General features: G+C 50.6%; 1 protein-coding gene across 4 annotated transcripts; it reads right to left on the minus strand.

Moving 5' to 3' along the window:
- Positions 1–30,914: 30,914 nt before the first annotated feature.
- Axin2 (axin 2) lies at positions 30,915–60,294 on the minus strand. 4 transcript variants are annotated; one of them, XM_075990279.1, is made up of 11 exons: positions 60,111–60,294; positions 56,578–57,521; positions 48,923–49,063; positions 41,056–41,158; positions 38,534–38,674; positions 37,910–38,409; positions 37,483–37,677; positions 36,985–37,215; positions 36,200–36,295; positions 34,820–34,987; positions 30,915–31,585 (listed from the first exon to the last, which is right to left on the minus strand). In XM_075990279.1, exons 2-11 carry the CDS (start codon positions 57,390–57,392, stop codon positions 31,459–31,461), a joined length of 2,517 nt encoding a protein of 838 aa, XP_075846394.1. In that variant the 5' UTR covers positions 57,393–57,521; positions 60,111–60,294; the 3' UTR covers positions 30,915–31,458. The 4 variants fall into 4 exon arrangements, with proteins under 4 accessions (XP_075846394.1, XP_075846393.1, XP_075846395.1 ...); XM_075990278.1 differs by lacking the exon at positions 60,111–60,294 and adding an exon at positions 59,469–59,598; XM_075990280.1 differs by lacking the exon at positions 60,111–60,294 and adding an exon at positions 59,120–59,262.
- Between the last annotated feature and the right edge of the window lie 654 nt (positions 60,295–60,948).

The following is a 60,948-nucleotide window of genomic DNA, read 5'->3' on the forward strand; positions in this document are numbered from 1 at the left end:
AGAAAAAAAAGCCCCGAGGAAAACAGAGATAAAGAGGAGTTTACGTTATAAGAGCTAGTAGACAAATGTAAGAAAAGGCCAAGCCTCCTTGTGATTTCAGACTGGTGGTCCAAGGAAGCCTGCTACAGCCCTGTCTCTAACATTCTTGTTCTTTACAGTAAAACGGCCCATAAACCCTGCCCTCTCTGTCACTCCTTAATCGGTCCCCTTCTTGACTGCCCAAACCAAGAATGTCTTTAAAAGCACCTAGCCGTTTCAATCTTAATCATTTCTTTATGTTTCTATCTCTTTGAGCACCAGCTCTCAGGTCCAGGCCTGGAACACAGTCGATTCTCAGCTAGTGCTGAAGGGCTTGAATTTCTCCTCTGCCTTGCAGAACTGGGCCGCCATCTCTCAAACCAGTCTGAAATAGAGTTTTCTTTCCTTCTCTCGGTGTTTTTATTGTCTTCTTTCCAGCAGGACAGTCAATGGAAGGTTTATAAAGACGTACAGGCAAGGCCAACTAGATCCATTCATAAAGCAGCCATCCACTGCATCGGCACCAAGATACTTCTGTGCGGAAGGTGGTTACCAAGTCCTGTCACCCTGGCAACAAGAATCATAGTGATGGCGGCTTCCACAGGTGATGGAAGTTAAACTTGCGTAGAAGGATGTCTCTAGGTCATTTCTACAGCCTCAGTATGAACAGACTGGCTCCAGCCAAGATGGGCTTGTGGATATTTGCTGAGTGAATCAACTGAGAGAAGGCATGGGCATGTCATTTTTAACAAACACATAATCAATCATACAGTGCAATCCTTTGATAGATGCACGCAGCATACACTGGTCGAATCTGAATAATCATTATGTCACCGCTGACATTTACAGTTCTTCACAAAGAGAACATCCCATGTCTAGCTATTTTGAAGGATAGGACGCATTGTAGTTTATTTTTAAGTCAGCGGGAGAACCCTCCAGAAAAGCTGCCCAAGCCAGGAGCGGAAGCTTTTACCAGAGTGGGGGGAGGCACTCTGGCCCAGCAGGTGGCCCTGAGCCTGCTGTCCCCAGCCAAGGCCCAAGCTCTGGGAGAGGTGGGTGGGAGGCCATCTACCCCAGCCCTCCCTAGTACCAAGTGCATTTGTGTCTCCAAACTGAGAACTGGGCCCCTGCTTCTTGCCAACCATTCACAAGGGGGCGGGGGGAGATGATTAAAAAGCCAGAGAGACTGACTCATGAGGAAATATGAAAAAAAAAAGCATAACAGTCCCCAAGTATGTTTAGCTTGGCACGGACATAAAAGGGGGATATGATAAGGACTCCAAGTCGGAGGATGGCCACATGTGGCGTGGGGGCTGCCTGGGGATGCAGGGAAAGACACAGATGGGATGCAGGAGGAGTGGGATGTGGGATCTGAGATGCAGGGGAAAAAATAAATAGTCCCTGAGTCCAGGACCTGTTTCCCATGGGGGTCAGGATTAGAAACCACTTCCAGCAACACGGTCCTCCGCGCTGGCTTCTCTTGACGCCAGCACGGGGAGATTAAAGGGAATTTTCTTCAACAAGCACTTCAAGGACCCTCCCCTACCCCTATGCCAAGCATGATACCAGGTTCAGGGCAAGGGGATTCCCTGCTCTCAGATAGCCTGCAATCTGTTTTGAAGTCACTGGGCCTTCTTCATCTTCCCTGGGTTTGACCACCAGCTTAAGTGGACCATCACTCCCCATGGTCCTGTAGACCCTCCCGACAGGCCTAGTTACTGCTTAACTGCCAGGAGACAGCCGGAAACAAGGGGATGTTTTCTTACAACCTTTGCCCCATGCTGCTCCGTGAGTCCTGCCTGTATCACATGTCAGCTCTGTGAACCTCAGGTGATGGCTGCCTTCGAGACTCTTGTGGAAAAGGTGACCTAACATTGTGAAAAGGGATAAACCTGTTCATGGATGCCCAATGTATCAGACCCTAAGGGATTCTCAGTGAGCAACAGGCTTTGGCCACTGGAAGATTCTGGGAAACCAAGCTTGGCTTGTAGACAATTGTAGGTTAACATGAAAACCAGCCTTGAAGGCCTGGGCACAGACAAGCCCAGAGCACTTGGGCCTGTTGGGGTTGTCCTTCCTAGGACCCACTCCCAGTTCACATGGCCACGGTGGAATGGCCCCAGAGGAAGGAACCCACAAAGTTTATGAAAAAGTGGGAGCACACCGAGGGCAGCAATTACAGAGGAACTAACCTGCGTCTCTCTGGGTTATATATGTTTGGTTGCCATGGCAATATACTTGACAGAAGAACTTGAAAAGAGGAGAAGTTTATTTGGCTTACAGTTTAAATGTTCCAGTCCATAATTCTCAGCTCCATTCATATGAGGCCTGAAATAAGGTGACCCATTATGGCAGCTGGAGTGTGTAGAGAGAGGTACTTACCTGGTGGTGGACAAGAAACATATGGGGAAGGTGGTGGATGGGAACAGGGCAAGACAGAGTCCCAAAGACACTACCCCAGTGACCCACTTTCTCTAGTTGGACCTAACCTCCTAAAGTTTCCAGAACCTTCCAATATAGGGCCAACATCTGAGGACCGAGTGGATCAGCGTGGTAGCCCGAGTTAGACATTCCCTAGTGACACTCACTCCATAGAGGGGAGTGATGGATAAGGTTATCCTAACACCCTGACTCACGGACAGGGGTGTGGCCAAATGTCGGGTGAGTTTGCTGGTCTTACTTCATCCAGATAGGCGCCTCACAGGGAACTCTTGCTTAGGTGGCTCAAGCTGGGGTTTACGGAAGAGCTTTGTCGACAATGCTTGCTTTTCATTGGACACCACCAGTCCACAGCTTATTGCGGCATCCCCTGCTCTTACTGAGGCGTTCTGCATATGACTGCTGCCTTCCCACGTGACTGTAGCTAGGTCCGGGTTTTAACTGGTAGCCTCCCGCCCCTTGTTTAACAGATGGCTCCTGTCTCCCTTGTGTGTGCCTGCCAGGTCAGCTACCATCATTGGCAGGCACGGGAATGGAACCCACCGCATCTATCAGTTCCACAAACCTGCATGTGACGCCCTCAATACTCTGAATCTCGGTTTCCCTTCCTGAAAGCTAGGAATGAAGCTGACGTAGGCTGTCCTGCTTGTCACTAGAGTAAAGACGGAAGGGTAAAAATGGAAGGACTTGAGAAAGGGCTCTCTGCTCTACTCCAAGCCTGCATCCCTAGGACTGCTGGCTATACACAGCTGACTGTGAACACACTCCACATTCTGTGGATTGCGACGCAGGGAAGAACCCAGCCTTAGGATATTCCTAAAGCTCCTTGCTGGAGAACTCAGCTGTAATCCAGCCAGGCAGCTCAGCTCAGGTATAGCTTGATCTACTTATCACTGATGTGAGCGAGTCACTCAGTGCGTCCCCATACAATAAGTCAGCGGATGGTTTTGACTCTTTCTGTGACTATATTATATTTGAGAGACTTAACCACGTCTAGAGACCCAGGTAGTCTATCTAGTCAGCTAATCTGCCCTCATTAGAGAGCCCAGCCATCAGTGGGAGTCCTCTCCTGCCTACCCATGGTCTCTTGTTTTACAGGTGAGGAACCAGGTTCTGGGGAACTTATTCACAACCGATGCTAATCAAACACTGCCAGACTGAACGTTGGTCGTTTTGGTTCCAACACGTGTGTGTCTTTCATTTGGTATGCCAAGAAACACAGAGACGTTCTGGGCTTGCCATGACAGCCTAGGGACACTTGCTATGGTTTGAAAGACCCTGAAAGGGTCTAGGTCATTGAAGCAGATGACTGGATGATCTTCACCTTCCAAGGAGCAGCGCCCTGTGTGTAAACTGACCCCGAGTCCAGCCCTTGCGAGATAGAGGAGGAGGGACCCCAGGGAGGGCAGAACGCCCAACAGCACCTGCCAGGGCTGTGAACGAGGGAAAGGGTTGAAGAAGAAAGAACAGGAAAAAGCTTTCTTCCCCCGTCAAGTTAGAAAGCCGGCAGAGCGAGCAGGAGCCCAGATCAAACACCACTAAAGGTCCCTCAAGTCAGCTTCTCCCTGTTTTAATTAAGCAGGGAGTCCTCACGCCCACCCCTACCCCTCAAACGCTTTGCAACTCAGCGAGAGCCACCTCAGCAGGTTGCAGTTAAGCCTTCAAACGACAGTCAGCCTCCGGGAAATGCCAGAAGCCCACAGGTGTAAGCTCTGGCCCCTCCCACTCTGTGCCTGGACCAGAGAGACCATCATGAGATGCCTAGAGAGGGTCTCCGGAGCATGCCCAGGACCTCTATAAGAAAGGCATCCTCTGTGGGGGCCCTGCCTAGTCCTGAGGACATCAGTACCGGAATCTCACAAAACCATTCTTCCCACCATGGTGTGCAGTGGGCTCGTGTTTTCTACTGTGTACGTGTACTGGAGGTGCACACATGTGTACACGTACATGTGGAAGCTCAGGGACAATCTGCACGTGTTGTTTGTTGGTGGCATTTTCACCTTTTAAAGACAAAGTCTCTCACTGTCCTACAGCTCTCTAAGTAAGGATAAACTACCTGGCCCCTGAGTCCTCCTGTCTTCACCTCCCCAGTGCTGGAATTATAAACTCCTGCAACTGTGCCCTACTTCTCTCTCTGTCCATTCCAGGGATTGAACGCGGGTCCTGGTACTTGCATGCAAACACGTTTCCTACTGAGTCATCTTACCGGCCTTTTTTCTACCCTATTTAAATTCAGGTCAGGTTTGGATCTTCGTTTCCAGACTCACTAAGGAGGTTTCAGCTTCACTCTGAAACCCCAGTCTGTGAGATGGAGACACCAAGTCCTCAAGCCATATGAGATCCTAGCCCAGGCTCTGCCACCCCATCAGCTCTGCTCCCTGCTCAGGCCTCACCCTCCAACACTCATCCTGAGCTTTTGGACACCTCAGTTCCTCCACACTGTAGCCGTCACCAAACTCCTCCCTCAGCCTGGATGCCTCTTCCTCTGCTCCCAAAGTCTTACCACAACTGTGACTACCTCTAACATTGTCTCTGGATTCCTGGTTCATAACAGCCACCAGTGGCAAAAACCTGCATTTACTGAGCAGCCCAGCTTTGGCCAACAGCGGGCATTAGGCTGTGAGCCTTTCTGGATGGTCAATGTCCCCAAAGCCAAGGTTTCCCATCCTCATTTCTAACTGCACTCCAGCCAGATGAAAGGGATGCCAGTGGGCCTCGCAGGAAGAAGAAAAGAAGGCCTGTGGGATGTGCCCAGGAGGGCAGGAATGAGAAGGAAGATGGCCTCAATTGGGTTAGGCAGGAGTCCCAGAAGACCTGACCCTGTAAGGGAAGTGTAACTAAAGGAGTCATTCCTGACCTTGAGTTTACAGAGCGCCCCCCTCTCCCGCCTAACTGTTGCTCTTGTCTGTAGCACGCAGTGTTGTTTGGGGAATGGAAGGAAGAGGGTGGAGGCTGGGGTCAAAGGGCGGAGTGGGGAGCTAACAGCAATGTTAGCAGTAGACAGGGAGAAGACAGTCCTGCCGGGTGTGAGGCTGGGTTCCATGGCGTCCATCAGCAGGTGGAGAGCATCAGACCAGGTGCTGGATCTCCCCTGCCTGTCTCAATTTCAGGATCCTGGGCTTCCCCCGCCCCCCACACCCCCACGCCCATTCCTCTGTGTTATTACTCCCTGGCTGGCATGTGGGGCAGTAATTGTACCTGTCTCCCAGGGGCTGTTAGGACCCAGTGGCTTAATTCAGATCTTCAGAAAGAATATTTGTTATGGGATAATCTTTTCGTACACTGTGAATATGTGTTGCTCTTATTGGTTTAATAAAGAGCTGAACGGCCAACAGCTAGGCAGGAAGAGGTTAGGCAGGACTTGTGGACAGGAAGAGAGAACAGGGATGAAGAAGGGTGGAGTTTTCAGAAGAGGGGGGTCGAAGCCAGCCAGAGTCAGACACACAGAATGAGACAGAGGTAATAAAGTCAGAAGGCAGCAAGTAAATTAATAGAAATGGGTTTATTTCAGTTAAAAGAGCTGATTAGAGACAAATCTAAGGGATCGGCGAAGCATTTATAATTAATGATAAATTATATGTGTGGTTATTTGGGAGCTGATTGGTGGAACAGAAAAGTCCACCTGCCAATATTGGCCCTAGATGAGGAAATAGAGGCTCAGAGTCAAATTCAGCAATTGCATAACCTCACACTAACTGAAGATTCTTGTTGAGTTCCCTGTCAGGGAGGAGAAGGTTCCATGCCCTGCCACTGTGGGAAAAGGTCACCATGTAGAGTTCAGGCATATAAGCCAGTGGTCCTTAAACTTGATGACACATTGGAACCCCTTAGAGTCCACCTGCCCTGTCAGTCGGTCTCTGTTGAGCAGACCCAGGTCTCACAGAGTTCAAGGTTCCCCGGGGAAACTATGCTGGCTAACACTAAAAGCCGGCTTCCAAGAACCGTAGCCGACTGGAAGTGGCCAGAGCCTCGCTCCAGTGGAGAAAGAGAGAGCAGAAAGGAGCCCACTTCTCTTTGTGATCTTCATCTAAAAACCTCATTTTCTCTCACTGAGGGAATCTCCCAGCAACCTCCAAGCAACCAGCCAAAGGTTGGGTCCTCGGCTGTAGAACAAAGAACGCTTTGAGGTTTCACGGCTCTCTGGCCCTGGACTGCTAAGATCTCCAGGGAAGGCCTAAACACCCCACCCAGCACAAAGGGAGCCTTGGAGTTGTCCGGGCTGCAGGCGAGTCCATCCTAAAGACAGTCCCTCCAGCCACCCTTGATCTGGCCCTAGAAGCTCATAAAGCGAATGAAAGCCAGGGGCTTGCCCAGGCGCCCCAGCATGGTGCTGGGATTCAGGTAGTGGCTTGAGGCCCCTTTCGCTACAGGGGAGCCAGCTTAAGTTTGATGGGTGACTGGGTCCCGCACAGATATGCCAGGTCTCCTTCTCTTGTCCGGGTGCTTGGGGAGTACTCCTCCAAGGAGACAGAAGCTCGGTGGGAACAAAGCACTCTCGGTCTTTAAATAGTGAAGGTGGAAGCAAGACTTTGATTTCTCCTGCCTCACAGGTAGATGACAGAATGACAGTTAAGAAAACTGCCAAGCCTGCTTGGACAGCCTGTGATTCTGTTACTAGGGAGGCTGAGGCTGGAGAATGAGAAATTCAGGACAAGGCTTGGTTACAGAGTATGTTCAGTCCCAGCCTAGACAACTTAGTGGAATCTAGTCCCAAAGTATAAATGTTGTTTTAAGAGTTCAAAAGAGGTGGGGTGTGGTGGCACATGCCTTTATCCCAGTACTTAGGAAGCAGAGGCAGGTAGAGGTCTATGAGTTCAAAGCCAGCCTGGTCTACATAGGGAGTTTCAGAACAGCCAGAGCTACACAGAGAAACCCTGTCTCAAAACAGAACAAACAAAAAACTGAAAACTTTAAAAGGGAGTGAGGCTAGAGATTTAGTTTAGTGGCAGAGCACAAGCTTAGTCCGTGCAGGCACTAAGTTCTCTGTCCAGGAGTGCAGGGGAGGAAAGAGAGGAGAGGCAGAGTGCACCAGCTTCCTTTCCATTGCTGTGTTAAAACACTCTGACTATAAGCAACTGGGGGTGTGGGGGGTCCGTTTGGCTGACACTTCCAGGTCACAGTCTCTCACTGATGGAGACAGAGGGAGCCGGAAGCACCACTTGCTAGCTCCCGCTTAGCTAGCCTTCTCATACTGCCCAGGAAATGGTATTAACCACAGTCAGCTGGGCCCTCCCATATCAATGAAGATAATCCAGACAGTCCTTCACAGATGGTGCCCACAGGCCAACCCAGCAACCCTTACTCCCCTGAGAATCCTTTCTACCCCAGGTAATTCTAAACTGTGTCAAGTTGGCAGTTCGTGCTAGCTAGAAGAAGAAGGAAGGGGATGGAATCGGAGAGGAGAAGAGAGAAGGGGAAAGGAGAGGAGAGAGGAGAGGAGAGGAGAGGAGAGGAGAGGAGGGGAGGGGAGGGGAGGGGAGGGGAGGGAAGGGGAGGGAAGGGGAGAGAAGGAGAGAAACGAGAGGAGGGGATGGGAGAGGAGAGGAGAGGGGAGGGGAGAGGAGAGGGGAGAGGAAAGGAGAGGAGAGGAGAGGGGAGGGGAGAGGAGAGGAGAGGGGAGAGGAGAGAAGAGGGGAGAGGAGAGGAGAGGAGAGGAGAGGGGAGGGGAGGGGAGGGAGGAGATGAGGGGATGGAAGGGCAGGGATGGGGAAGGGAAAGTAAGGGATGGGAGAGGAGGGAATAGAAGAGAAGAGGAAAGGAGGGGAAGGGAGGAAAAGGAAGGGGATGGAATGGGAGGAAAGGGGAAGGAAAGGGGGAGGAAAGGAGATAGAGAGGAAAGAAGGGAAGGGAGAGGAAAGGAAAGGAGAGAGGCGAACTTGAGTGAGTTGACTCATGACTGTAATTTCAGCATTCGGGAGACTGAGTTCAAGATTAGCCTAAGCCACATAGTGAATTCCAGGCTACAGTATTAGACCCTATCTTAAAATCAAGAAAGAGAAGGAAAAGAAGGAGGAGGAGGAGGAGGAGGAGGAGGAGGAGGAGGAGGAGGAGGAGGAGGAGGAGGAGGAGGAGGAGGAGGAAGAGGAGGGAGGCAGAGGAAAGAGGAAAGGAGGCTGTTGGGTTAACTTCTCCAAGCCCTAGCTTAGGAAGCATCACACTCCTGCCTGGTCCTTGGCAATCACTTCCAGGCATGCGCTTTGCTGACCTGGACCCTACACCTTCTCCTACCTCTCTTCTTCTTTAAAAGTCCTGACTCACTCAGAGCCACTCTTTCTATGAAGGTCACTCTTTCCGGTGCCATCCCGATTCCCACCCTCTCACCCAACATCTTAGCACCCTTGGATATGGCTGGCCGCTGTCCCGTAGTGGTTGCAATGAGGCAGCAGGGTTAATGTGTGTGTGTGTGTGTGTGTGTGTGTGTGTGTGTGTGTGTGTGTGTGTGTAAATGTATGTAGGTTTGATTGTGAATTCTCTTTGTCGTCTGCCCCCACTCCCCACCCCGCCGCTGCTGCTCTGGAAAGACCTTGGAGCCCCACTCTCCAGAGTTTATCAGTGACTGGGAAGGAAAGAGGAAGGAAGGGAATTAAGGGTCTGGTTTGAGGTCTGGCAGAGGTGGCCATCCCTGAGATGCTTAAACTGCCCTCCTTGAGGGTTGTCGTTTCTTAGGTGGGGAGAGATGGTGATGTTTCCTCTTCTCTCTCTTTCCATGGAAAATGATCAGGAGTGGGGATGTGTGAGTCCCAAGATGGAAGCAGCCTGTGATACCCACCTTCCTCTGTGCTAATGAGCAGACGACCCTTCCTTCCTCTTTCTTTTAAAGGTTTTGGTTTAATTTGCCAAGAAACTTGTACCCAACTGTTAGCTCAAGACTTTTGTTTTTCGAGACAGGGTTTCTCTATGTAACAGTCCTGGCTGTCAGGAACGTTTATCATGAGCTATCGTGGGCCATGACACCATTACAGCTTATAGCAATGGATAAATCAAATGTCAACCCTGTCAGTGGGTACCCCGTCAGCAAGGTGTACAGACACTGACTCTGAAAACTGTTGCTTTCGTCTATAACTTCACTTGTGCAACAACAGCTATGATATCTGCCCATTACCATGCATTTTTGTGTAATATGCATACGTAATCTCATGATTGCATCTCAGTCTTATGGGCACATTTGTCTGTGGGTGGGCAGGAAAATGACTTTTCATTTAGCTATATAGTTTTGATATATAGGACATATACTGGAGCATGCTTCCTAACTAGATCTATTTGTCCCACAAGGACTGTGGACACTTAAAAGCCGGCTTTGTTCCTTTTTGCCAAGACTAGCTGCACACAATGAGCTCACTTTTACCTCAAAGCAAATTTAAACTAGACTAAAGGCTTTTTGTAAATAGATCATAAGTGTAAACCTTACAGCTATACACAAGGTCAGAGTCGCAGGTGTCTAACGAGGTTGCTACACAAAGGAGAATATGCCAGTTCTTCCCTTGCCAGTTTGCTAACAATAGGCCTATGTCTCAAAGTTTGTCGCTGGGCATGGAGCCCCCCAGTCTGGTCACAGCCTTACTCCTGTAACCTTGGAACCTTGTGTTGCCGTGGCAAAGGCTCGGCTCCTATCACTTACCCTAGAAATGTGCTTTTGACCAATGAGAGGTGACTCTTATAACTTTTTCATTGCTTAGACTCCTATAAGAAGAAGAGTTTGTAGACTAGGGCAGAGGAAGCTAGGAGAAGAAGCCGGGAGGAATCAGAATGAGGACGGGAGAGTTAGAATAAAAGAAGAAAGCAATGACTAAATGCATAGTTTTGATTATGAGAAACAAGAAAAATATTGAATAGTTATGAACTCCTAGTAGGATGTATTTCTAAGCACACACACACAGACACACTATAAATTATTCAAATAAATGTTTTAAAAGTACAATGTCTCTGTGTTAAGAAAAACCAAGGGACTGGAGAGACAGCTCAGTGGTTAAGAGTACTCGTTGCTCTTGCAGAGGACCTGGGTTCGGTTTCCAGCACCCACATGGTGGCTCACAACCATTTATAATTCCAGTTCCAGAGGACCCTACACCCTCTTCTGACCTCCACGGGCACAACACTAGGCTCATATGTGGTGCATAGATATACAGGAAAAACACTCATAAACATGAAGAAATTCAAAAAATAAATAAATCCTGATAACTAAAAAAGGAAAATATACATAATTATATAGGCTCAACATTAAAATATTTTAAATATATAACATAAATTAATTTTTATGTTTAAAGATCTGTTATAAATCAATCAGAAAATGATTAAAAATTCCAATTTTAAGAAAAATAGTAACTACGAATATGTAATTTATGAATGAGACTTGTAAATAAATGTGTGCATCTTAATATTTTTTGAGTAGTAAATTCAAACTAAAGTAACAGTAAAATTCCTTTTTAAAGCCAGGCGGTGGTGGCGCAGGCCTTTAATGCCAGCACTCGGGAGGCAAAGGCAGGTGAATCCCTGTGAGTTCAAGGCCAGTCTGGTCTATAGCATGAGTTCCAAGACAGGCTCCAAGGCTACATAGAGAAACCCGGTCTTGAAAGACAAAACAAAATCCTTTTAAAGAAATTTAGCATATTATCAACTATTAGAAATAAACACTAGTGTCAGTGAGATGGCTCTGTGGGTAACAGTGTTTGTGATACAACCTTCACAACCCAAGATCCACTCCAGAACCCACATAAAAAACTATCTGGAATCCCAATAATTCCTGTTGTGAGATGGGAGGTTGATCATCACTGGGAAACAATACCTGAAAGTGTCTGCTGATCTCCACACTTATTACGCCACACATGAACCTACACACACACTCAGTAATAACAATCATCATCAATAAATTTTAATTTTAAAATGGGGCTGGTATATGCTCAGCAGGTAAAAGTGAACTGGGTGTCTGGCCCCTGGTGCCCTCCTCTCCTTCTCCTTTTCTTGCTCCTCCCCTCTTTACTCTTCACTTGAACCTAGATTTCTCCTCCTATTTATTCTCTCTGCATGCCAACCCTGCCTATTTCTCCCTCCTGCTTTGCTATTGGCTGTTCAGCTCTTTATTAGACCCATCAAGTGTTTTAGGCAGGCAAAGTAATACAGCTTCACAGAGCCAAACAGACACAACATGAAGGCAAAACATCTCTGCATCATTAAATATTCCACTGCAAAAAAAGGAACACATCTTAAACTAATATTCTACAACATACTCTAAATAAATAATTGTAATTAAAAATTTAATTAAAATAACTTTTTTGAGACATTCATTTTATTTTATTTTGTGTGTGGGGTTATTTTGCTTTCAGGGATGTTTGTGTACCATGCATGTACAGTGCCTGCAGAATCAGAAAAGGATATAGAATTCCCCTGGAACCGGAGTTACAGACAGTTGTGAGCATGCATGTAGGGGCTGGGAATTGAACCTGTGTCCTCTGCAAGAGCAGCCAGTGCTCTTAACCTCTATGCTATCCCTTTGGCCCCTTAAATATTTCAAAATTTTAAATAATTGAAAAAATGCTAAATGTTGTTAAAATTTGGAAGAAGCAAATCCTGACTTGAAACATGTGAAAATATAAAAAATGAGGGAGTAGGGATCTGACTCAGTGGGTGTGAAGGTCCTGTGTAAGGGACATCAGTTAAGAAAATAATTGAAATGATATATAACTATTTGGAGGTAAAGATATTCATCATTGAGTTTTTCATAGTGATTTTTAACTTAAGAACAGCCCAAACATTTGAAAATAGGAAATAAATTTAATATAGCTTGGCATGAATACATTGGATGGAATACTCTATAGCCAATAAAAATGATCATTTCAAAGAATATGTAATAACACAAAGAAATGCTCACCTTGTAATATTAAGTGAGAGAAGCAAAATAAAACGAAACTCTTTGACACGTTGGAAATTCACTTTTTTATTATATAAACAAAGCTAAAGAAGCTTGGCAAACTATGCCGGTTCTGGAGCCAAGTGCATGGGGAGAGCCATACAGTGCTTGAGCTCACTGCCGTGATCACTTGGTGGGAGAGGGAGGGCTCAGGACTACAGCTCACAGGAGTCACCTGGAGTGAGACAGCAAAGCTTCCCAAGGGAGGGGCCAGGAAAGATCAGCACCATCAACCACCTGGACAACTGATGGGATTGGTTAGACAATGTGGGTAGGGGTGGTAGCGGGTGGAGGTATTGGTGGTTTTGGGGTAAAGGTGGTAACAGGAACCAGGCAGGATATACAAAAACTTACATGACCTACATCAGGGTGTGTGGGCGCTCAGATCTGAACCATGGCTTTCTACCTGGGGCCTCATTTTGTCTTCAAAACTTTCCCATACAGTTAGGGTTATCCTTCACTTCCTTGGGAGCTGGGGCACAGCTGGAGAGATGGCTCAGTGGTTAAGAGCACTGTGTGCTCTTCCAGGGGACCTGGGTTCGATTTGCAGCACCCACATGGCAGCTCACTACTGTCTGTAACTGAAGTCCCAGGGTGGGTCCAACACCCTCTTCCGGCTTCTGCAGGCACTGTATGCATGCGATGCACAGACTTACAAGCATGTGTGTGTGTGTGGTATATGGTGTGTGTGTGGTGTGTGTATGATATGTGTATGTGTGTGGTATATGGTGTGTATGTGTGTGTGGTGTGTGTATGATATGTGTATGTGTGTGGTATATGGTGTGTATGTGTGTGTGGTGTGTGTATGATATGTGTATGTGTGTGGTATATGGTATGTGTGGTATATGGTATGTGTGTATAATATGTGTATGTGTGTGTGGTGTGTGTATGATATGTGTGTGTATGTGGTATACAGTGTGTGTGTGTGTGGTGTATGGTGTGTGTACTCATACACATATAAGTGCTTTATGCACACACACAAACAGACAAATAAATGTAATAAAAAATTAATTTGAAAGTTAAATTTTCACCCACATTTTACCTAGGCCAGGAAACCACACCAAGTTCTGTGTAGCACTTAAGGGGATATAACGTCAGTCTTCCATGATTTCGTTCAGAAGAAAACACTAGTTCACAGGACAAAATGGGTGAAATTTTCCACATCAAAATCTTAGCAAATGAACCTCATAATAATTTAAATAGATCAAGACAGGAAGGACTACTAAGGTAATTTATTCTTAATCAATCAGGGGCCAGGAATGATGATGCACACATTTTTGCTTTATTTTGTTTTGTTTTTTCAAAGACAAGGTTTCTCTAAATAATAGTCCTGGCTGTCCTGGAACTCACTCTGTAGACCAATCTAGCCTCGAACTCACAGAGATCCACCTGTCTCTGTCTCCCAAGTAGTGGGTTTAAAGGTGTGCTGTCACCACCTAGCAAGTAAGTAGTACACACCTTTAATAACAGCACTTAGGGAACAGAAGCAGGGGCAAACAGATCTCTGAGCTCAAGGCCATCCTGATTTACCAAGATAGCTCTAGGTCAGCCAGGAACACAAAAGAAACAAAAGAAAAATAAATAAAAATAATTATAAAAGAATCAATATATATATCATCATATTACAAATAAAAAGAGATAAAAACATGTGGTCAACTTGATAGTTACAGAAAAAGGACTTGACAAAGAACAATTTTTCTTTCATGGTAAAACCTCTCAGGAAGCCAGAAATGGCCAGGCGTATCTTTAAACAGATAAAGGATGCCTGCGGTTTCTTACCTGAAGCTACAAACTTTTATGGCGGAGGAAGGAACTTTTTTTTTTTTTTTAAACCAAAGATTGGGAATGGGCAATGAAATCTAAGCTTTCATCTTACAGCACGTCCCAGTCAATGAAAAACATAAATAATTTATTCAAAGAAAATTTTCATGGGGGCCAGTGAGACAGCTCAGTGGGTCAAAGCATTTGCCAAACTGGTCTAATGATCTGAATCCAAACTGCAGAACCAACTGCAGAATTCAACGGAAAGATGGAATCAACTCCCCAAAAATTCCCGTCAGGAAAGGAACAAGTAAATCAATCACGGTATATCCTTACAATGGACTAATACTTGATAATCAAAAGGGAAAATATGTATATGCGAGGAACTAGATGCATGCTGAGCAAAACAAGCCGGCAAGAAAACACACATCATATCGTATGATTCATGTATTGGAAATTCTACAGTTCTCATCAGCGAGGGTTTGTCCCTCCTCGGGGGTAGTATTTGGAAAAGTCTGGAACTTTTTTTGGTTGACACAGGGTGGGAGGGTGGGACAGGTTACTCCTTGCGGGAGTAGAGACCAGAGAGGCTGTTACCCATCCACTATACAAGGAGTCAACCATAGACTAGAAACCCAGTGATAAATGACGCTAGTCACCGGGCCACTTGGTGACCGCTTCTGGCTTCGGATGGGATGGGAAAGTGAGGGTGGATGGCCATGGAGCATGAGTGAAAAGAGAGCGTTATGCCTGGATTGTGGTGGAAGGAAACACCGTTTTAAAACGTGTTTAATATGTGTAGAGTGCATGCTTGTGTTCACAGGTGCCCCTGTGCCACAGCTACAGCGTGTGTGGAGTCTGCAGGGTAACTCTCAGGACTCGGTCAGTTCCTGTGTGTTGAGGCAAGGTCTCTCTGCTTCTACCCCTGAGTAGCTACTACCCCTGGGTACTACAGCTTCCAAGCAATTCCCCTGTTACCACCTCCCATCTGGGGTTACAGACACACCACCTGGGACAGAATCTGGGCTGCCAGGCTTACAGGGGCTGCATGGCTAATGCTTTTACCCCCGGAGCCATTTCCCCACCCCTAAAGGAAGCTTCATATTTCATGCAAATTATATCTCAATAAAACCAATGCTTAGAAAAAAAATAACTCTGGGTGCTGATTTAAAATATATTCTTTGCTACTCCCATCCAGCTGATAACAAATAGGCCATGATTATAAATTATCTTAAGGCAAGGTCCCGGGATCCCAGGTTATGTCATCTATAGTAACTCTGAATTTCTGACCCTTTTGCCTCCATTTCTCAAGTGCTAGGATCATGGGAATGCTGGGATCACCGCCATAGCTGGTTCATGCAGTGGTGGGGATCGAACCCAGAGTTTCGTGTATGCAAGGCAAACAGCCTACCAACCGAAGCCTGACCCTGAGCCCCTTGAATTCTAAGGAGGAAAACTGTGTCTTTCACTCGGCTGGGAACTTGGTTACAGTGGGAGAAGCCTGCAGGTCACATAGGATTGAATCCATATTTCCTAATTGGAATCGGAGGAGGATGGAACTAGAAGCAAGAAGCGAATACTCCTGGTCAAGCAATATCAGTACACATGTCCAGGTGTGCGCGCACAGCGATTTGATGCCATACATGGAGCAAAGAAAGCGCCAAGGTAAATAACTACTGACAGCCTTCCATGTCCTCTGCCTCTGTGCCTTCATTCACTGGTCCTCCAGCAGAGCCCAGAGACTCTTTGCCTTCCCAAAGACACAGCAAAGTTTGTGGACAGAGGTATCGAGAAGAGAAGACAGGACTGGGAAATGAGAGTTTTATAATCCTGTTCTATTGTGCGCTAGAACAAATCATTCCCTAGGAAAGGTCTTGGTGAACATCTCATCCAAGCCGCCTGAGGTTGGTAGCCTGAAATTGATGATGGTGGGAATGTTTACACTGTGGAGATCAGGAGATGCTCCCAAGACAGGAGAGTTCCTTGGAGACCAGCTTGGTCAAGGTCGCCAGTATCCAGTCACTCTGACTCAGAGGGAAAGGAAACTCATACCCCAAAAAGAACAGGCATGGGTGTGAACAGAGACAGTGTGGTTTGGAATTTATGAGTTTTCCTCTTAGATCATAAAGACAGTTGCCACTACCCTGAAGATCCATCTTCCTATTGAAAAAAGAAACAGGGCCGGGCCAAGGGAGAAGGGGAGCAGGCGGTGGTGGTAGCTTGGCGGAACTCCATGGAGCAGTTTAAAAGAAAATAATAATTGGTAATCCTGGGCCTTCAGTTTAAATAAAAGAAAAATGTTTACTTTAGAAACCTGCTCTCAGAGGAAGGCAGATGTGGTTAAGGGAAGGAACCCTGAAAGCTCAAGGGTCTGAGTTTGATCTCCCGGACCCACATACAAAGTTGGAGACGGTCGTATGCGCTTGTGATGTCAGCACTCCTGGTGTGAGACAGGCGGACACTGGGCAACCACCCAGAAGCCTGGCGGTCAGCTGGCCTGGAGTCCACAGTGTACAGCATCAACAGTGACCCTGTCTCAGCAAGGCAGAGGCCAGGAGCAGCTCCCAGAAGTGGTCCTCTGCCCACACACAAGAGGTGGCACCTCTAAATCAATAGATTGATGGGTCGTTTGGTGAAGTAACTCAGTGGGTAGAGTGCTTACACACAGACAGTCCTGGGTTAGATCCCCAACGTCAACTGGGACTGGGGGCACAGACCTAGAATCCTAGCATCCAGGAAGTAGAGGCAGAAGGCATTCAAGTTAGCTTTAGCCACACGGAAAGTTAGGGGTAGCCTGGACTACATGAGACCCTGTCACAAAAATGTGGGTTATAAAAACTGTTCTTTGTCTTCGGTAAAACCCAGTGGAAGGAAAGAAGTGGGTTTGATCTTAGCCGTGTTCTCAAAGGAAGGAGGCCAGGCCTGGTGTATAAGCCAGACTGGCACAGCTTCTGTGGGACATGCAGGGACAACTCAGGACCTTACCTAAAGTCCTCCATGGCAGCCTCAGCAAAGCTCCAACTCCCACTCCCCAGCGTGACTTGTTGCAGCATATTCTCTGGCTTTGTTTTTAGGGGACCAAGGCAAGGGCTCGGGGCTCCCCTGTGAGTACTGGCTCTACCCTGGCATCTCCTGTTCTCTGGCAACCAGCTTAGCCTGCACTAAGGGCAAACTGTACTCCGACCATGGAATTAAGACTACACACACCAAGTGTTGCTCCATCAGTACCAGCAAAACCGAGGCTTTAGATGAAGATGGGAGTCATGACCCATTCTAGGGCTTAAGGGCTCTTCTAGAATGATCTAACACATCTTTCAAATGTGATCTTTTCCCCCCTCATCAGGGCAGTGTTGAACTGAGTGTGGTAGTAGTGGTGTACAGCTATAATTCTAGTGCCTGGGAACTAGCATTCGTACCTAATACTGGGCTAGACAGTGAGTTCAAGGCTAGCCTGGGATCCATAGGAAAAACCTGTCTCAGAAAAAAAAAAGACAGTGTTGGATCACCACAAAAGTCTGCCCCCATGTCCTTGAACACATTTGGATAGCTGAAAGGACATTCTGAGCCCACACAGGCCTTCTCCATGAACTCCAGGAAACAAGAAAGAACAGCCAGCTACAGAGGCCCACAGCCAGCGGTCCCGCCGGGTCAGCCTGAGCAAGGCCTGGGATCCAGACTCCAGGCTCCGGCCCCAAGAACTCCTGTGGGACCTGGGGGAGGGATGATGACCATAGGCATAGATAGCCTGGTTACCCCAGAAAAAAAGGGCAGGGGCATCTGTCATCTCTCTCTCTCTCTCTCTCTCTCTTTCTCTCTCTCTCTCTCTCTCTCTCTCTCCCTTCCTCCGACTCCCTCTCCCCCCTTCCTCTGCTGTCTCCCTCTGCTAGTGGGACTTCTAAAAACTTGATCCAAAAAGAAAGAAAGAAGACACAAAAGAACAGGAGGGGCAAACCCCAGGTAGAAATCAATGCTGTCTTTAAACCTTCCCCGCTGAAAGGCTCTGCCTCGCTCTGCCGTCTCTGGGAAGCCACTGAATGGCTGGGAAACTGTTTTTAATAAACAAGAGTTCAAACGCTGAGTCTCCGTAGCCAACAGTCACGCCTTAAACTCTAAACTTTACATGAAAACTCTCGCAGTCCCTTTGAACTCTCCTTCCCTCTCCGGCACGGCATTCCTGTGTTTATGCATTTTTCGAGATTGCTGGCAGGATCGTGGGCTTTGAATACTTCCCGGCTGTTTAGCAGCCTCCTGCCTTCAGAACCCATTAATGCCCCTCTCAGCAACATCAAGGTATTGCTTTGAAGTCCCTTCTGGCTACAGGCCTCTCACACTCTCTGGTTACTGTGCAATCAAATAATTAAATGGATTCTCAGAGAAAAAAAAATCATTCTTTTCCTTGGTAATTAATCACCCCAGGTTGGACGGGAGCGCTGGGTTGCCAGGGGAGCGAGAATCTATAAGGCTCCGAGCCCAGAAGTCTTTGCTTGTGGCCCCCAAGGGAGAAAAATAATAGCAGGAAAGTCAGCTGGTCCCACACTCCAGTTCTGATGTGCCGCTGCCCTTCCTTCTGGACTTTCGGGTCTCAGGGTCCCCACCTTGGGCTGCAGGGGAGGCCTCTCTGCCATGAGGGTCCTTCTGGAGCTGTGAGGTGAATGAGGTTGTGTGACTCGGGCACCTCGCCAGAGTGATGCCCTCTCCCTGGGCACCCACCCTGAGCAAGGCAGAAGGGAAGGGCAGAAAGAAAAGTGGAGGGGGGAGGAGAATGGGGATGAATAGGAGAGAGGAGGGAGGAAAGAGGAGGAACTGGGGGGAAGGGTGGGGAGCATGGGTGAAGGAGAGGTAGGGGGGTGGGGAGAAGAAGAAATGGAGAGGAGAAGGAAGTAGAGATAGGGAAATTGAGAGGAAGTGAGGGGAGAGATGGAGAGAAAGGCAAACAGGAAAGGAGAAGGAAGAAGCAGAGAGGGAGGAGGGAGGACTGAGGGCAAAGGGTAAGATGTGGAGTCAGGTAGAGTGGAAGGCGGTTGAGGGGCAGTTGGCAGCCACTGCTTTCTCCTCTCTCCCTCTGCCAAGCCTTCTCCAGGACCAAGCACCTCCAGAACAAAGCTGAGGGCTCCTTGGGGTGAGGGTGGGAGTCCTAGCCTGGTAGAGCCTAGGAGTCAGAGCCTTGACCACCACTGGTGTTTCCCACTCTCTTGGCTCTGTCCAGGCCAGCTTCTCCTGACCACTTCCAGAATGCTCAAGACTTAAAAGTCCCTTCTCCTGGGGAGCCCAGGCAGAGGCACAGGCCCTGGAATCTTCATCGCATAGCTTTGCCCACGTGATCAGGATCTCTCTCTGGTTTCCCGCTAGTCAGGGGTTGTGTCTCCACCCTACCCTCCAGGTACACGGTAGCTCTCAGAAGGTGAGGTTGATGCTGGATATTAGTATGGTACCCAGAGAACCATGCATGGGCCTGGCTCCCAACACTTCTTTTCTTTTTTTTTTCCTTTTTAAAAATTAAATGCTCTGGTGTTTGGCCTGCATGTATGTCTGTATGACAGGGTGGGGTCCACTGGAACTTGAGTTACAAACAGTTGTGAGCTGCCACGTGGGTGCTGGGAATTGAACCCAGGTTCCTAAGAAGAGCAACCAGTGCTCTTAACCGCTGAGCCATCTCTCCAGCCCAGCTCCCAAGACTCTTTAAATATAGTCTAAGATGCGTCCTAGGCTTTGGTTGTCTACCTCTGAGTAAACATGGCCCCCTCGACTCAAACTTGAGGTGTCAACCCTTTATCATTCCCATCTTATCTTCCAAAGTGGCTAGTGTTCCCTCTTCCTCTCCACTTTTGGAGCACTCCATAAGCACCCCTGAACCCCCAGGGGCAGGGCTCTGTGACATTCAATGTAGCCGTGAAAACAGAGCCCACCTTAGGGACTGGAGTCATAGTGTGATAATTCTTTTTGGTTGGGCATGATAAACAATGTGGCAGTTTGAATGAGAATGGCTCCATAGGCTCATATATTTGAATGCTTGGTCACCGGGGAGCGGCACTATTTGAGAAGGATTAGGGAGTGTGACCTCATTGGAGGAAGTGTGTCACTGCGGGTAGGCTTTGAGGTTTCAAAGTGGCAGGCCCAGTGTCTCTCTCTTCCTGCTGCCTGTGGATCTGTATGCAAAACTTTCAGCCACTTCTCCAGCACCATGTCTGCCTTTGTTCCGCCGTGCTCCCTGCCATGATGACAACGGACTAAGCCTCTGAAACCGTAAGTGAGACCCAATTAAATGTTTTCTTTTATAAGAGTTGCTGTGGTCATGGTGTCTCTTCACAACAAGAGAACAGTGGCTAAGACACACAACACCAAACCCACACCAAGTTGGCTTAGAAGAAGGTAAGATTCATTGGCTCCCAAGACTGGGCTCTCAGAACAGTTGAAACCAAGGATTCAAATGCCATGGGGAAGGGGTCGTTCATCTCCTCTGCCCCATCTACCTTCTTTGTGGGCCTTTGTTCATGTCACCCTCAAGGAGCTGCCCCAGAAACTCCAGACTCTATTCTATACTTTAGGAACCCCAGGAGAAAGGCCGCTTCAGGAGCCAGGTGCTGTGGCGCACCACTGTAGACCAGAATTTTGGAGGCTGAGGCAGAAGGATTACTATGAGTTTGAGGCTGACCTAGGTTATATAATGAATTTGAGTCCAGCCTGGACTATAGAGTAAGACTCTGTCTCAAAAATTAAAAAGGGGGGGGGGGGGGCTGGCTCACTGAGTATGGCCAAACCTGATAGCTTGAGTTTGATCCTTGTAAATCATACAGTGGAATGAGAGAAAAGAGGTCTATAAGTTGTCCTCTGGTCTCCAGGGGCACATTCATCCACAGGCACGTGCACACACACACACACACCACACACAGCTCCACATGCACAAACAAATAAATATAATAAAAAAAATTTACGACTTCATTCTTGGAATTCCTACAAAAATCTCAGGGCTGACTCTCATTGGACTAGCTTAAGTCACACATCCATCTATGAGCCAATAGCAGTAGACAAAATGACGCTCTGTACTAACTGGTCACATGTCCATCTTTGCCGTTATCCCACATTGAGAACTGTGCGTCGGAGTCCTGAAACACTGGGTAACAATGGTATCACTTACGACGTCTCTCAGGAGAAAGGGACTGGGAAGACTGCCTGCTAGAGATAACCAAGGGATCGGAAATGAGACCTTGGCCAGTCTTGTACACAGCTGGGAGGCCATGGCTCAGCAGAGCCAGCTGTGCTAGCCAATGCTAACTGTCCACTTGACAGAGCCTAGACTCACCTGAGAAGGGAGTCTTGACTGAGGAATTGGCCAGTGGGCATATCTGAGGGGATTGTCTTGATTGCTGGCTGATTGACATAGGAGGGCCAGGGGTGGGCATGGGGACACCATCCTGGGACGCACAAGGAAGTTAGAGAAGCCTAAGCCTGGGACTGAGCCGGCACACATCATTCCTCCACAGATTCTACTCCAAGTTCCTGCCTTGATTCCCCCAACGGCAGACGAACCCTTCCCTCCCAAGGCTGCTTTTAGCCATGTTGTTTGTCACAGCAACAGAAAGGAAACGAGAACATCAGGAAGGTAGCAAACAAAGCAAAAGGTGACCAGGCGGTGGGACATCCTATCCAGAAGGAGCAGGCAAGGCAGGCAGACTTCCCAAGCTGATTCCTTCTCCATCCAGAGGTTTGATCCATAGCCTCTACAGAACCTGGAGTGCACTGTGGTCTAACCTACCTTCTGCCTCTGAGTAGGAGGGGCTTTATTCTGCCTCTTACTTGAAAAGGAGGGAGGGATCCAGGCAGGTCTGGACCATGATGAAGACTGTGTCCAGGAATGGCCACAAGGAGGGCTGGGAACTTAGCTCAGTGGTAAAGCACTCGCCTCGTGTGCACAGGCTCTGTGTTTAGTCCCAGCTCTGGAATGGTGGTGGGGGAATCACAAAAGACCAACGGCAACAATGCAAAGGCCACAACGCCCACTTACCTTACGCAGAATCTTTTCCCATGGGACAGAGTCGTCCTGGAACTGTGTGAATATCTTAATAGACTTTTCTGAGCAATCAAGTAAGCCACACACTGGGAGGAAATGCGAACATCATTACCATTTGGTCACAGGTAGAGTTCTTTGACCTAAAAAACAAAACAAAAATTAAAAAAAAAAAAAACAAACCTAATTCTGTGTGCTTTTTCTAAGTCTCTACCGTAGCCATGCATTTGGGGGTAGTCAAGGAAAAATAAAAACCACAGGATCAAAATCCCCAAATGCCCTGTGTAGAACACACTTGGGACAAACTTTCTAATGTAACTGGCTTACCATTTATTTTGCTGTCTTACCAATTCTCTGGGTGGGGGTGGGGAGGACCTGGCTGTCCCTCAGTCGGGACAATCGGCCCCTGGCCAGTTGGAAGCAGGTGGCTGTGCAGCCCTGCAGCTACAGACAGCTTGGGCAAGGCAGTGGCTCCAATTTTGTATCCCACTGGGCCTGGCCAGGACTCAGGTGCTTGACAGCTGTGGCCTTCTCCCAGCCCAGACCCCTCCCCTTCCCTCACCTCCCGGGCATTCCAGGCTGGATGAATGAACAACAAAGGCCTTGTGGCCATCTCAGCCAAGCCAAGAAATGGGTGTCATCTGGAGGCTGCGCCAGCCCCCTGCCCCCCAACTTTTCATGTTGACAAACTAGGTCGAGGGGAAGACTAATTGCTTCTCACTGTCTGCAGTCCACCGAGTGCTCAGGAAGGACTCACAGAACACTTCCACCAGGGACTCCCTCAAAAGGACTTGGCACCGGTGGAAACAATGCCACACGCCCATTGCCTGGCTGGAGGAAGCTGAAAATTGAGACTCCATTGACAGGGAAAGGTCCTGGTCCTGGGAGAAATCCCATAATTGACTGTGTATCCCATGCCGACCCTGAACTCACAGCAATCCTTCTGCCTCAGCCTTGTGAGTATGAGTATAGAATGACAGGCATGTGGGATCACAGTGGACTTTTTGTAATGTTTTCCCCTCTCTGAGGACAAAACAGCAAGGGGACAAACAACCCTGTGGCTACTTGTCACAGTGGAAACTGTCTACTGGAAGGATACAGTGAGGTCTAACTCCCTCCCTCTCACAATGTGACCTCATTTGGGAGTCAAGTCTTTATGAACTCAGGTTGAGATGGGGCATCAGGATGGACTGTGGTTCAATGACTTGTCTTCTTCTAAGAGGGGAACTGCCGGGCTGCAGAGATGGCTCAGCGGCTAAGTGCACTGGCTGCCCTTGCGGAGGACCTGGGTTCAGTTCCCAGAGCCTTCATGGAGGCTCACAGACCTCTGGAACTCCGTTTCTAGGTGGATCTGACTCCCTCCTCTGACTTCAGAGGGTTCTTGCACAGAAGGAAGATGAGAAGATGGGAAGAAACATGGGCGGTCACACAAGGGTGAGCTGCTCCGCCACAAATCAAGGTGCTGGAGAAGCTAGACGAAACAAAGAGGGTCCTTCCAGAAGGTCCTTCCTCCGAACTTTGTGGGAACAAAATCCTGTTTACACTTTGACCTTGGTGGTGGTGGTGGTTGTTGTTGTTGTTGTTGTTGTTGTTGTTGTTCTTCTTCTTCTTCTTCTTCTTCTTCTTCTTCTTCTTCTTCTTCTTCTTCTTCTTCTTCTTCTTCTTCTTCTTCTTCTTCTTCTTCTTCTTCTCCTCCTCCTCCTCCTCCTCCTCCTTCTCCTTCCTCTTCTTCCTCCTCCTCCTCCTCCTTCTTTTTTTCCTCCTCATCTTCTTCCTCCTGCTCCTCCCCTCCTCCCCCCCTTTTTTTCCTCTCTTCTTCTTTTTCTGACATATCTTGCCATACAGCCCAGGCTTGTCTTAAGCTTGCTGATTCACTTTAGCAGGCTATGGATGTGGTCCACAGTCAGTAAAATACTTCATATTTCTGACTTGTGTTTTTGGGGGCTGGTGAGATGAACTCAGAATTCTCAACTGGGAGCCACGCAAGCACAAAGGGAGCACCGGACCCCTGCAGGGCACCTGGTCAGCCGACGGGGTTCCTTAGCGTATTCTTGACTGAAACATCTTAAGGGGATGAGAGGGTCCTCGGAACAGAAATCCACTGTCAGTCTATGTCCCAGAGAGGAGCTTGGCCCAGACTGCAGAGCCTGGACTATCAGGCTGGACACTCTAACTGATGGGAGAGACCAGATCAAGGGTCACTCGTGCGTAAGGCACCGGCGATTCAGAGTCACCACCTCAGCCTGGCAGGATGCAGCCAAAGTCCTCAAAAAGACCTTTGATTTGACAATGCTCTGTGGCAAACCTTCATGCCAGCGGTTAGAGACTACTTAACATGAATATGCCAGGAGCCATGGTGACATTTATAAAGATCTAGCCTTGGCAATTTAGTTATACTCATAGGGAAAAAAAACAGAAACTATGCGAATGTCAAGTTAAAAATGATTAAATTAATACATTTAATGTTTCCTGTGAAGGATCCAGAAAAATCCCTCTTGCTATGGGAATGTGCCCAACGACTTTATTGAATGAAAATGCCACGCTACAAGATAATACAAACATATGGTATATGTTTACCCCAAAAGGGAGGTGCCAAGGTGCTAGTGCTATAGACAATTTGTTTGGTTTCTGTTTCCTCAGTATTAACTGAAGGAGTACCTATGATGAGGTGGCAGGTGTCATGTTAAGTATTCTATGTACAATAGTGAGCAAGACATTTATTTCAGGCTATGTAGATGCATTAACAAGCAACTAAGGAATTACAATAAATTACACACTACAATATGCAGGGTGGAAATTAAGAAAGCTGCTCCCCCCTCCTCCCTCTTACTTCATGGCATCCATGTCCTACCACCTGTCTCTCCACGGCCCTGCCTCTCTGCCACTATGGTCCTTTTCTAATTTCCTAGCTTTTGCTGTTCCTCCAGGTCATATATAGATATATAATGGTTCAGAATTAGGATCCACAAATGAGAGGACATGCGGCATTTGTCTTTCTGGGTCTGGGTCAGCTCACTCAGTATAATACTTTCTAGTTGTTTCCATTTATCTGCAAAATTTTCTGCATTCTATTTCTATATTCTATAATGTACGGGTCCCATGTTTGCACTTGGTTAAAAGACGGGTTGCTTGTTCTGTCTCCTAGCTACTGTGACTGGAGCAGCAATGAACATGGCTAAGCAAGCATTTATGAAGTAGGATGTCCAGTCCTTTGGGCGTGTGCCAGGTAATGGTATAGCTGGGTGATGGAGTAGGTCTCCTTTAACTTTGTGAGCGTTCTCCAAATTGATACCCAAAGTGATTGCACGGGTTTGCAATCCTACCAACAGCGAAGGAGGCCTCCCCTAATCCCTCTCCACCCTCCAGCTTTTGGTTTTGTTGATCTTTGCCATTTTGACTAGGGTAAGATAAAAACTCAGTTGTTTGGGTTTTAGTTCCCTAAGTGTTAAGGATTTAGGCACTTTTATTTATTTATTTATTTATTTTTGGTGTGGTCATTTTTGCTGTTTCTTTGGAGAACTCTCTATTCAGATCTGTAGCCCATTTTGCAAATCGAGTCCTTCCCACCCCGCCCCTTGATTTTTTTATTTATTTTAGTTATTTGTATATTCTAGGCATTGATCTCCACCGGATACATGCCTGGAAAAAAATTCTTCCCCATTCTGTGGGTTTCCTCTTCATTTCTGCTTCCTTCGCTGCACAGAAGCGGTTCAGTTTTGTGCGGCCCATCTGTCAACTGTTGGCGCCCTACTCAGAAAGTTTCCTTTCACGCCTGCATCATGTTCAGAAGGAGATCATCCACGCCTGCCTCACGTCTAGAAGGGGCTCGTCCACGCCTGCATCGTGTTCAGAAGGAGATCATCCACGCCTGCGTCACGTCTAGAAGGGGCTCATCCACGCCTGCATCATGTTCAGAAGGGGATCGCCCACGTCTGCATCACGTCTAGAAGGGGCTCGTCCACGCCTACGTCATGTTCAGAAGGGGATCGCCCACGTCTGCGTCAGGTCGCTGCTCCCTGTGCTTTCTTTCTTCTAAGTTTCGTCATTTCCGGCTTCAGAATGAGGTTGAAAGACCTCCAGAGCCGGGAGACTCTCACTCAAGCCTCGGGATAACACGACCCCCCAGGAACTCACGAGAGACTGTCCTTGCTGCAATCACATGAGGTTTATTGACAGGACAGGAACCAGTGCACTGGGGCAAAACTCATTTCCCATGCAGGGGTAGAGAGTTCGACCCCAGTAGCTGGGAGAAGGAGTATTTAAGGGAAGAAACCACAACCCAGTAATCCAAAGGGGGTAGGGAGGGCGTCATTGGAAATCAGTGAAAAATTCCAAAAATACCAGTGATAATCACAAGGGGGTAACTCCCTGTTTCTCAAGATTATTCTCAAGATTATAATCTAACTTTTCCAGCTAGTTCCTGAAACAGAGTCACTGAACAGGCTAACCTAGATTTTTGGCTATATTTTTCCTGCTAGAGGAGTCTGGATTTATCCTGATCTTTCAAGGTCTTTGGCCCATTTGGAGTTATTAAATTTTGTTTGTTTGTTTGCTTTGTTTTTTTTTTTTTTGAGACAGTTTATCTCTAGCTTGTCCTGGAACTCATTCTCATAGACCAGATAGGCCTCAGAGATCCGCCTACCTCTGCCTCCAGAGTGCTGAAATTAAAGGCCTGCACCACCACGGCCAGGCTGGAGTTAGTTTTCATGAAAAGTGATAGGTAAGGATCTAATTTCATTTTTCTACACATTTACACCCAGTTTTCCCATCAGCGTTTGTTGAAGATGCTGTCTGTCCTCCCTCTTGAAGTTCTGGTGTCTTTGTCAAATGTCTATTGGCTGTAATTTCCTGCATTCATGTTTGAGTCTGCTGTGTCTCATTGATCTATGTACCTGCTTTTGTGCCAATACCATGCTGTTTTTGTTACCATAGCTCAGTAATATAGCTTACAATCTGGTGTGGTAATTCCTCTAGGATTGTTCTTTTTGCTCAGAATATTGGCTGTCTGTGAGGTCTTCTGTGCTTCCAATATGAACTTTAGGATGGCTTTTTCTATTTCTCTGGAGAATGTCTTGAGGGTTTTCATTGGGATTTCCTTCCTTAAGTCTGTAAACTGCTTTTATAGAACAGTCATTTCTTTTTAAAGTTTTGCCTCTTGCAACTTTGCTGGACGTGTGATAATTTCTAGAAGTTTCCTGATGGAATTTTTGGGAGAGGTGACATTATGGATGTTGAAGAAAGCTGCAGAGAAACATCCTTTTATAAGCTTGCCCTTAAAAATATGTGTGTGTATAAACCAGTGTGAAGCGTTACAGCACAGAGTGGTAAAAACTCCCCACAAGAGCCACAGACTCACAAAACCGCCAGGGACAGGCACAGAACGCCTCCCTTTGAGTTTGTTGGTCATGGTGGAGAGGTTCAGGGGGGCCCCAGAACCATACAGGCTGTTGTCACTGCCCTCGGCCGTCTCCCATGACTTGAAGGTAAAACCACATTGCTGAAGACACCACACACTCTGAACACAGGATTTGGAGGAATCCAGCTGGAACTGACCCGAAAGCCTCCACCCCGAAGCTCCCATAATACATGGTGACTCACACTGTCTGTAACTCCAGCGCCAGGGGATCCAATGCCTCTTCTGCAGGCAAAGGCACACACGTGGTGCCCATACGTATGTGCAGGCAAAACACCCATACATATAAAAATAATAGAAAAAATTAAAAAACTGTACTAAAGACAAAGAAAGTTCTCCAAAGACATTTTTTAAAAAAGGCAATTTCAACTCTGGAGATTTATCAAGAACTAAAATCGAGATCTCAATGAATGATCTGCATTCTCGTGTTTTCTGCTGCACTATTCACAAGAGCCAGGATGCGGAATTCACCTAAATGCTGGCGGCTGGATGAAGAGCTAAAGAAAATGTGGTATGTATATACAATGGACTACTGCTCAGCCTTGAAAACTGCAATCTGTGTTGTGACATAAATAAAGCCCGGCTCTACATGCTAAGCAGTTTTAGTCACAGAAGGATAAATACAATTGTATGACTCCACTCAGAAGAATTTAAAATAGGAACTGGAGAGACAGCACCGTGGTTACGAGCACTGTCTGTTCTTCCAGAGGACCTGGGTTCGATTCCCAGTACCCACATGGCAGCTCACAACAGTCTGTGACTCCAGTTCCAGGGGATACAACACCCAAGCAAAACATCAATGCACATAAAATAATAAGTTAAATTTAAAAAGATGTTTTTACGTATTTAAAATAGTCACAGAGGGCTGGAGAGATGGCTCAGCGGTTAAGAGCACTGACTGCTCTTCCCGAGGACCCAGGTTCAATTCCCAGCATCCACATGGCAGCTCACAACTGTCTGAAAATCCAGTTCCAGGAGATCTGACACCTTCACACCAATGCACATAAAATAAACCATAAAAAAATTTTAAAAAAAGAAGTCATAGAGCTGGAGAGGTCACAGCTCGGTGGTTAAGAGCATTTGTTGCTCCTACAAAGGGCCCAGGATTGGTACCCAGAGATTTGATGTCTTCTTCTGACCTCTCGGCACCAGACATGCATGTAGTGCACATATGCACATGCAGGCAAAACACACACATAACATAATCCTAAAAATAGTCATAGAGTACAACATGGTAGTTGATGGTCAGAGAGGAGGGAAAATGATTTATCATCCAGTCAATGTAAATAATTCTGTGGGGTGAAGAATTCCAGGGCTGGGGAGATGGCTCAGTGGGTAAACGCTCTTGCTGTACAGCATTTAGACTTGAATTCGGACCCCAGATCCCAGGGAAACAGACAAGCACGGCTGCACATCTGCCTGTAACTCTAATGCTATGAGAGACAGAGACAGGAGGATCACTGGGACTTACTGGCTTCCAGTCGAGCTCCAAGTTCAGTAAGAGACTATCTCAAGAGAAGCAGAACACCTGACTTCTGGCCTCCACAGGCAGGTACACCTCTGCACATTCAAGTACAAACGTAACACACACATACAGAGTTCTAATTGTACAATATTAGTGTCACTGATGTGGTTGATACTCTTAAACCACGGAGACTGTATTGTGTGAATATTCTTAACACAATAAACAATCCTGAGTGATTATTCCAGCTCTATCCCTCCATACAAGGGCCAGGCCAGGTACTCACACAGAACATGCTAGTGCTGGGACTCAAACCTGGGCCTTTTTGTTTGCTTGCTCCCCCCCCCCCCCCCCACCGAGATGGGATTTCTCTGTGTGACAGCCCTGGTTGTCCTGGAACTCACTTTGTAGACCAGGCTGGCTTCGAACTCACAGAGATCCGCCTGCCTCTGCCTCCCAAGTGCTGGGTTTAAAGGCCTACGCCACCACTGCCTGGCCTCAAACCTGGGTGGTAAGCCCTCCTTGCCTCTGAATCAAAAGGCTTTAAGATGAAAAGAAACAACCACCCATAAACCTCACCCGTCACCAGACTTCTACAAAGTTCCCCTCATAGGACTTCAAGTGGATGCTGTGTCCACGCCTCAGCCTAGCTTCCTGAGCTGTACACGTGAGGCCCACAGGGCAGAGTGAGCAACTGCTAGCTGATATCTAAGGTCAGGTCACACACACCATGAAAGGGCAAGCTGCCCTTCATGACTCCTATTGAGGACCCATGGTTTGTTCCCGACACTTGACTCACCTGGAGCGTGGATGATGGCTGTAGATGATCTAAGGCCAGATCCCAGGACAGAAAGGGTGGATGGCATTAGCCTCAAAGCCCACTGGCCTCGACTGGCTATCCCTTGCTACAAACCCACTTCCAGAAGCTTTTCACCCAAGACTGAGAAAACCACTCAGTCAGGTCAGGTAACAGTGCTTCATTGCAGGCAGAACACGGCTTGAGGGGAAGCCACATCCAGACAGTCCTGTGCAATAATGGTCCCTGGTCCCACTCCCACCCAGGGGGATCCAATGATGAGGCTGACGTTTTGAAAAATATAAAATTTTAATATAGGCTACATCTCTTAATTACAATAATTATTGTACCAAGTAATTTTCTTTAAATGAACTCTTTATAATGCATAATTTACAGTCTAAGTAGAACAAAATGCCATGACAAAAGTCACTGAGTAACAAGACTTGTAATAAAAAGGCATAAAATATATTTATACATAAACCCCTTTCAAAAACCAAGGGAGAGCTTGAGCCCTGAATATAGGGCGGTGCACGGGGCGGGTCCCCGTGTCTGTACAGGTACTGTACCGATTCCCAAGTCAAACACTAGCCAGTGGGTTAACACTCTGCCCTACACTATACACAGGCCTATAGTACAGTAAGGACGGCGAACAGGATGCGCAGGTTAACTGAACACAAACCCGAGCGCCGAGGGGAAGGTAACGGAGGAGAGGTGCTGCTAGGGTGCCCGTGTCCTCGCACGGTCGGGTGGACAAGGGTGAGGTCCTGATGGCCGTGGTCCACAGACTAACCAAAGGGAAAAGCGACTCTCGCTTCCTTAAAAAGAAGCCAGCCTGAACCACAAGGCCGTGAAGTCAGCAGCCTCAGCCACAGGGATTCCAGGACTCAGAGGGGAAGGTACACAGACGGTCTAACCTCTGGTCCCGGGGGGGGGGGGGGGGGGGGGGGGGGTAAGGCTCCCTGCTCTTTCCACTCTGGATGGCCTCTACCCAACATGACATTTCCAAAGCAGTGAGAAATCTGTCACAACCCACCCTCAAGACCTCTGTGACGAGCACAGCAGCATGGTGGGGGTGGGGCTGATTTCTGCCCGTGGGCACCATTTTTATTTTTTAAGAAGCCTGTCTTCACCTGGAGAAATGCCCTGCAGAGCAGAGTCTGCTCATGAAGAATGGTTAGTGCACTCCCAGCTCGGCTCCTAAGTGTAGACAGCAATCCAAACTTCTCTCTTCCACTTCCATGTTTAAAGCAGCATAAACGGGGGGAGGGGGGAGGAGGGGGATCGACTGTTCAATAAATATCAATAAGAACTCCTGTTTGGGCAAGCTATACACAGTTTTCTCTTAGCCTATGAATTTCAGATCCCTAGGAAGTCATATATTATGTATGGCAGTCTCTCAAACACAGCCTCTTCAATAGCCCAGAGTGGTCATGTTTTGAATAAATAGTTCGGGTTTTTTCTCATCTCAGTCCCCAGCTTGTGGACACTGAAAAGCAGCCACTGCCCCACCCCTCCTGAAGGCCCAGGGGCCAGTTCTTCCCTCAACTTTGTCTTCTTTAATTGGTTTCATTTTCCTTCAAAATACTCCGTGGCTGTCACGCAGGGCTGAGACAGGTCTCTGAGCTTCAGGTCCACGGGGCTCACACACTGAGGCTAAGGCTCAATCGATCCTCTCCACTTTACCCAGGATCCTGCCTTCGTACATGGGGAGCACCGTCTCGTCGTCCCAGATCTCCTCAAAGACTGCTCCACAGGCAAACTCATCACTGGCTTTTTTGAAGTAATACCTTAAAAGAAGACGGGAAGGCTTGGTGAGACAGCGTGGTCTTGCCAACAGAGAACCAGGCTGGGCATCTGTGCTGACCGGCAAGTACGCCGCAAACCACGGTCCATACCAGATGAATGAGGGCAGCCCACCTTGCCAGATGGGCCAGGCAGAGGCACTGTGCGGGTGGGAAGGCCAGGCTCTTCCTGCCTTCAGCCTCTAGCCAGAACTGCTGCCACCTGCCCGCCCAACATGGATACTCTCGTTCCCCCCACCTCTTTCTGAGAGAGGAGAAGGGGAAGCGCAAGTGCCGGGGCTTCATTTGTGATGGCAGGGCAGGGAGATCCTTCAGGGACCCAGGACTCAGTCTCAAAAAGTAGAAGGCTGCCTTGCTGTCAGCATCAGTCAGCGGCCATTCACCCAAGTCTTTGGCCCAGTATAAGAGGTGAGTCAACCCTAGGACTCACCTGTTCCAAGCTGGGCATGGAACCCTTTTTGTCCCCGGATCCCTCCCTCTGCTTTCCCCACCTGGCTAGGGTCCAACACTAAAGCCTTCCCTCCTCCTGCCTTTATTTAAAGGCTCCTCTTCTTCCTCTCCAACATCCCCTTCTCAGACTGTCTAACTGTAGAGACACAAATGACAGTCTCTCTCGGGTCCTCATACTCTGTACAACCAACCATCCTGGGTCAGGCCTGCCCAAGCCTTGAAGAGGACCCTCAACAACGCCTCTTCCTTGTCCCCAGCAACAGAGAACCCCCCTCAAGGGGATTACGCTTTCCCTGTGAGTTGGCCCTTGCAGATCAGAAAGGCCACTCAGGCAAAAGGTCACCACCCCCTGGAACCATGGAGCCACTAAAACATAAAATTCTGCCTCATGTTTAGGGCTGAGGTACCTTCTCTTGAAAATAAATAAAAGTGACCCCTCCTCAGTTAATTGTGGCGTTCCCTTGTTAGAGCAGGTGAACTGAATTAAGGGGGCAGGCTAAGCTCAAGGAAGCCGGGTCCAGCCAGGGCGTTTGTGGCTGAGCTGGCTGTCTAGGGCCACAGCTATTTAAGGGGTGCAACACTGCACAGGAGTCAAAATGTTTAGTGAAGCCTTAGGGGAAAGAAAATAGGGAGGGGAGTCGAGACAGCAAGGGGGCGTCTTTTTCCCAAACAAGAGGGCCTGGACCTCCAATACCTCCGGGCCTCCAGCTCTGACCCTCTAGCAGTTACCACGCTGGGCTTTCATGGCACCTCTGGGCAAACACGCGCTGACCTTTTCCGTAATTACAACCTCTTCCAGCAGGGAGAGAGGCAACATTCCCGACCCCCCCCCACCACCACCACCACTACTAGGACTTCAAACACACTGCCTCACCCTCCTTTTTCTCCAAGAACCGGGTTTTCCACAGCACCAGGCTTCATGTGGCAAACTCTGCCTTCTCCCGACATCTGGCACCAATGGCGCCTGGCATGTCTGGAGAGCTGTTTGCTTTCTGATCTCCTGCCATGGTGAGATTACTCAACACGGCCCAGGTCCCAGCTCTACAACCCCAGCCTCACTGGGCTCTCTTTCATCAGGGTGGGGGTTAGGGGTACAAACTGCAATGTAGGGGGTCAAGGCCCTGGTTTGGGGAGGGAGGCGCGGAACTCTCTTGCCCAACCCCCACCTCCAGGAGGACACACCAAGCCCGAAGGTGGAGATAAGGAGGGTGGGAGGGCCTTGCCACAGCCTGATCCAATCAGGAAAGAATTTGAGAGGGGACCATTTGTGCAAGTCTCTGCGCATTAAAGGGGAGGCCAGAGCTTCAAAGCCAGGCTTATTAAATGTGCCTTAGGGGGAAAAAAATCAGAGCCAGATGTGGCCGGAGTGGTTGAGCGAGGCCCTTCCCTGTGGGCCCCTTACGCGATGTGCTGTGACACTTTCGCCCCCTGAAGGTCACCTGCGGTTCCCCTCCAAGTCCAGCAGAGTCAAAGCCAAGATCAAAATGAATCCCTGGAGGGGCACACTGGTGTAATTAGCTTCACCTGTGTCTCCGTCAAGATTAAAGGCGGCAGCCAGGCCTGCTCCCCAGACCCTTTGATAACACTGAGAACGGTTCCTTCCTCAGGTAGGACGGGGAATAGCCTAGGCTCAACTACACACCTGCCAACCCCAGTACGCTGTCACCTGCAGGGTCTTGGTCCTTCTCCCGGCTAAAGGTCACTGTTGGGACCACCAAAAGAACTCCACGACAGAATGGCTGGTGCAGCCACACAGGATAGGCTCCAGCAGGGAAGGTGGGGGCAACTCAGCATCCTGCCACAGGCTTGCTCATCCGGAGGCCAGGGCCCATCCCGGAAGCTGAGCATCCTTCAGCCCCCCCCACCCCACACACACACATCTGGGCTCTGGAAGTCCGCATGGGCTGAGCCTCTACACCCAACTAGGACACTCAACTGGGGAGTGAAGAAGGGGGATCTCCCTGAGTGCCTTGTCTGCCTCATTTTGTCCAGGCGTGGTGTTCTGCACCTGGGACACAACACTGCATTCCCTCCAGGGGGAGACCCGGCAGGTCTAGCGCTAAATGAACAGACATGGCCACCTCCTGCCTTTCAGAAGGCTAAGAAATGTTTCTGAGCTGGCCTTCATCAAGCTTAGCTCCTGGGTTCCTCTCAAGGACGTGTCAAGGTCAGCGTGGGCCTTGTTAAGGGTTCCTCCACTCTGCCAGGGAGGCAAAGAGGCCAGGCGGCAGTGAGAGGACAGAGAAGCCCAGGGCCAAGCAGGAGACTGGCCAGCCTATTGGCCCTCTTGACTGCCCACAGGCCCAGCTCTTAGTCAAACACGGCTGCTACAGGTGGCCGATCAAACCCAGGGAGCGTGTTCACCAGGCAGAGCAAGGAAGGGGTTAGTGGCTTCCAAAAGCCTGGTGTCTGCTTTTCTGCGCCTCCAACATGGCGGCCCCTGAGTGGGGCTGGGCTCTCCCTAATCACTCCCCACCCCAACAGACAAGGGAGCCTCCAATTTCACGCAGAGCCTCTACCACAAAGCAGAGCCCTGCTTCCTGGTCAAACAAACTGGAACTCCTTGTCCTCCAGAGAACCAGCCCCTCTGGATGGCTCCCCTATGGCTGCTCTTGTTAGAGTTGAGGGGGAGAGTCAACACAAGGACCCTAGATGTCCAGAGGCCCACTCAGTGCTGTTCCCACAGCACTCCCAAAATCTACCCGAGGCCTACAAAGACTCAGGTGCTCAGGGCAAACTCCAGAGCAGGAAAGGCGGTGGGATCCTTACCTATAATTTCCCTTTTTGCTGAGCTGCTCCTTGAAGTAACCCAGGGTCAAGGTCTGGGCCTTCAGCACCCTCCTGTACGGGATTTCTTCTCCACAGAAAAAGTAAGTGACAACCAACTCACTGGCCTGAAGCGCGTGGACACTTGCCAGTTTCTTTGGCTCTTTGTGACTGAAAAGACAGGATGCCACAAATTCAGCATTTCAAAGCAGATGCACACTCATAACCATATAGATGGGGTCTACAAAGGATGGGGGGACCCTCATATGACAGAGGTAGCAACCTCTAAAGAGGCAGGCAGAGCATGAGGGAAGGGGTGGTTGTCCTGACTGGAAATTGATACTGTATTCCTCAAATGCCTTCAAATTGGGGTTCTCTCAGAGGCTAGCACAACAGAGCACTCGACAATGAAGACCAGAGAAGAGACAGTATTGAGGAACTAGGCACGAGGCTCACCAGCCAGGGCTCCTCCATGGCCAGAGGGAGCTCAAATGCCTAAGAGGCCTGCCCATCACGGCCACAGAACCACATTCACAGGGGGATAATAGCCCACTGTTTCATATATGCCAGGCTGGCCCCAAGCTTGCTGGGCAGCCAAAGCTGACCTTGAACTTCCGACCTTCCTTCCTGCAGCTCCAGAGAGCGGCAATAGCTGGTGTTTGCTCACCCCGCCTCTGCCTCAGTTTATGTGGTGCTGAGGAGGAGCTAGCCCAGGGCTTCCTGCTTGCTAGGCAAGCACCCTACCAATGAGTTACACCCCCAGTCCCACCGTCATTTTAACTGTCCCATTCATTCTGTTTGGAGAGTGGCTGTAACAGTCACCAGGGTAGCAGCTGGCAGACTTGAGGCTAGCCAGTTAAAACAAGGAAAAGGTTCAGGAAGGCGGCTTATTCGGGACCTCAGACGTTAGTCACTGCTCAGGATGAAGATGCTAAGAAAATGTTACCTAGAGCATTCTAGAACTGGTACATTGGGAATTCTGTCTAGGGTTCAAAGTCCAGTCTCCCAAGAATCATGGGCCCAGTCTGGGACAAGGTTTTTATCTTCTCAGAGCAGAGCATGCTCGGGATGACAGGCACAAAGACTTGTCCAGGCCTGCGAGCTTCCAAGTCCTACAACTTGGGCATCTGGAGTCAACCCTCCTACCCTTCTGACAATGGCTTCAGCACTAGCTTTTGATTCCTGTGAGCCCCGGACACCCTGGGTTGGGGTGCAGCATTTTCACTAGGCAGATTTCCCATGATCCTCGCTGATGGCAACATCTGCTTCTACCAAGGCCACTTCCAACATGGAGTTCCACATACACATCACTCCAGACAATGATGTGCCCTGAAGTGTAAGCCATTCCAAGCATCCCCGCCATGTCTGAGAGGGGACACTCACTCTGCGGGAGCCGGGCTTGGGTTAGAGAAGGGTGTGGCTCCTGCCTGACCAGTGGCCGAGTGGTTCCTGTCCCTCTGCTGACTGGCCACACAGCACCTGAGGACAAAGCAGAGTCAAGGATTTAGAGCAGCGGCTCTCAGCCTTCCTAACACCGCGCACTTAAACACAGTTCCTCATGTCGTGGTGATCCCACGACTGTGAAATTCTCTTCGCTGGTACTTCATAACTGTAATTTTGTTACTGTGTTTTCCAATGGTCTTAGGCGACCCCCGTGAAAGGGTTGTTTGACCCTCCAATGGGGTCATGATCTGCAGGTTGAGGGCCACTGGCTTAGAGGTTAGAGGTAAACTCACATCCCCATGGCATTGGGGAAGCAGAGAAAACCATGCTGGCCTCCTAAAGAGATGTAGACCCAAGCTAACCTCCATTCCTGTAAAAACCCGACCAAGGCCTTGTGTGTTCATGAACATTCTGGAAGAACCCACAGAGCCATCTCATTGCCGGCAAAGGGCTCAAGGCTCATGATTCTCCCCTGGTCATGGCTTCTCATATACTCATCTAACCTGCCTCACATGAAGTAAGGACATGCGTAAGGATTTACACGGAACCATCCCACTTGTAGGAGGAATAAGTTGCCTCGAAGACCCTACCCTGCTTGAACTCTGACAAATGAACCGAACCAAAGAGAATGACTTCCAGAGGCTGAAAAGGAGACTTATTCAGCCAGAGACAAGGAGTCTCTCCACCCCACACCCCTGCTGAGCGCCTTCCACAGGGCCACTCACCGCTGCTTCTGGGGCTTTGACACCTCTGCCAGCCTGCGGCAGGCTTCCTCCAGCTGCGCCAAAGTGTTGGGTGGGGTTAGGGGAGGCATTGCAGGGTCCTGGGTAAACGGGTGAGCCCGGGCCACTGAGCGGGGGTGTCCGCTGGCCCCCAACAGATGGTGCCGGCTGACTCGCTCGCCTGGGGATGTGCGGGCAGACTCCAATGGGTAGCTCTTTCTTAGGCTTTGGGCACTGAACGGGACATGAAGAGGAGAGAAACTGGGTTAGAAAAACTGGAAAACGTGACTTCAGTAGAAAGTTGTCTATTCTGAGAGAGAGAGAGAAGAAAATAACTCTACCATAACATGAGCAGGGGTCAATGCCAAAACATGACATTTTTGCGGTCTCCTCAGCCCAGTGTCTAATACTAAGATGGCAGTCACATTGGCGTTCCACAGACTGCAGAAATAGCCATCCCCACACAGCCTCGGTGTCGAAGCCCCAGGGCGTGGTATTTACCTATGGGGCTTGGACTTGCTCTGCCTCTCGCTCTCCAGCATCCACTGCCAGACATCCTGCGATCGGTCTCCTTCCTCCCCAGGGAGCTGAGGGGCCCCAGGTCCGCTGGACATCCCTCCTTCCCTGGCCGGCAGGGCCAGACCCGGTTCTGTGCCTTTCGGATTTCGTTTCGGTAAGGTACTGCCTCTGCTGCTACTGTAGGGAACCAAAAACACAGATCCAGACGTCTCATTAAAACTCCAAGACTCCTGGAGTGTGGCCATCCCGTAAGGGTACAGGGAGGGCAGGATGTCACTTTCCATACTTAAACCCATGCCCAGGCCCCTCCAGGAAGCTTAACTGTGACCCTGGCCCCACCACACACCTGTTCAGGACTCAGGCAGGGAGAAAAGCCCTCCCCTGGGAGACAGGGGTGCTAGCCACTTACCAAAACTGCTCGCCAGGCAGGGGCTCTGGGGCCTTGGGATGACTCTTGCATTTGGAGTAACAGTAATACTCGGTACCCCCAGGACAAAGGCAGCGTACTCTCTGCGTGGCCTCTGCCTCTATCTCCTCCTTGGTCTTGGGGACAGCATGATGATGGATGTAGTGGTGGTGAACATGCTTCGTCGTCTGCTTGGTCAGGAAGCTCTTGCCTCCGAGGAGTGGGCAAGCAGCCACAGGGGGCAGCTTACCCCCAATCGGGAGCGGGGAGTGGTACGGCTGACGGTGATGGTGGTGGTGGTCCGGGGAGCGGGAACGGGGGCTATAGCGGCCCACGCCAGGTGACTGGCAGCCAGGGGTCTTGAGGACCCTGGACAGGTGGTCATCCAAGATGGTCTGTGGGTCCTCTTCATAGCTGCCAGAGGGTAGGAGGGCCAAAGGGTGCTGCGCCGGGGCTCCATCCCGTGAGCTCAGTGCTTGTTCAGACCCCTCCTTTTCTTCATCCTGGAAAGAGAGGCCCCAAGGGGGAAGTGAACAAGGAAGCAACCCTTCCACACCCCGAGTTCATGCACCCACGGGTCGGCACACACATGCACAGGGGTCGGGAGGATGCTGCGGCCAGCCCTACCTCCCGGATCTGCTGCAACCGTTCCTCTAAGCTGTGGCGGCTCTCCAGCTCCAGTTTCAGCTTCTCCAGCCTGGAGATGAGCTCGGCGGCGAAGGCAGCGGGTTCCACAGGCGCCATCTCCTTGGGCAGACGGTGGGTTCTCTGAAGGTGTGGGAAGCAAGGAAGGAGGCACCATTAGCAGGCCAGGCAGGCGCTGGCCACAGCAGCATGGATGGAGCTTGTGGATGGCGAAACAGGCTGCACGGCTCAGGACTTTTATGCGCGGGCTCTGTGGCCTCATGGAGAGCCATGGTCCCCACCAGCATTTGCCTTGGGCAGGAGCAGTTGGTCGCACTCCGAGAGGCCCGGCTTGTTCTCTCTGTAGTACAACCAGCCCATCAGTAGCTACTCTGAAGTAGAAAATCTTCAAAGACTGTTGTCAAACATCAAAAAAAGGCAGCCCTCTGAGATGGGGAGGGGAGAGAAACCAACTCAAGGAATAAAAAGTAGAGTCTAAACAGAAAGGGAGTTGGAAATTAAAAAAAATAAGATTGGAAAAGAGGCAGGGGGGAGGGAGGGGGAGGGAAGTCACCGGCCCCAGATCAGAGAAGAAGTGGTAATTTATTTCCTGGCCGCACACTGCGCACCTTTGAGGTAGTGTTGTCTCAACACCGTCCTCCATCTCCCCCGTTTTCCTCCTCCCCTCCTCCTGCTCTCTTTGTACAGAAAATGAAGAAAGCTGCTGCAGGCTAGTAGCAGAACACTGCTGAGCCTGGCTGCCTGAAGCCCATCTATCAAGGGAAAACGGAACATCTCCAAACCAAGTACGGAATATAAAGAGAGGAGTCGAGAAAGCCTGCCAAGAGCAGCAAATGGGAGAACCCCCACCGCCCGGCTTTCTGTCCTTGCCCTGTCATCTCCCCCCCTACCCCCCTCCTCTCCACTTGTTCCTCCTCCTTCCTCCTCCTCCTCTCTCTCTTGCTTTGCCTTTTTTCTTTTGGGGTAGGGAGAGCAGAAAGCCAACTTGCTCTCCCTAGCTGAAGAGCCAGCCAACCTCACCAGGGCAACCACTTAGCTGCAGAAACGTGAGCAGGGGAAGGGAGGGCCCTTGTGGAAGGCTGGCTCCATGAACCTGCGCCCCCAAATCGACTTGCATACCCCAGGACAAAAATCAGCTGATTTATAGGCTTGGGGAAAAGAATTCCCACCCCCATTCAAATATCTTTGTCATCTATATTATGTGGGGGGGAATCACAGAAGTCACTCCCTACAGCAATCTTAATATGCCCATTTTAAGACAAGATGACTGTCGTCTGTGCCAGGAGTTTCTGAGGACAGCAACAATCTGCAGCCCTATTCAGGTAACCTGGAATTCGCAGTCCCATGTGTTAGTTTTCTGAATAGCCTTCAACCAAAGGGATCAGCAGAACTCTCGGAAGCTGCCAGGAAGAATGGCGGACCAGACACCTGCTCTACACTGGATGGATGCTCCTGCTTTCTCCCTGTCACCCGGATAGCAGGCTACCGTAGAAAGACCACGGCCTGGGAACTGGCTTATGGGTGCTTGAGCCTAGTGAACCCTGTGCTCGCTGCCTTCAAGGAAGTGTATGAGGGTCCCAGAGCAACCTGTTAGCTTCCTTCATCCTTGAGGGAGGATGCTTCCCCCAGGAAGCCTCACTTCCAGACACCCCACCACATCAGCACTCGTGAGAGCCCAGCTCTGGAACACGAGAAAGGTTAGGACTGTATAGCTGCCCTCTGGGGACACGAGGTTAGTAAAACAGTCCTTTACAGACAGACAGACAGACAGTGACTGAGCTACGCAGGAGGAGCGGAGTCCTAGGTAGGTGACTTTCCTTCTGTGGTGGGCAGGGCAGGAGGACACTACACTGAGCTTCTCCTGGCCTCATCCACTTCAGGTTCGATGAACTATCTGTGTGACGGGAACGGTGCCAAATCTGTACACAGAAGCTAACAGATAAAACTGGAGCTGCAGAGAGGGGTCAGAGGTTAAGAACCCTCGTTGCTTTTTTAGAGGACCCAGGCTTAATTCCCAGCATCCACATGACAGCTCACAACCATCTATAACTCCAGTTTCAGAGGATCTAATGCCCTCTCTGGCCTCTGTGAGTACTGCATTCAAATGGTACATGACAAGCAGACAAATGCCCACACGCCCACACGCGCACACACACATACACACACACACACACACACACACACGCACACACACACACGATTCCATTGAGGCTCCCTGCCTTGAGGGGACTTCCAGTTCAGCAGGAATGCAGGGAGCCCATCACCTCATCACCTAGTGATATGTGGTTTCTTTTTCAGAGAACTTTCCATTCTTCAATCTCAGGAACTATCAAGTGTCCCTCTGTTAATACCACACCCCCCAGGATCACATAGGTTCTCCACTCCAGTAATTCCTTTCTCTCCCTTTACCCCAGCCCATCTCAGGCATGCTGGTCTCCACCTCCCAGCTCTCTTCATGAGTCAGGACCTGAGGAAACAGCACTCCCCGTGCCGTCTAGACTCACCGGAAAATGAGGTAGAGACACTTGGCCATTGGCCTTCACACTGCGGTGCATCTCTCTCTGGAGCTGCTTCTTGCTCCCCATGCGATACGGAGGGATTCCATCTCTAAGAGGAAAGACAAAATACACAGACATCACTCACACATGCCTCTGGAGATTCTGCCAACAGGAACAGCCACATGCCTCCGTGGGAAGGAGCCACACATCTTCAGTGCAATCGCGTCCCCACAGGGAAGGGCCCGTCCCAAGACCAAACATCAAATCCTGCCCGTTGTCATCAATGGCAACTTGGCTTTCTCTCGGCCACAGGGACATCAGCTTGGGAGGAGCTTGTGTCCCCAAGTAGCCTTGGACTTCTTTGGTCCTCTGGCAGCCTAGTATCTAAGTTGGGAGAACGGTGCCAAGGCAAAAGGCTGTCAGGTCATGTTGATAACCAACCTAAGGGCTCGCCCCCCCTCCTTGCATAAAGATGCCTGTAAGTTCTAACAACCAATCATGCCCAACTGCCTTTGGAGGTGCTTTTATAAAGCGCCTTGTGGTGCTCTTCCCTAGTCATCAGAGACTCAAAGACACAGAAGGGACATGGACATTAAGAGTAAAGTCCCTCCTAGACACACTTATGAACTCATCAAAACATTCAAGCATCTACACCACGCCAGACCGTACCTAGATACCTTCCCTCTGTAAGAGGTCAGTGGAGAGTCGGGACAAAAGGTTCCACTCCTCTTACGAAGCTGATATCCTAAGAGAGTCTCAGGGTCATATGCAAAAATAAGGCAAAAAAAAAAAAAAAACAATGTTCACAAGTGGTAAGCTCCGAAAGCTGGTGGTGGCGCACGCCTTTAATCCCAGCACCTGGGAGGCAGAGGCAAGCGGATCTCCTGGTCTACAAAGGGAGCTCCAAGACAGCCAGGGCCTTTACACAGAGAAACTTTGTCTCAAAAAATTAAAACAAGGGGCTGGAGAGATGGTTCAGCAGTTAAGAGCACTGCTTGCTCTTCCAAAGGTCCTGAGTTCAATTCCCAGCAACCACATGGTGGCTCACAACCATCTGTAATAAGGTCTGGTGCCCTCTTCTGGCCTGCAGGCACACATAGTGACAGAATATTGTATACATAATAAATAAATAAATAATTAAAAAAAAATAAATAAAACAAAACAACAAAAAAAGTAGCAAGCATCTGACAAAGTACAAATAAGAGAAGGGAGGAGGTTCACTGGGGAGGAAGAGGCTGAAATTTAAAATTGGTGTGTGGCCAACTGGGTCTGGGTGCGTTTTCCAGGCCCATATCTTTCAAGCTATTTAAAAAAGAAAACATGGGCCAGGTATGGGGGCCCAGGGCTTTAATCCCAGGCTGATCACTGAGTTCCAGGCCTACTCTTCAGTGAGACCCTGCCTCAAAAACCTGAACAAACCCAAATTAGCAACTGGAAGGAAGAATAAGGGGCCGAGGCCATTTAAAAACAAAACCAAAAATGAATTTCAGTCTTAGGAGCACAATGGCCAAGGTTTTTCTCCCTGCGGATGTCCCTTCCAGAGACCACGGGGTAACATGCTTCCCTGATGAGCCGCAGTGTCACTGAGATGCGTTGTCTGTTCCCCTTTCCCTGGTGTTTAGTTACCCCAGGAAGAAAAGACCCTTCATCTCATCAGAACTGTCCGTCTGAGTCTAAAGAATGGCCAGGAGTGATGGCTGACCATTACTGTTTGCTCCAGAATCTTAACTGTCTGTGGAAGGCGGCTGACCTAGGTCATAGAACAGGGTCCCTGAAGGGATGATGAAGAGTCGGCCAGGACAACAGCCTGACTAACTCCCACTTTGACTAAGGAGCATAGGAGGACTAACTACACCGAGGGGCGCTGGGAGGTGGGAGAGGGGAGATGAGAAGCAGCAGGCACCAGGTTAAGTATCTAACTCACCAAGGGCTTCTCTTGATGGTGAAGAGTATGCAGGTTTTATGTCCAGCAGATAAGAAGGTGCCATTGCTCTCACCCTGGAACTGCTGTCTAGACACCAGCAGCGTGAGGACCCTACCCAAGGCCAGCAACTGCAGCCCGAGGCCGCTGGCTCCCACAAAGCAAGTTCAGGTGCTACTTCAGACTCCTGACCCATCGGCTTTTGTTCACAGGAAATGCATTTTATAGATGGCCAGAAATGGTACCTCAGACTCCCAACCTCAGTCACTGATGAACTGCAGAACAGTTCAACTCAGAAGCCTGCCTTCAAGCTCCCTGATGATTTAAACCTGGGGGCCCATCCCCGAAGCTCCGAAAGGTCATGTGATAAGGACAACTGGGGAAATGTGAAGTCATCTTCTGCCACTTGAACTCGGTGGCTATGGAAGTGCCAGGTGGAATGGGGCTCACGTTGGGTTAGTGCCCCTGGTCTGTGTAAAAAACGACACTCCTCTCCTGACTAACTCTTCTCTTCCTCTGGGGTCGTAATAGTGGGAGGTGGCTACCCACACGGAGCTACCTTGGAGTAACTTATATCAGGCTTCAAGAGTCCTGGTCAGGGCCAGTGAGAAGGCACAGTAGGTATGAGAGCTGGGGAGCTGAGTCTGGTCCCCAGAGCTCATACAAAGATAGAGGCTGCACCGCTGACCGCTACAGGTATGCTGTAGCACACAGAACTGGAGCCCTAGGAGAGTACCCCAGACACCCCTTTCTAGACTCTGCCCTCTGTCTCCACCAGCTGACCTTACTTATCCTTTCCCCTGGGGCAGAAATCAATGGCAAGCGAGACTTTCCTATCTTGTATGCTTTCTCCATATAAGGTAGGAAAGAGGAGAGTAGGAAGTGGGGGCGGCGGGGGCGGCTAGAGCAATGGGCAAGGGAATAGACTCCCTAAGTACCTTTCACAACATCCAGGGCAGGTGAAGGACGCAACCATAGGAGAGGCAACTTGTGCTCAGCGTCAAAAGGCAGAATTTTAGCTTGGAGAAGTCAGAGAGGCTTAGAGGCGCCTTTCTGGAAATATGGCTTTAATTCCCCCTAGCCAGGAATCTTCTTCCAAAACAGCCCCTCATTCCAAACGGGGGCCTCTCCTTTCTTTCTTCTATTCGAGCTCCAGAAGTTTATGACCAGCATCCTGGCTGCTCATAACCAGAGTCTGGTCCCTCTACGGTCTCCTTTAATTATAAACATTTTAGCTAACGAGCCTGCTGCCGGGCCCAGCTGTTTCTGGGGCGCACGGATTTTGAAGTGTAGACTCCACTTAGCTGCCATTTAAGCCGAGCCAATTAGCTTAGCCCTTTGACTCCACTGGGCCTGACCTAACCTGAATGTCACTTTTTCCGGTGGCTTTGAAATAGCAGGCGCGAGCGTACGCGTGCCCACACTTGGCAGCCACTCTGAAGCAGCCACCGATCACAGCCAACATCAAAAGCCTGGTTTGTAAGATAAGGTAATATTTGAAGTTCACTCAGAGGCACTCCCCAGTGTCCAGACCAACCCCCCCCCACCATATGTAAGATATGAAGAAATAAAAATAATTAAGTAAGATGATTCCCGCCACCCACTCTGTGGAATGGAGAAAGGTCATCTTGTGTGGATGCAGGGGGACACAGAGAGCAAAAGCAAGCTACCGTCATGGTACCCTCACCTGACGGTCCGTGAACTTGGGTAGCGGAGCACCAGCTGCTCCCACACTCAGCCTTCCTAAGCCTGGTGCTCTGCATCACTTTTGTTCGGGCCTAGCCCCATGCCCCTCTCGTTCCTAACCCTCCCAGGATTGGAGTTTAGGATTTTGCTGGAAGTCTAGCAGTTAACTTTCAAAAGAGGGGGAAAAAAATTAGAGCCACTTCTGCCGAGAATGGAGGTTTCAGAGTAACAAGCTCATAAAACAGCCTTCTAGGGGGCCTAAGACGGAGACTCAAATACCTCTGCCATCTTTAGGAGTGATTTTTTTTTCCTTAATGGCAAAAGAGAAGTTAGTGCTGGGCTCTGGGAGGTGGCCTATGTGACTTGCCTGCCCCACTCCACACACACACCTAGGCCACTGCGTGCGGGTCCCAGGAAGAAGAACCAAGGCCAGGCCCAGCCCTGCCCACCTTCTCCTCAAGCCTCTTGCAAAGGCCCAGGGGACTTAATTGGTTCTGTGGCAAATGAGATGATTGCTTCCCTGCACTTGTGCCTAATGGACTCCAACCTTCTAGAGTCGATTGAAAGCTGCCTCTGGTCCCCCGCTCCCCCCTCATCCCTGTCCCCTCCCAACTCCCAGCAGGGCAGCCAGCCCTGTTCCCCAGCCCCTCAGCCCCTCAGCCTCCAGCAGCCCAGGCAGGCTATTGTGAAGAGGAGAAGCAGCCAGGGTTCTTTTCATGCTTTATGGGGCGCTCCTATTCACTTGTTCAAGCACATTTCAAAGGGGCCTGCTACCCTCTTATCCCCCCTAAGCTCCCCGAGACGAACAATGAGCTGAAAGCGGTTCAGCTTTGCTTTTCATCCCCTCTCCCCAACACACACACACACACACACACACACACACACACACACACACACACAATTTCTCACATGGTGCTCTCATCTACACGAGACCCACAGTTGGCAGAGCTCTGGAGAGGGGGTCTAATCCCAGCCCTGGGAATCCCCGGGTGACTGCCCAACACAGGGTAGATGCACACACCCATGGCTGGCTGGCCAGAGAGTGCTTCACACTGCCCGGAGCTTTTAGCTTAAGCCAAGTCTGTCCAAGCAGGAGACTGGGGATCACTCCACTCCAGGTGGGGGGGGGCACCCTATGCTTGGCAGCGGATGATAGCCGGACACCCACAGGAGCCTCTAAGTATGAGCAAGTCCTATAAGTAGGCTCTTGTTCCTGGACACCCCTCCATCCCCCACCAAGATAATTCCCAGGAGCCCTTGGGGGAAGTCAATGCCAGATGCCCCTTTAGTCTGTCCAACCATGCTTGTGGGCATATGTGTGACGAGGAATCCAGTGGAATGACCACTTGGCCGGGAGGCTCTGAACCCCCAAACTCTAAGTCTCGCAGGGACCATTTCTTGGCGTTTTGGTTTCCTCAATATCTAGCCACCACAAGACACCGTTACATGGCCCACAGACTATACCGCCAGGAACCTGAAGGAAAACCGCCAAGGGATGAGTTGCTGGCCCCTAAGTGGCCCTTATTGGCCCTGTGCTTCCTAGAGTCTATGCCTGGCAACTCAAGTATGGTGGCACCTAACTTTGGTGCCAGCACTTGGGAGACGGAGGCAGATGGACCAGATATCTATAAGCATCTCTGGCTACAGAATGAATGCAAGACTAGCCTAGGCTATGTGAGGACCAGCCTGGGCTATGCGAGACCCTTTCATATAATAAATGAGGATTCAGGAGAGTTATGAGCAGTAGTAAACAAAAAGAAAAACTCAAAGAAGCTCAAAGGCAACTGGTCCCAATAACATCTCATCTCATGGTGAACACAGAAGATGCATGTGGCGGGGCAGCCGCCATGTCTGCCTGGGTCTGAGTTCTGCCTCTGCCATAGCTAGGGACATATGAGGCTACTTCCTTCTTTTTATGGCAGTCACCAGTCACTGCCTACCTTGCTGATTGGGTCCTGTGAGGACAAATAGAAACACACGCATGGGGCCACACCCAAGTTATCTCATCCTGAACCTAGAATAACACCTCCGTGATGGGGACTGAAACTCAGCCAAGCGCCAGGACGCAAGCCAAAAATAGTCTCTAAGAAACCTAAACAGAAGCCTCACAGAAGTCTTCCGAAAAGGGCACCGGACTTCAGAGATTCACTCAATGCCTCCATTCAGAAGCGGCTTGCTCTTATTTCACATGCAGCAATGAGGTTCCTACACATTCCATGACTACTGTGCTCTGAAGGAATAAAGCTTCTGAGATACCAAGCCCAGGCTTGAGACCCAAACAAGACAGCAGGGACAACCAGAGAGAAACAACCAGCTATATGATGGGGCAGGAGACAGGAGGACAGAAGTTCCACACAACCTCACATCCCACAACCTACAACACACCTTGGTTATTAATATTCTGGACTATCAAGAAACAAACTAGGGTCAGATATATATGCCTCTAATCTCAGTACTTGGGAGGCAGAGTGCTGTGAGTTTGGGGCCGGCCTGGGCTACATAGTTGAGATTCAGTCACAACAAAACAAAACACAAAACCAAAACCAAACAAAACAAAAAACAACTAGGTCTATTAAGGAATAATGTGAGTTTTTGGGGGGGTTCTTTGAGGGTGGCACTGGGCACACATGTAGTATGCATATAGACATTCAGGTAAAACACTCAACTACATAAAATAAGTAAGAATGATTTCCACCCCACTTCCCTGTTAAAGAGCAGTTAAAGAGCTCAGCCAATCATGAAAATGGAACCAGTTCTCTGAAACCTTTCATTCTTGGTGGATAAAGGATGTGCGCCCCACCCTCACTAATGCCAAAATGATATTCTCGGTTTTTGTGGTGTTTTCATCCCCCAAGACAGGGTTTCTCTGTGTAACTTTGGAGCCTGTCCTGGAAGTCACTCTGTAGACTAGGCTGACCTCGAACTCACAGTAATCTGTCTACATTTCCTTCTACCTCTGCTGGGATTAAAGGCCTGTGCCACCAATGCCTGGATATGATGGGTCTTTCCTTAAACTTTTACTTTTTCCCTGAAGAATATCTGTCACTTTGGGGCAACATAATAAAAACTTCCAGGAGGAGTTTTTTAAAAAAAACAAAAAACAAAAAAACAGGCAGCAGAGTCCCAAACTAACCTCTGCCATTCTCTTTCCAAATAGTCCTGCACAGCCTGCCAGGCTACAGGACAGCGGCCAACAGAAGCCAGACTGTTTCAAACATGAGAAGAATAGACGGTTGGTTTTAAGAGGCTAACAGGAATAAAGTCTAAGAGAGCATCCCAGAACCTACCACTGCTAGCTTAATGGGCTGTCTTTCAAGACCATTCCCTCAGCAGGAGAAACCCTAACTCTAAAAATGCTTGCCGGAAGAAAGCCTCGAAAGGCCTTCCTGAAATGCTGATTCTCAACTGGGTGCTGGGTGAGAAAAGTTTTGGGTGGTTCTCACCCATACCTGACTTCTATCAAACCCCAAAGGATGGCAGAAAACTGGGCCTCTAGGCTTCAACTACATCCACACCCCACTATGAGACTCACGGAGAGTTGACGCTGGCCATCTAGAGATCCCCGACTTCACTTCAAATGACCCAACACTCAAAGCACGACCTTACCTGACAGTCGACTGACCTTATCGACTACTTCAATGACTTGGATTGCTTTAGAAAATATCTGTCAAAGTCATCTGCTGGCCAAAGATCTGAGACCAGACAGGACTATGGAGAATCCTACCTAGGGTCCCCGGCATCTGGCACAGACTCAGGACTCCACCAACATTAAGGCCTGAGTGATGCCCACTGAACCATATGCATGTTGGCAGATAGCACGTGCTGGCCTTTCAGAAAGGCCTGGCTTTCTGTTCCTTGTCTTTTTCTCAAAGAGCAAGGGTGAAAGGAAAACCATTCTAGAAAGGTTCCACGTTCCACCTGCTGGATCCATAGCAGGTGGACTTGGTTTCGGGACCAGTCAAGTGATTCTCCCATAAGCACAACCAGGAGATGGTTTTTAAACTTAAGAAGTCCACAGACACTCATCTTACCCTCCCACCATACACTCTGGCTTCTTTCTATGACGACACCATCCCAGCTTCCCTTTCTAGGCCCTCACTGAACCCTACCTAGACCACGATGCCACTCTCCCTCACCAGCCACATGCCCGCCATATTCCCACCCCGGAAGACCAATGTCCACTTGTGGCTCCACAAACCTGGGACCCCCATCCCTCAGGGTACCACACCGCCAGTCCCACGTGGAGAAGGGAGACAGGATACTCACACGCTACTGTCTGTCATGGACATGGAATCATCAGTCAAGGCGTCGCTGGAGATCTCGCTGTCGTTAGCGCTGGTGGCTGGTGCGAAGACATAGCCGGAACCTACGTGATAAGGATTAACGGGGTCGTTTCTCTTGAAGGACCTACGGGGAAAGTACAAGAGCGTGGTCACTATTGCCCACCAGAAACCCAGGTCGCATCAGGTGACCCCAGAATGATACAGTGCACAGTTCCCCATCTGGTCCATGTCACCTTGTCGCTCAGGTCCAGCTGCAAGCCTGGGCAGATGGCCACAAAGAGAAGACTGGTCGTCACTGACTCCCCTTGGAGGGAAGGACGCTGGGTTCCCCAAACCTTAGAAGATGAGGGGCCACCACAGCAGTGCTGCAGCGCCTGCCAGGGAATGAATGTTACCGACTCCTAGGACTGGATTCTAGGACTGAGACAGGGTAAGAGCTAACTAAAAGCAGCCGCTAGACAGGTGTCTTTTTTCTCCTGGTCTCTACATCCAAGCCTGAGGGAAGAAGCCAATTCCCAGACCAAGAACTTGTGAGGTCCTAACTCCGGTGTCTGAGGTCTGCCGGCCTACTCCAGAGAGACTAACATCTACGAGTCAGGGGTGGCCTTCCCACTTTGACCTAGGTCTACATTAGCCAGGCAGATGGGACAGATAATGTCTAGGTGGCCCACACAGTGCCTGCAGCGCCCTTCCCCCCACCATGGCTGTCCTTCCCTTAGGGCTGGCTAAGGCGCCAGGACTGAAATGAGCAGCTGTGTCAAAGGCAGACCCAGGCCCCTCCTCCAAGGGTCTCCAGCCCCTTTGTCTTAGTGGCCTGTAGGTCCCCCATTCTGGGCTTCAGAACAACCAGTGAGCCTGTCTCCTGCTGGGCTGCATTCCACTTGGGTCATCAGCCAAGGACTTTTGTGAGGGGGAGGGGACACAGGTCAGCGGGCTGCAGGAAGGATCCCTTCCAGGGGTCAGTCTGCCTGAAGTTGCAGGAGGCTTCATTTACCAAGCCCCTGGCATAGTCCTCCTGGGGCTCAGCTGGCAAGAGACAGGAGTGGAGGGGAAAGGCTCCGAGAGGAGCCCCACTCCACCAGCCCACAGCAGCTGCTCTGTAAAGATAGCCGTGAGGCTGGCAGCGGACAGGGACTAAGGAAAGGTCATGAGCAGCCATCTGCTCTTGTTCGCCGAGTTCCTGTCCTTGCACTATGTCGCTGGGCTCTGGTCTTCTGGTACCCAGGTTCTGGTCAGGACACATCACCATAACGTAAGGGGTTGTCATCAGGGAGGTATGTGGGTGCTACTGAACACCTACCAAATCACAAGCATTATCTTAGGCAGAAGGCATGGGGTGCTGTGCCCATTTTCTGGAGAAGGCCATTAGTGGTCCCCAGCACACAGTCACCACGCTGTAGAGCTGAACCTGGTGGGTGTGGCAAGGGTGCGCCTTGCTATCAGTCTCTTTCTGCCTCCTATCACAAGCCACTTTAGAAAGTTCTAGAATTGGAGGCAGGACATGATGGAGAGGTTTCTAGCAAGGCTGGCTGGGAAGGACCCCCTAAGACGGAGGGAACCAGGCGTATCACATCACACGAGCAGGAATCTGAGAAGTCTCAAGACGCTTAGGAGAATACAGTGGACAGGAGAGACTGCAGAAAGCCTTCTTCTGACTAAGAGAGTGGACTCTAGCGAGCTAGGCTACTGAGACTGGTACAAGGTGTAAGGCCAGGGTCTACCCTCACAGGGCAGAGAGCGGACGGGAGTCTGGGGCACAGCACTATGCACGGTAGTTACTAGCAGCACAGACTAAAAGGACTGCGAGGAGGGGCAAGCGCAGACACGGGCCCAGGGGGGATGGACCTGTTGTCCACTCTGGTGACAGTGGAGCTGGGAAAGAATGTGGGAGGAAGCCCCACTGTTAGAGTTCATCCCTGAGGGGGTGAGAGAGCTAAGCATCAAGACTGGAGACTGTGCTTCTGTGCCTCCGTGCCAGTCTGGATGCATCCCTCAGAAACAGAAATGCCAAGAAGTGCACACCGGGAGTGCTGCGTGCAAACCGGCTGTACGCTTTTGACAAGTGACTCCAAACCCGCCCTTGGCCACTGGCCCTGCCCTGTCGCTGAGGGCAGATCTATTGTCTCTCAATGCTTTTTAATGAGAACTTTTGACTGCTAAACCATCCTTGCCTGTTCTTCATCTATATGTGCTCCATTTGGGGTTCCCAGGCAACCAAGGTGGCAGGGACTGAGACCATAGGGAGGCAGAAAAGACTGAGGGGTGACCAGTTGTTCTAGCATCCTGGCCAACGGGGGTCTGACTAGAAAAGAAAGGCTCTCTGCTCACCAGCGCCTCTAGAGGCCGAACCAGGGGCAATAGGACACACAAATCAGAATGAAGATGAGGCCAATAGAGATCACCGGGTGGGAGGGGACAGAGATAGACCAAAACTTTATTTATTTATTTATTTATTTAATTTTATTTTATTTTGGTTTTTAGAGACAGGGTTTCTCTGCGGCTTTGGAGCCTGTCCTGGAACTAGCTCTTGTAGACCAGGCTGGTCTCGAACTCACAGAGATCCGCCTGCCTCTGCCTCCCGAGTGCTGGGTAGACCAAAACTTTAAAACAGACTAGGAGTCCCCTACTATAATGGGCCAGCTGCCTCAGAGAAGACTGTCAAGGTAACCACTCCTGTCCCCTCCTGTTCTTGGGAGGTCTGGACAGTCTGTACACTCACGATAGGAGAAGGCAGAGACCTGGAGTTGGCTTGGCTTTGCTGATGAACTACAGGACCAACACACAGCCCCCCTAGGTGTGGGGCACGCCGTGAAAAACGAGCAATTCAAACATGGCCACCTGCACCACAGCCTCTAAAGGCCTGGGCAAGGGCACTGAAATCGGGGGGGGGGGGGGGTGTTAACCCCAGAAACATTACCAGGACCCAACTGCCAGCAAAAGCAGAGAGACCTGTGTTCCTGAAACCTCTTCTACTTTCTCCTGTAGTCTTTAGCATGGACTCACAGCTGAAACCTATCCTGAGCCCCAGACTGTGTGGTCTGTGGAGGAACAACCCATCTGCACATGTGTATCCCCAACACCAAAAGTGGGGGGTTGGGGGTGGGGGCTGGGCAGGAGCTCCAAACTTGGCTGAGCCTCCTTCAAAGACCTACATCCATCAAATGGGTTGCTGAAAAGGTTCTGAAGAGGCATGGCGCAGGATCAAAACAGCCAAGGCGGCCTGAAATAGCATTCAAACACCTTCCCTCCCCTCGGTCTTGCTATCTTGGTGGTATTAACACATCAGCTATGTTTTAGATCTAAGACTTATACTTTAGCCTCCACGGGGAGAAAATGACTCAATAGAAATTCCTTCCTCACCACTGCAACAAAAAAGGATACCCAAGTCAAACGGGTGTGTGCGCACGTGTGTGTGTGCCCATGCTCCTTTTGCACATGGCTCCCAAAATAAACTTAATCTCCCTCCAGTTCCAAAATAGAGGGCTGCTGTGTGATCAGCAATTAAAACTGGAATCCGCTGCTCTTGAACTCAACTGACTGCAATCGAGCACTCGGACTTCCCTACAGTCATAACCCGGCGGCAGCAGGGTGGAGAGACACAGAAACTCAGGTTTTAAGTGCTCAGAACTTTCTCCAAAGTGCCATGTAATTTTAAGAAAATAGATCAGAGCTGTCTTCTTGTGATTGCTTAAAGGGGGGGGGGGGGGACTGGAGCGTGCTACCTTAATTGCACCCAGATGAGGACTGTACTCCTAACTGGGCAGGAACTTTGCACTCCTGGGGAGTGTGCAGGCTTGGGGTACGTTCTGTGTGAGGGGTGCACCCATGGGCCACTCTGCCATTGAGCAAACATGGGGCTTTCCGCTAACAAGTAGCACAGCCTCCTGGGTCCTTGAGGGAATGAAGTGTCTACCTCTTATCTCTAGATGTTGGGGCCACTTCTGTTCCTCTAGAGAATCCTATCCGAGGACCTCTTTCTGGGGCCCCTCTCCCAACAGGACAACAAAAGGAACCGATTTTGAAGCTGAGCTTGGGACTTTGCATGAGCCTCTGACATTTTACTGTAAGGTCAATACCCTCCCTTCAACTAGCATTTTGGAAGGCGAGATCAAGGGATGGCTGGCCAGTAAGGGTTCAGCATCTTCTGTAAGCAGTTTGACAAGTGTTATCTTCGCCAGCTGTGGTCACTAGCATTCTGTCCTCTAATTTCTGACCAATGCTCCCGGCATATCTTTCCTATGGCATCACTTTCTTTGATAATTGAAGCCAAACTTGATTCCAATGGCTTCTCACAAAAATGGGCCTCATCAGCGAGTTCTTGCAGAGAACAGGAAGCGTTTGCAGCCAGCACAGGGCCATCTGCCGGGCCCCTAGGATTTTAAGCCAGACCAGAGAAGAGGGCCCAAGGAGAGGCAGATGAACCCCTGCCCAGAGTCAGGGCAGAAAAGGATCTTTCTGTATGCCCAACACTGTATCCTCCCTCTTAAAATAAGTGTGGACCTAGCGCCTGAGATCACAGCCCCTGGCTCCACACACCTCCGCACTGGGCGGGGGAGGGGGAGTGTTGTTTGTGTGAGGGGTTAGGACACACGCTCCCACCACCAGGTCACTTATGCCCTTGGTTATTTATAGAGACCATCAAAAGTCCAAGCATCCCACTCAACCAACCACGCACAAACCAGAGCCCTTCCCTCCGAGGCTAATTTCTGCTCTTCCGTCTCAACTATTTATATTAAACCCGACACCACATCGGTAAAGGCTACAAACCAGTCCTTAGGAACCAGGCTCCTCTGAGTGCCCACATAAACACAGGGCTTGGAAGACTAGCCGGTGCCTTGGGCACCCAGCGGCCCGGAGGACTCCCAGCAGTGGAGGCAGACAGGCCCTCTGCAGGTACCAGCTGCTTCAGCCCCTTTACCGGGTCACTTCCTCAGCCCATCCCCTAAGCCAGGCAGGATGGGGGAGCTGATGAGGAAGGGAGGCTCAACTCTGACAGTGAGGCCCGGTTGGTCTCTGGGTTCCAAGAACAGGCTGAGAGGCAGACTTGAAAAGGTTCAAAGAGCAGAGGATGTTGAGGCACGGGGAGAGGAGCGCCTCTAAAATATTACAGTGAAAAACGGGCTGAAGCCCCAGAGTTGCTATTTAAAAAGGCTATGTGTTGACTCTGCTGCCCTTCCCAGAGAGCCACTCATTACGGCTCATTATACTAATTATAACACTTAACATCTTTTCAAAATGCTTCCCTTCACAAAAGGCTTTCAAGTTTATTATTTTGATCCTAAAAACAACTTTAGAACATAGACAGGAGAGACACTGCCCACCGATCTTACAGACGGGAACATGAGGTTTACAAAGTTTCAAACCAAGGAAGGCCATTGGCCCGGGGCTGGAACTCGTCTTTCAGAGACACTGTACACATAGTAGGAAACCTTGTGTGTTAAAAAGAAGTAAGGCCATCTGGGTGTGTCTTAGATTATCTTTTAGGATGCCCTTGTTAAGACGTGTGGCCTTTGGCTGGGCGGTGGCGGTGGCACACGCCTTTAACCCCAGCACTCGGGAGGCAGAGACAGGTGGATCTCTGTGAGTTCGGGGCCAGCCTGGTCCACAGAGCGAGTTCCAGGACAGGCTCTAAAGCTACAGACAAACCCTGTCTCGGAACACCCCCCCCCCCCCCGCCTCCCCAAAAGACATACTGGCTTTGTGGAAATGCTGGTAAAACGTTTCATTCCAACTTAGCATTGGGAGAAAATCCACTTGCTCTGGTGTGGAGGCTCAAGGAGTCCCCGAAGAGCTGTGCTGTACATATCAATGACATGCACAGTCCCCAGCCTGGAAGACAGGGCTCCGGAATCTCAAGTGCTTTGCAAACTTAACACTGGTTATATCCTAAATGAAGCCTCTGGGAAGAGGCAAGCCATCGCTTCGCCTAGGCCGCCCACCCACAAGGAGAAGCCAAAGCAGAGAGTCTTGCCTGAAGAGCGTTTTCTTACTGCCAGCCTCCCAAACCACACTGTGCTATTCACAAAGGTGACACTCTGGGGCTGACACAGAAGACCCACTGTCAAAAGGCCGCTGGAGAGGCAGCCTTACCACAGGCCTTAAGGAGTCTCATCGCTGCCTGCCAAAGCTGGAGGGTAAGGAGGCCAAGAGCAAAGTTTACCTACATGTCCTTGCAATGGAGCAGGGCAACAGATGCAGGTGCCTGGGTGCAACCAGCTACAGCGGCCCCAACAGCTTCATGCCAACAGCCTAGCTTGCCACAAGCTCAGGGCCACTGCAACAACCCCCTCCTGAGAGCCTACACTTGCCTGCAAAATCAAGCCAGTTCCCTTTAGGTGTAGACCAGATAGTCTGAAAAGTGTTAAATTCACTCCCAAAGCTGCAAGAGCGCCCTCTGGTGGCTGGAGAGCAGGCCCTCCCCCTTCTTATAAGCAGTCAAAATCCAAGAGAGTTCCTACCTACAACAAGCAGGACTAACTAATGGAACCCAAGTGCTCCAGGGCTGCAATTAGGGGCATACCCCCTCCAGCTGGGGGACAATGGAGACCACGCCCTACAAAGATAGCAAGAAAACAGGCGTCCCGAGTACCTGACACAGAGGCGGAATAAAGCCCGGCCCCCTCGGAAAGCAATCCAGAATCAGCCCACCTCTTGCCCTGCACATCAGAAGCACAAGCCTAGAATTACAAGGTGCATTCTCTTTTGGGCTCTCTGGAGAGGCGAAGGGACAGAAAAAGTCATTCCTACAGGAGGTCTGAAGTTGCCTGCAAAGGCCAAGAATCTTGAGACTTGGCCAATCTATAATGGTCTGTTTGTCTTTGAAGTATTGAAAAAGAGAAAGTGCTCCGGAGGGGCTGGTCCTCCCACACTTCCCTATCTGCACTAAACAACAAGCCATCAACAGAGGTCTGACCCTGGGGCTCCAAAACATTTAAAGCTGCATGAATGGCCCAGCAGACTCTAAGGCAAAGGCTTGCGTGAGGAAGTCACAGGGCTTTCCCCAAGTTAGTTAGAAGTCTTCCTTGCTGGGAAATACCTAATTCTACAAAGGGAACCACCAACTAGGTGGCTAGGCCAATCGCTAGCTCTTATCTTAACAGAAAAGTTCAAAAGATCCCACTTACCCCTTCGCGGGTACACACGTTATTTCCTGTGTCTCCACAACCCCGCTGCCCCGCCCCCAGACAGTGATTCTACTTTGATGACCAGCGGTCAGATGACCCCTCCCCAAACTGGCGCTCGGTGGGTCTACTGACTCACCGGCATCAAAAGTTACTATATTCGTATTTTCTTTCTCTTTTCCTCTCTTTCCCTCCCAGTAGTCCGGGATAATAAGTAACCACCTTAATAAATACTGCTTTCCACTGTTTGAAGTTAGCACTGGAAGGCTACAGGTACTCAGCTGTGCGTACATTGCCCCCCCCCCCCCACACACACACAAAACACGAGATCAAAGGGTTTCTACTAGCCAGAAGTCCTAGCTCTCAACCAACCCTTACCAGCTTCCAAAGCCTATCCACCCGCCCACCTACCTTAACTGAAAACATTTGCAAAGCTCATCCTCCAAGCCCTGGCCCCACCGCCCTACCCTACCCCGCCCCGCCCCGCCCCGCCCCGCCCCCCAGCCAAAAGCCTTACCTGAATGCATTCTCAACCGTTTCCGTGGACCGCACGCTCGCTGTGGCCCGCAGAGTTTTGCTGGACAAGCCAACCACAGTGGGCGAAAGTTTGCACTTCAAGTCGGCACAAGTCCACTCCTCTTCTTCGTTCAAGGTGGGGAGGTAGCCGCACAGGACCTTAAGGCTCCCCAGTCCCCCATTGCTCATGTAAGCTGTGTTCTCTCCCCCACTCCTCACATATTCGAGGTATATGTCCGAGGTCAAAAACATCTGGTAGGCATTTTCCTCCATCACAGCCTGGACCTCAGTCTGTGCCTGGTCAAACATGACGGAGTCGATCTGTTGCTTCTTGATGCCATCCCGGATGTAGGTCTTGGTGGCAGGTTTCAGCTGCTTGGAGACAATGCTGTTGTTTTCAATGTACCTCTTATAGATTGCTTTGGCTACTCGCAGAGTTTTGGTATCCTTCAAGTTCATCTGCCTGAATCCATTGCAGGCAAACCAGAAGTCCAGGGTATCCACACATTTCTCCCTCTCCAGGAAAGTCCGGAAGAGGTAAGCACCATCCTGGTCGCCCAACAAGGAGTGCAAGGACTTGGTCCACCTGGTCAGAGGGGAATCAGGGGAGGCCCGCCCCTCGGGCTCCCCCAGCCCATCTTCATTCCGCCTAGCATTAGAGGTGACAGGCATAGGTTTGGTGGATTGGCCCTTGCCCACACTGGGCTGGCACGGTGGGGTCTCCCCTTCTTCTCCCGGAACCGGGGGCCTCGGAGCATCCTCACGGAAGCTGCTGCTGGGATCTGGAAGGAGAGTCACTAACACAGCACTACTCATGGTGAGGAAAAGCCTCTCACTGAGTTTAGGTTTTGTTTTTTTTTTCCTCCTCCTCTTTCTTCTTCCAGTTCCTCTCAGCAACCGGCTTGGTCTCTCTCAAGTCAGCAGGGGCTCATCTGAGCCTCCTCTCTGGAAAGAAAAGGAAGGGAGGGGGAGGTGGGAGAGAGAAAAGGGTATTGATCTAATCAAAACCAGATCTACCCAACATCAAAGCAAGAAAGTAAACAGGCTTTTCAACTCCTCAAATTCAAATCAAGCAACCCAGCTATCCGCGAAGGGCTCATCTCAAGTATCCGACACAGCTTTTTCAAAGGCGAAATCTGAGCTCCCCACACACTTTTTTTCCGGGGAGGGGTGAAGAATGAGAGGGGAAGGTGAGGCAGAAGCAGAGGGATGCGGGAGGTGTAAAACACAACCTTCCCCACAACCGCGGGTCCCAGAGACACTCAGGGTAGCCCAGCTGGACCCCCTCCCACAACCCGGCTGAGTGCAGGTGAAACCAATTTCTGTAAAACTTCCCCACTCTGTTCTGCATAGATAACTCAAGCTCTCAAAGTGCCCTTCCCCGGCATCTGGTTCCCATTCCCCCCACCACCTCCTCCCTCTGCGCTCCCTCGTCCCACTTCTTACAGAAGATCCTCGCCCGAAAAAAAAAAGAAAAAAAAAAGCCCGCCCAGCATCGGCGGAAAGGGGCTCAGGGACTCCTGAATTCAGCACGCACCCCCAGATTCCTGATGAAAATGTTGCCTGTACTTAAGACTCTCCACCAAGAACGTGGTTCAGTCTACACCCCTTGTCTTCTACGCTTCCCCAAAGCAGAAACCAGTTCACTATGTAAGAGGCTTTGATCTTCAAACTTTGAAAGAGAAAAGAGAAACCTCGAGACCCGCCGCCCCCGGCTCCCCCAATCCACCTCCTGGAGCCACGAACCCAACAAAACCGGATCAGAAGGCGTCTCACGCTACTACAGCCAGTGCCAAGAATCCCAAACTCCACTGATCCCAAGCCATTCTTTCTCCAAAAGAAAAGAAGTCTTATCTAACCAATAAACAAGCTGCTCTCTCTAGCCAGTGAAGGATCAAACTAGGAAGGGCAGGGGCGGGCTGGGGAACCGGGAGGAACGCCGGGCCAGCTGCTCGAGACCCCGGGCCTGGGTGGATGCACCCCGCCCCAGTTCTAGACCTCCAGCCGCCAGGCTGAGCACAAACCCGCGAAGTGGCGGGGCCGCGGGTAGCGCCGGGCACCCGGGCGCAGAGGAGGTGGTGAGACGCCGTTACCTGGAAGATGAAGGCCGCCAAGGCCGGGCTCTCATCTCCTCTGAGTCCCTCCGGTCCCGTCCCTCCCCGGCCCAACTGCAAACGAACGCCTCCAGTGTCCCGGTGCGTAGTTCACCAGGAGCGAGGCCGGGGACCAGAGAGCCCGGATAGGGGGTCACTCCCAGGCGTCAAGCCTCGCAGAGGTTCCCGTAGAAAAGGCACGGAAAACAGCCGCCTAGTCCAGAAATGGCGACGCGCGGAGCCTCGGCCTCTCCGCAAAAGGGGCGGCGAGGAGGAACGCGGGGGGCGCGAGCGCCCCGGACTCCGGCCGGTCCAGCGCTCAGACTGAGCCTCCACCAGCGCTCTGGGCACCTAAGCGCGGACCCGCGGTTGGGAGGGGGAGACGAGAGAGGAAAGAAGTGGGAGGGGGCGGGGAGGGCAAGAGGGGGCGCCGCTACCCTTTCATCCCACCTTCCAAAGGCACTCGCGTGCAGACGCACACCCCGACTCATCCACACCCACGGCGACTCGACCCCCGAGGGCGAGATGCCCGTCTCCGCCTCAGACCCCGACGCCACTTGGAGAAGTCTCCCTGACCGGCCCCCCGACACCCCGGGCCCCGCGTTGGGGAGGGGGACTCCGACGCATCGTGCGCTGAGCCGCCCGGCCAAACCCCCCGGAGCGCTGGGCGCCGAGCCCGCAGCTTCCCCTCCGCGCCGGCCCGGAGCGCGCCCCGAAATAGCCGGCTTGCCAACTTCAAAGCGCCGCCCCGCACATCAAAGCGCGCGGGCCGCCCGACCGCCGCGGCCTCCGCACTCACCATTGATCCGCTGGCGCACTCCTTGTCGAGACCTCGCAGGCGCCGCGGGCAGGGCCCCGGCCCGGGTCCCCCGCTGGACTCGCAGAGGCAGCCCCGGGCCCCCCCCGGACCCGCCCGGGCAAGGGGAACATGGGGAATCTCGCGGAGGCGGAGGAGGGGGTGCGCAGAAAACAACGATCCCGAGGCGAGAGCAAGCTCCGCACCGGGGAGGGGAGCGTGCGCCCCGCTGCCCCTTTTATGCAAAAGATCCGAGTGGGCCTCCGCCCCCGCCGCGGCCGCCCCTCGGCCCCTCCGGCCCCCGCCCGGCCGGCTTTCAACCCAGGTCCTGTTTCCAGCAGTCACTAGGCGCACCAAATGTCCTCCGGGCGCTTCCAACAAAAACTGCGCTGTGGATTTAACTGTGCACTTCAAAGGCGCGAGCCGAGCGCACGGTCCTGGAAGGGAGGTACGCGAGCCGCACCCGGGCCAGCCCAGCACGCTCCTGCACCCCTCTGGGGGCCATGCAGCCCGCACACCCCTTTGCTACCCACGACTTGCACCCTCCTGCCCCCTTCCGTGGCCCCGTACCCCGCTGCCAGCCGCCCCCAGCCGCCCCGAGCTTTCTTGCAAGCAGCTGCTCCGGGACAGAACCTCCGACCCCACCTTTTACAGCTGAGCTCTCCGTTGGGGAGGCGGGCGCCTTGGCCTCCGGGTGGCCCCGGAATCCATCGCGATCGGGGGCTTATTTTTAATTTCCCCGTTCTTGGGCCGTTACTGAGTTGCCAGGACCTTATCAAAGCACAGCCGGCTCCAGCCGACTCCCCCGGGCCGGGCTCAGGGAGCCAGTGATCCCGCCGCGCCAATCACAGCGGCGCTCGGCCGGCCCGCGCCGCCCTCCTTAAAGGGACAGCGCGAGCCCGCTCTGCCCCGCCCCGCCCCGGCCCCCGTCGCACACTCCGCTCCCGCGTTAACCCTTCCACAGTCCTTGTCCGCCCCCCGCCGGCTCCCGGCGGCCCCGGGGCTCTCTCGGCCAGAGTTCTGATTTCATCTTTCAAGTTCTCCGGCCTCTTTGCTCATGCCTCCTCCCCCTGCCTGCCCTGGAGCTCTCAAGCTATGGAATGCCAGTTCCTTGTACCTCTCTGGCCATCGCAAGAACTGCAAGCAAGCAGAGCGTGCCCACCCCCCATCATCAAATACTTTCCTACCTTTATTCAAGTTTCCCTGGAAATTTGGATTGGGAGGGCCTTCTGGAAGGAATTGTAGCCCTAGGATCCGCTGGCCAAGTGTCTTAGGGCATACTCTGGCTGGGACCCATAAGGCATGGCACATGTTTGCGTGTGTGTGCGCGCGTGCGTTTGTCTGTATGTGTGTGTGTGTGTGTGTGTGCGCGCGCGCGCGCGCGTGCCCTCTTGTGTTCCAGCATCTGAGTTAATATAGGAACAGTTTGCGGTCGTGTTTGTGTGAAGGTGGGGAGACCTGCTTTGTAGTCGGGGAACACCCA

This window comes from Microtus pennsylvanicus, chromosome 11 (assembly GCF_037038515.1).
Source record: "Microtus pennsylvanicus isolate mMicPen1 chromosome 11, mMicPen1.hap1, whole genome shotgun sequence".
NCBI lineage: Eukaryota > Metazoa > Chordata > Mammalia > Rodentia > Cricetidae > Microtus > Microtus pennsylvanicus.

Bases quoted from the DNA above. Each gene is read 5' to 3' on its own strand.
- Axin2 (XM_075990279.1), bottom strand. From the start codon at position 57,392: ATGAGTAGTGCTGTGTTAGTGACTCTCCTTCCAGATCCCAGCAGCAGC. The intron at 37,216-37,482 runs GTAAATACCACG...TGTCCCGTTCAG, and splicing joins AGCAAGTCCAAGCCCCATAG to TGCCCAAAGCCTAAGAAAGA. The intron at 31,586-34,819 runs GTAAGGATCCCA...TCTTCTTTTAAG, and splicing joins AGCAAAAAGGGAAATTATAG to GTATTACTTCAAAAAAGCCA.